At 38.7% G+C, this 72,089-nt stretch overlaps 2 protein-coding genes across 2 annotated transcripts; both read left to right on the plus strand.

The window, feature by feature from the left end:
- Positions 1–12,734: 12,734 nt before the first annotated feature.
- On the plus strand, positions 12,735–20,851 carry LOC104235320 (cell division cycle protein 48 homolog). The gene is made up of 9 exons (XM_009789053.2): positions 12,735–12,864; positions 12,966–13,134; positions 16,309–16,537; positions 17,527–18,293; positions 18,373–18,594; positions 18,754–18,825; positions 18,926–19,207; positions 19,405–19,764; positions 20,288–20,851. Exons 1-9 carry the CDS (start codon positions 12,836–12,838, stop codon positions 20,576–20,578), a joined length of 2,421 nt encoding a protein of 806 aa, XP_009787355.1. The 5' UTR covers positions 12,735–12,835; the 3' UTR covers positions 20,579–20,851.
- A 22,805-nt stretch (positions 20,852–43,656) lies between these two features.
- On the plus strand, positions 43,657–44,496 carry LOC138881740 (uncharacterized). Its single transcript, XM_070161992.1, has one exon. It carries the CDS (start codon positions 43,657–43,659, stop codon positions 44,494–44,496), a length of 840 nt encoding a protein of 279 aa, XP_070018093.1.
- Positions 44,497–72,089: the final 27,593 nt, after the last annotated feature.

Consider the following 72,089-nt stretch of genomic DNA (forward strand, 5'->3'; position numbering starts at 1 on the left):
ATAGATTTCATTGTTGGACCCCCACAGACTCAGAGGAAGTTCGATGCAGTTTGGGTCATTGTGGATAGACTGACCAATCAACGAATTTCATTTCGATGGCAGTTACCTATTCTTCAGAGCGATTGGCAGAGATTTATATCCGCAAGATCATTCGTCTTCACGGTGTGCCTATGTCTATCATTTCTTATCGAGGTACGCAGTTTACCTCGCATTTCTGGAGCATAGTACAACGTGAGTTGGGCATGCAGGTTGAGCTGAGCACAACATTTCATCCTTAGACGGACGGACAGTCTGAGCGCACTATTCAGATATTGGAGGATATGCTCTACGTTTGTGTTATTGACTTCAGAGGCCCTTGGGATTAGTTTTTGCCGCTAGTGGAGTTTGCTTAAAACACCAGCTATCATTCGAGCATCCAGATGGCTCCCTATGAGTAGGGGTGTTCATGGTTCGGTTTGGATCGGTTTTTGCCTAAAAAGAAACCAAATCAAGTAAGTCGGTTTTTAAATATTAGAACCAAACCAAACCAATTAAGTCAGTTCTTTCTCGATTCGGTTTATGTCAGTTTTTCGTTTTTTCGGTTATTTGTCGGTTTTTTCTTAAATATAAGACATATACTACCAAACACATATTTCGACGACCACATTTTCAACGTAACACTATCAAATCAATTGCCCTTAAGAAATCTATTATTTACCAAGATATATTGATGATAATTAAATCAAATAGTAATGAATCATTTAAGGACTCAATTAAAAATATATTATTTTTAAAATGAAATATATTCTTACACTTAACAAAAGAGAACTACCAATCAAACTAGAATGTAAATGTAAAGAACTGTACTAAAAGCGCAAACGATTAACATTTATTATAAATTTTTTGAAACTTTGTATAAAAGTATACATATATATAGGTGTAATAATAAATTTAAAATAGCTACTCCTATATTCGGTTTGGTTCATTTTTTTTAATTAAAACCAAAACCAAACCAAATTTGATTGGTTTTTAAATTTCAAAACCAAAACCAAACCAAATTTGATCGGTTTTTAAATTTCAAAACCAAAACCAAACCAAACCAAAAAGTATCGATTTTTTGGTCGGTTTAGTTAGGGTTTTGGTTTGGTTCGATTTTTTGATTTTTATGAACACCGGTTGGATGGTTTGAGCCAGGGGAGGCTTGGTTATTAGGTACAAATTTGGTACATGATGCCTTGGATAGGTTAAGATCATTCAAGATAGACTTCGCACAGCTCAGTCCAGGAAGAAGAGTTATGCCGACCGTAAGGTTCATGATGTTCATTCATGGTCGGAGAGAAAGTGTTTCTCCAGGTGTCACTCATGAAGGGTGTAATTCGGTTTGGAAAGAAGGGCAATTTGAGCCCTAGGTACATCGGCCTTTTGAGATTCTTAAGCGAGTGGGAGAGGTGTCTTACATACTTGTATTTCCACCTGGTTTATCAGCGGTCCATCCAGTGTTCCATGTATCCATGCTTTGGAAGTATCACAGTGATCCATCCTACGTGTTAGATTTTAGCTCTATCCAGTTGAACAAGAATTTGACCTATGAGGAGGAGTCGGTGGCTATTCTAGCCCAGCAGGTTCGTTAGTTGAGATCGAAGAGTTATCTATCCGTTCGAGTGCATTGGAGGGGTCAACCCATCGAGGCAACTACTTGGGAGTCCGAGTCGGACATGCGAAGTAGATATCCCCACCTTTTCACCAGTTCAGGTACTTTTCTATGTCCATTCGAGGACGAACGATTGTTTTAGAGGTGGAGAATGTGATGACCCGAAAGGTTTAGAACTCAATTTTGCACTTTTAAGCCTTAAAAATCTCATTTTTACACTTCTCGATTTGTGTGCACAATCCGGGCATATTCCTGAATTGCTCTTATGTTAAAAGTTGATAAAAATAAGAAATTTTGCCTAAAAACTTTATTTGAGTTGACTTTGTTCAATAATTTTGGTAAATGAACCCGATTTTGTATTTTGATGGTCCTGGTGGCCCGTATCGTGATTTGGGACTTGGGCATATGCCCCGAATCGAAATTGGAAGTCCTTAGCCCGAGATATTGGACTTTGTCAAAATTTGATAGTTAAAGACTAAATGCATTTGAGATGTTTGAGCAATGTTTGACTTCTTGGATAATGCATTTTTATTTTGGTTCCGGAGTCTGGTATAGATCCAATACCACATTTATGACTTGTCTATAAATAGTGAGAAACGGAGTTGGTTTTACATGATTCGGGCGTCCAGTTGTGAAAATATAAGTTTTAAAGCTTTCTTAAAAATTTCATTCGATTTGGTGTTCAATTCATACTTCTAGGTGTTATTTTGGCGATTTGATCGCGAGAGCGAGTTCATATGATATTTTTAGACTTGTGTGCATGTTTGGTTTGGATCCCCGAGGGTTTGGGTAAATTTCAGATAGGCTACAGAGTGAAAATAAGACTTAGAACATTGTTGGTGTTTCAGTTGCTAGTGTAGGCCTCTGATCTCGCAAATGCGAGATCAGGTATCGCATTTGTGACCTCTGCAGGTTCCGCATTGCTAAGAATAGTTGGGCCTATAGTTTTCGCATTTGCGAACTGGGACGAGGGAAGGCAATGATCGCATTTGCGGAAGGGGTTAGGCTCACATTTGCGAGATTTCCTTCGTATTTGCGATGCAAGCAGGAATGGGGGGACCTTGGCATTTGCGATAGGTTCTTCGCATTTGCTGGGCTCACATTTGCGAACCCCATATCGCAAATGCGACAACTGCAGCTGATCAAAATGATTTTGGATGGGATTTTTCTCCCATTCTTCAAATTTTCAAAATCTAAAACTCAAGAGGCGATTTACCAAAGAACTTTTCTTCCCCAAATCATAGGTAAGTGATTCTAAACTAGTTTCTTTCAATCTTTCACTATATTTTACAAGATTTCAATCTAAAATCTAAGGTTTTCATGGTGGAATTGAGGATTTTTGGTTAGAAACTAGGAATTTTGAAAATTGGGGATTAAGACCTCAAATTGAGGTAGGATTCCAAAACCAATTCCGGGCTCGAGGGTGAATGGGTAATCAAGTTTTGGTCTGAATTTCAGGTTTGGACCAAGCGGGCTCGAGTGTTGACTTTTTCAATAAGGTCTAAATTGAATTCTTTTTGATCGTGGGTAGTTTGTAAGGCTTAATTTGAATAGTTTGGTTGGTAATATGCTAGATTCTATCGGTTCGGAGGCTCGTTTGAGAGGAAAAGCTGTGGTTGAGCTTTGAGTTGGCCGTTAGAGCGAGGTAAGTGTCGTAGTTAACCTTGGCTTGAGGGATTAGGTCTTATTTGCCTATTTGATATGTGTTTGAATGTTGAGTGCAACGTATAGGTGAGGTGAGGGTACCTATGCGTTGTTGTCGAGTCATAGCATGTGAGTGAGTCTTATTCATGAAATTGTAGCTTTCCGTGATCATATTCCTCATGCTTAGACTAGTTTATCATTATCTTGATCGTTCTTATCATATTTATGGATTTTGGTATTGATTGAGTATTAATTCAAAGTTGAGGTTGGTATTGTGGAACTAAATGTTGAAGTAAGACTTGTTCTTGATATTTCCATCTCCCTGTTGTTATTGTTCATTGTTTTGGTAAGGGAGAGTGTTATTGCATGAAGGATGATGTTGTGCCATATTTTGTGAGTGTTAATGCACGAAGGGTGATGTCATGCCATATTTTGTGAGTGTTAATGCACGAAGAGTGATGTCGTGCCATTTCTATTTGATTCATATGGTAGAGGTTGAGGGTAAAAGTAAGAAGGGTGATGTCGTGTACTTTCTTTTGCTGTGGTTACTTGTCCTTATCTGTTCTAATTATATCGGTTGATCAAAGTTCTTAATTCTATTGTGATCCTTTATCTTGTGATCCCCTCAGCATGTCCCCCTCCCAATATTACTTGTCTTGTTTCTTTTATCGATGTTATTTATATATATATTGTTATAGTGTACATGTTTATTTGTAGGTGTCTTGTCTTAGTCTCGTCACTACTTCACCGAGGTTAGACTCGACACTTATCAGTACATGGGATCGACTGTACTGATACTACACTGTAATTCTGTGCAGATTTCGATACTGGTTCGAGCTGATTTTGAGGTTAGCTGTTGGCTTCACTTGATCAAAGACCTAAGATAGACCTGTTGGCGTCTGCAGGCCCTGGCGTCTCCTTCTATACATTCTCTTTCATGTTTCTTTTGTTTCGAAGACAGTTGTATTTCTTTTAGACATTTACTTGTTGTTAAATCTTAGAAGTTTGTGAATTTTGACTCCAGATCCGAGTAGTTATGTATAAATATTAAGATAGTTATGGATTTTCCGCACTTCTTTTAACTTGTTATGGTTTAATTGTTGTGAATCACTGAAAGTTTTAAGAGCTGGCTTAATGATCTCTACCGTTGGCTTGCCTAGCAAGTGAAATGTTAGGCGCCATCACGGTCCCGACGGTGGAAATTCCGGATCGTGACATAAAAATTATCCTTATGCAATGCCTATCCCTTGTCTATAACTTTTCTTGATCTAACTCTCAAGACATGTAAGAATTCCTCTGTCTGCATAAGGTCATTACTGACTTGAGATATTTAAGTAGCTAATTAACTAATGCATGTTTTTACTTAATTCCTGCTTATACATTCTGTCCAGAATTATCTTAGTCTCTGCTCTCTTGATAATTTTAAAACCAAGTGTAATCCCTAAAGTCTCATAAGGATCTTTGCTGATACTATTTGAACTTGATGATTTGCTTGAAGTTAATGCCATTAGGAGCATGATGTTTAAAAATTCCAGTTGTAGTCTATAAGTTAGTGGACCTACTGAGAAAGTTGATAATGTCATAAATACCTTTGAAACCTCTATATATGATGAAATGTTATTGTATAACTTTACCTTTTCTTGGAGTATTACCTTACTATAGGCTTAGTCTTTTATAATATGTTTATGATGTTTCTGATGCTCACATGTATAAGTTTCAGAATTAGATATTTAGAATTCATATGAATACATGTTTGTTTGATAATTCAATATAGATTGTATGTTCTTATGTTAGGAAGGAAAATATATTTTGTGGTAGGTAATACTGTAGCGTTTAATTTACATTGAAAGGGCCTCATTGGCACTTAAACCCGTAAGGAAAACATGTTAGTGTTTAAGAGTATTTGGGAGCGGAGTTCGACTCTAGATTGGGCCGCCCTACCCGACACAAGCATTTCCCTAGGCCTCGACTCCCTTGGGAACTTTGATGTGTCGGGGGATCCAAAAGGAGCATTGACCTTGAGTGGGGTTTCATCTTTAGCCCTTTATTTCATTGACGCGTTTAGTTCTTTAGGAGTTTAATGTTAATTGACAACGAAAAGTTTCCAATGTGAATTATTTGCTAAGTAAAACCAACACATTAATATAATTTCCCACAGTGTTGAGTATTTTCTTATTTCAATTATTTGTCTATATATCTGTCATGTGTATTTGAATATGCTAAGAATATGGGAATGTTTCTAATGATCTTCTTTACTTCTTTTGGATATGTACACATTTGGGTATGCTGAATTCCTAAGGAACTTAGGCCCAAACCAGCTTTATTGCATCTTTGAAGAGTCCAGTCTTGCCATAGCCGCGCCTCTCAAATTGCTGGGCCTACTTTATTGAGGCCCAATCTTCAGAGTCCAATCTTTTCCCTTACTCTTTTATTACTGTCCATTATTTTCATAGCTTAGTTTACTGCCTTAATTATTTTTCGCTTATTGCCTTCGTTGTCTTATCGCATTTTCATTATCATGTATTAATACTCATATATTGGATTATGTACTTTACTTTCATGCTCTAGTATTATATGAAACTTAGGCAAACTTTAATTAATATAGGACTTTAAAGGAAATAGCTAGTAATTGATCTTCGCCTCCTGTTAATTCTAAAATGTTCATCTTATACGCTCACTCTTCTTAAAGGTTTTGAAGCTCATGTGTTTAATCAGAATGGCAGGCCGTTTTCAAAGAAAGTTAGGAAATAATCACAGATTTTCACTAACAAGGAACGAAGTCAGATTTTCATAAAAAGGTCAGAAACAAATAATCTCAAATGAATTCTAAATATTCGCTTCTTCAAATTTTCTGAAAACCAACGTACATTTAAAAATCATCTCTCTTATAAACAACTCTTAATATTACTCTAGCATCTATTCTTCAAAGATAATCACTTTTCCTAACTTAGCTTAAAAATATAAACCACTTTCAAAACTCTTTATAATTCTATACCCCTTCTAAAGTCTTATATGTACCCTTTTTAACATGTGGTAAACCATGCCTAGTGATAATTAAGCATAATATAAATAACCGAGTCCTTAAAATTAGTCTAAGTCTTATGGAGCTACTTCAGGTAGATTTTAAGGGGTGCCTAATACCTTCTCCTTAGAAGAACAAAAACCCTTGCCCATAATCTCACTGGTTTGTAGACATATAATGAACATAACTTAGTAAATAAGTAGGTGTAGACATGTGATTTTTGACCCTCCCCAAGATTTTATATATTTTAGCGTGTAAATATTTAATTTAGACCTAATATAGCTATTTCAACTCATTTTTACTCTTTTACTTTATTTTATTACAAGAAAATAAAAATTACAAAAAATAGTTTCATTAACATTTTGTAGTAATTTTTAATCTTGAAAAATACCAAAAATAGTTTTGTTTTAACGGTCAGTCTTATTTTAATAGCTATTTTACTTAAATAAGATAAATTAGTAAATATGGTCGTATTTTTAGTCTTGTTTACAGTGAGAGAATAAAACTTGGGCTCGAACAATCTATTTTTAGACCTAATTTTTAAACCTAACCCATAATTCCCAAGCCTATAATTCCCAGGCCCATACCCCTAACCTAAATGTAACCATAAAACCTTAAACCTATTAAAAGGAGCTAACCTAAAATGCCTAAGGGAAATGGAATTCAAGAAAAAAAAAATGAGCGCCGGTCACAACAAAATCACACCCCCCGAACATTCTGCTTTTTATTAAAAAAACAAAATGAAGAAAACCAAAAAGAGAAGACCTTATCAGCGCCGTTACACCCCATGAGCTCTTTCTTCTTTGTTGAAAGAAAGCCATCAGCGACCCCAGATCTCTTCAAAAAACCAGTCGCTACTCACGACTCCCCCCCCCCCCCAATCAGATATCATCTTCCTCCTTCAGCCATTAGAGACCCCAAAACCCTAGCACCACAACGTCAAACACCCCTCCGCGAACAATCCTCCATAGCTGCCGAGCTTCATCATCTTCCTCAACCAAGATACAACAACCAGCAAACACCCTAACCTTCACTGCTTCAGCCATCAAAACACCTTCAAAATCCCAACCCAAAACCAACGTCAAACCCTATCTCAAACTAGTCCCATTCGAGTTTAAGTGAGGTGTCCGATTCAAGGTTTTTTGTTTGCGGATCTGGTTCGCCGTGGAGGCTCGACATTCGCTGTTATATTATTTAGTTTGATTGGAGGTTTTTGTTTGTCAATATATTGAAGTAAATTTGCTTGAAGTTCGAATAGTATTTTTGCGGTCCGAGAGGTCCGTCGAGGCTGTCGCCGGCGAATATTTTGGTTCGTTCGAGTCCCGGTATACTATTCCGGTTAGTCATTTTCCGTTTTGTTATTTTGAGCTGTAGTTTTGAATTCATCAATAAAAGGTCTAGTTCATGCCTCTCTCTTTTCCCTTGTCTTTTAATTGAGGTGATTTTGCTTCTTGACCATTGCTTGTGTTATTTAGTTATGTTTCTGTTGGATAAATTTTAAATAGCTAAATTGAGACTTCATTTGCGATGCGTTCTTTAAGAGATATATAGGTTTCAAGACTTTAGTATTAATAATCTGACAATAGGAGAATTAAATCTATTTATATTTTTGGTTTAACTTTCGTTGGGATTGGTTATATATCTGTGCGTGTATATATATATTCTTTGTGAAGAATGAAATTTCTTTGTAGAGAAGAGGTCGAATTTTATGCATACAAACGCACACGAGCATATCTATAATTCTATATACATATTTATGTATGTGTAGGCTAAGATCTTCCGGATTATGTTGATACAAATCCGTGGGAATAGGCAACAAAACTTAGTAGTGATAATTGCTTTTGCTGATCCAAATTGACTTCATTCAGCAGCTTTTTTATTCATGGTGAAAAGAATGGAATTTCTCAATGAACATCGTAGCTTGCTTTAGGCGCGATTAATAATGAACCATCGTGACTATGGGTACGGTTCCTATGACATAGTTACGATGCCTAATTCCAAAATTCGGGGGATGCATTTCATGTGATCCGATTATAACAACTTCGAATAATAAAACCCTTTGAAATAATTTGAGGCGTGTCATGCCAAATAAAATCCCTAAGTTCATGGCCCTCATAAAACTAGCTAGCTTTTATAGAAAAATTGAGGTGTGCCATGTTGAATAAAATCCCAAAACCCATGGCCCTCACTTAATTAATTTTTAATTCTTTTAAAATCGAGGTGTGCCATCAATTGAATTTTCCATGGCCCTCGCAAACCTGAAAGTGCGTAGTTGCTTTAAGCGTGCTATTTAAATTAATTTTCTTAAACTCGGGTGTGCATTTCATGTGACCCAACTCCAAATCTCAACAACGTTAAATTAAATGTGTCGTGGACCGCGGGTGTATTTATGTGACGTGGTTCAAGACGTGTTTTAAATAACGTTGAAATCTTCCTAAAAAATAATTAAATAAAAGCGGTTATAAAGTTAAAATCGCACCATAGGTTAAAACACGTGTTAAAATCAGATAATAGGCCAATTATAACAGTTGAGCGACCGTGCTAGAACTACGGAACTTGGGAATGCCTAATACCTTCTCCCGGGTTAACAAAATTCCTTACCCGAATTTCTGTGTTCGCGGACTGTAATACAGAGTCAATCTTTTCCTCGATTCGGGATTTAAACCGGTGACTTGGGACACCATAAATTATCCCAAGTGGCGACTCTAAATTTAATAAATAAATAAATCTCGTTTCGATTGTCAATTTAAGTTGGAAAAAAACTCCCTTATACCCCTTTACCCGGGGTGTAGAAAAAAAGAGGTGTGACAGTAGGTACCGAAGTGTGCCTTTAAATATTCGATGGCGACTCTCTTTCAATCACAAGTTGAATAATGTCTTGACTAGTATAAAATAGGGTGCAATAATTATTACTACACAATTTTCAACTAACAAGAAAATTATATGACATATTCACTTTTCAAGTATGAATATCATGTAAATTATCAAAACATGAAAGACTTCATTGTATTTGTTTTTGCAAGTAAAAAAACCAAAGCTTTGTTAACATGTACACATTTTATATATAATGTATCAATTTTGATAAAGATATCTCATTCACGTATAACCACAAAGAGGTGTTGGCATTGGCCAACTCCAACCCACCTACATTTCTACCTCCAAACTACATTTTTTTTGGAGTTAAAAATGGAATCTTGCTCCAACCCAGCTGCAAATTTGCCTCCATTTTGGAGGGGGAATAGTGTCACTCTAAGTTTAGAATGATACTAGTCATCCACTCCAACACTATTTCCTACTATTACTTTATTATTATTTAACCCTTTTTAGTTTATCATATTATATATGTCTAATTATGTTTGTATAATATTTTTATAATATTAATTTTACATCTTAATTTTGGCATATAATTTTGATAAATTAATTTTTATGCATATATTATTTTTATGTAAATTATAAGTTAATTTTATTATAAGCTATAATTGTATAAAAATATAAATAACTATCACAAAAATGAAAGGTACAAATATAAAATACAAGATGTTACTAAAGTTGAAAAGTGAAAATTAAAAATAAATTAAAATCTTGTATCTCATTGATTTCACTTTTATTTGAATTATCCATTAATATGTATAATCTATAATATTTGGTTACAAATTATATTATTTAAAAATTTATGGTATAAAATAATTTTATTTTAAATGATTATATAAGAAAGAAATACTATGAATTATATGGGGTGGATATTTAAAAAAGAAAAAAAATAGAATTTGTTTAATGAAAATAAGAAAATAAATTTTTAATAAAAGATAATAATATAATATAGAGGAGAGAGAAGAATATAAAAATGAATATTTTTTTGGAGTAAAAAATGAAGTAATGGTTGGAGTTAGTTTACTCCATTTTGGAGTAAAAATTATAGAGTGAAGTGTTGGAGATGACCTTATAACACTTTGATTTGACATATCAAGTACTCCCTCCGGCCAAAATAAGTGACGATTTGTTTTTTTATTTTAGTCCAAAATAAGTGTCTATTTATATAATCAAAAAAATATTCAATTTGGTTTTCCAAAATTACCCTCATGTATGTATCCCTAAAAAGTCATTTACTCCTCACATTTGAGAAGAGAAGTAAGTACTACTATAACTATGGTGCAACATTTAATGAAGGGTAGTTTAGTCACACTAACTATTTTTATCTAGAATTTAGTATTTTCTTATTGGGTGTGCTAAAAGCAAATTAATCACTTATTTTGGACCGAAAAGAGTAATTATTATTACAATTTCCAAGAAGGACTAGTAATAATCGGATCTGAAGACAAAAAATATCAAAGAATATTTATACAAGTCGCTCTTCATATTAACTCAAAACCTATGACGACAGACAACCAAAAAGTTATACACAACAACAACCAACAATATTGTAAGTAAAGGTGGGCATAATATCCGAAAAATCGAATTCCAAACTGAATCGAATTAATTTGGTATTTTAATTTTGATTTTTTCGATATTTCGGTAATTCGGTACGATATTGGATTTTTGATATTTCGGTATATCGAAATATCGAAATAGTTTAATGAGGTGAGATCAATGTTTCAGTGTCCCTGTCATTATTAGTTCTGATTGGTTTTATTTATAACTTGAGTTGCTGGATAATCCATGAAACAAATTATAGTGTGTCCATGAATTGCTGGAGCAAGAAGTTAAAAATAGGTGAAATAGGCGGATGACTTTTCGAAGCACATTTGCTTTTGAAGAATTCTAGTGTCTGTCTGTAGGCATGCAATGAAACTGGTTTAAATTCTTTTTATTGTCCGATATGTCATCGATTGTATAGATATTGAAGTGGTTTAAGTGAACGTACAAAAGTCGATGATTTGTATGGTGGTAAGCCGTCGTGTCTCTTGCATTATACAACTTTCGTTTGCTTTTAGTACTCACTTTTGGTTTGGATAATTTTCATTTCATACCAAATAGGGTTCTGGTTGCCCGTGGTTTCTTTTATGATTAATTAAATCATGGAAGCTTTATGGGGCAGTTTAATACTTCTCATGTTTGTGTAATACTGCCTCGTGTATTAAGATAATGGAAGTTACAAATCACTCTATCTGTGGTGTCGGTGAAATGTGAACCACTTTTTCAACTCTCATCTTAAAAATTGGACCAGTAAACTAATCATCATTATTTAATATGAGGTGAGATCATTTAATGGAACCATTTTACTAGCATAAATGAACTAAATTGATCTTTTGGTGGAATCTCAAACAACATGGTAAACATCAATTAATGTAGTGGGAGAGACAATGAAGATTTGATTTAAACTGAAACCGTACCGAAATAGTACCGAACCAAAATAAAAAATACCGAACCATACCGAAATATTATGGTACGGTATTTGATATATACAATTGATAAATCGAATACCGAAATACCGAATCAAAATTCTTAAATATCGAACCGAAATACCAAACGCTCACCCCTAATTGTAAGGTTATACACGTGAATCTTTCTTTAGGACTGAAACATATAGTGTGACATAAATCGACAGATTTCAAAACAGTGATACAAAATCAATAACGATTTTCTCAACCGAAAAGTAGATTAATATTCAACAGTGTATTCAAACGACAGAACACAACCATTGCTCTGACACCGTTATTAATTGAATTAAGGAGCAAGAACAACAAATTGTGTACCTTGTTACGCAGCAAATTTTTTGTAATTGCTATCAAGATAATTGCCCCACATCTATTTTGAATCACTAGAAAATAAAGTTTATTTCACAAATTAAAGCCTTTCTTCTTTTGTACGTGTGCTTTGTTGGGAGAACAAAAAGATTTCACCCGCTTGAGAATTCTTCTGCAGAAGAGATATATAGAAGATGAATAGAGGAAAAGTTACCGATGAAAATTACCACCGCAAGTTTCCACATCTCTCAATAATGTACGGTAGTTTTTAAGAGTTATAAAACCTCAGTTACTAATCTCCTTAAGTTTAGTCTCTTTTAAAACGAGTCAGGTAAGTCCACATGCGACCCAAACCTAATATCCAACAAAGACAAAATAAGTATTTTGTGTACTAAGAATTTAAGATATAAGATATAAAAATATGAATATCAAATTCCTTAGGTTAACAAACATATTTTCATCTTCAAATCAAAATTCATCCAAATCAGATTTTTTAAAACAATTTTGGAATGTATGACCAAACGCTTGCTAAATACGTCCCAATCTAATCAGGGCTGCTATTTGACCTCTCTCAATAACTATTTCACAATTCAAAATTTTTGCTCATCCACTCGTACAATAACACAATTTTCAATAAAATATGTAATAATCCTGCTACAATAAGAAAACCCGTCCAAAATTAAGAATATCTCGTATTTCCTTTTCCCAAGACACCAAGGAAAAAAAAGAAGAAAAAACTCTCCCTCTTTCTCCCTTATAAAGTCCCAAAAACGAAAAATAGACTAAAAAAAAATATCTATATCCCAGTTTCTCTTCCACTTCTCTGCTACAATACAACTTTCTAGATCGTGAAAGATGAGTCACCCGGCCGAGTCATCTGACTCGTGAGTTATATTCTATTCATCTACTGTTTTAGCTTTTTTTCGTTATCGATTTGTTAAGATTTTTTAATTGGATTTTACTTCTTTTTTTTTTTTTTTTGAAGAAAAAATGCTACTAAGAAGGATTTTTCTACGGCAATTTTGGAGCGGAAGAAAGCTGCGAATCGGCTTGTCGTTGACGAGGCGGTCAATGATGATAACTCTGTTGTTGCCTTACACCCTGCTACTATGGAGAAACTTCAGCTTTTCCGTGGAGATACGATTCTCATCAAGGTATTCACTTTAATGAAGCTTTCTATTGTACTTATTGTGTTTTTTTGATAAATATTTACTAAATTTGTGTTAATTATTTACTAATGTTGCGATAAATGACTTTCTAGGGTTTCGATTTTGAATTATCTGATCGCGTAGGTTTTGCATTGAGGATTGCTATCGTAGTACTTGCTTTTCTGTTTGCTTAGGTTTCCACTTTAATCTTCTAACTGAAACTTTAGTTGCACTTGTTCTGGCTTTTTTAAAATAAATATTTACAAAATTTATGATAATGATTTACAGATATTTTGATAAATTGACTCTTGAAGGTTTCTGGACCAAGTGAGGTGCATAATAGGATCTGGACAACTATAGAGGCATCAAATTACTAAGTCATACCATGAAAGTTTGGGAGAGAGTGGTAGAAATGAGAGTGCGGAGGACGATGTCTATTTCAGACAACCAGTTCGGGTTCATGCCGGGGCGATCTACCACAGAAGCTATCCACCTTATTAGGAGGATGGTGGAACAGTACAGGGATAGGAAGAAGGATCTCCACATGGTGTTTATTGATCTGGAGAAAGCGTACGATAGGGTTCCTAGGGAGGTCTTATGGAGCTGCTTAGAGGATAAAGGGGTCCCGGTTGACTATATTAGGGTGATTAAAGACATGTATGTTGGAGCTAAGACTCGGGTTAGGACAGTAGGAGGCGACTCTGAACACTTTCCAGTTATTACGGGGTTGCACCAAGGGTCTGCGCTCAGCCCATTCCTATTTGCCCTGGTGATGGATGCACTGACTCATCATATTCAAGGGGAGGTGCCATGGTGCATGCTATTTGCTGATGACATTATTCTAATTGACGAGACACGAGGCGGCGTCAACGAGAGGCTAGAGATTTGGAGACATGCTCTTGAGTCTAAAGGTTTCAAGTTGAGCAGGACGAAGACGGAATACCTCGAGTGCAAATTTGGAGTTGAGCCGTCGGAAGAGGGAGTTGAAGTGAGGCTTGACTCTCAAGTCATTCCCAAGAGGGGTAGTTTCAAGTACCTTGGATCGGTTATTCAGGGGATCAGGGAGATTGACGAGGATGTCACACACCGTATAGGGGTGGGGTGGATGAAGTGGAGGTTAGCGTCGGGAGTCTTGTGTGACAAGAAAGTGCCACCGTTACTAAAAGGTAAGTTTTATAGAGCAGTGGTTAGGCCTGCCATGTTATATGGAACTGAATGTTGGCCGGTAAAGAACTCACACATCCAGAAGATGAAAGTAGCAGAGATGAGGATGTTGAGGTGGATGTGCGGGCATACAAGGATGGATAAGATTAGGAATGAAGATATTCGAGAGAAGGTGGGCGTGGCCCCCATGGAGGACAAGATGCGGGAAGTAAGACTCAGATGGTTCGGGCACATTCAGAGGAGGAGCACTGATGCACCGGTGAGGAGGTGTGAGCGACTGGCTGTAGTGGACACGCGGAGAGGTAGAGGGCGACCTAAGAAGTATTGGGGAGAGGTGATCAGACAGGACATGACGCGACTTAGGATTACTGAGGACATGACCCTTGACAGGGAATTATGGAGGTCGAGCATTAAGGTTGTAGGTTAGGGGAAACTTGTGAATATTTCTACAGCACAATAGAGTGAGACTAGCCAGTTAGGAGTTAGACTAAGAATGTAATTGGTCGTCTATTGATGCAGGGCTTTACCTGCTAGTTTTACTATACAAACCATCTATTTCGTATTTCGTATTCTGTATTTCATCTCTCTTATATTGCTGTTATTTTATTATACATTTTTATGGTACTAATATATCAGCTCCTGTTGCTTTTTTTGAGCCGAGGGTCATCTGGAAACAGCCTCTCTACCCTTCGGGGTAGGGGTAAGGTCTGCGTACATATTACCCTCCCCAGACCCCACTTGTGGGATTATAGTGGGTCGTTGTTGTTGTTGTTGTTGACTCTTGAAGGTTTCAATTTTGAATTATCTAATTGCATAGCTTTTTCATTGAGGTTTATTATACTAGTAGTACTTGATTTGATTTTTGCTTACGCTTTTGGTAACTATTTTGTTATTTTTTTTTGGTGATTCTGAAAGTATGATAGGAGTAGAATTTAGTATGTGTAGATTTTTTGTTGTTGAGGTCATGATATAAGGTCTGTATTCTATAGTGTTAATGGAAAATTATTTAGCGAATGAGTTTCTGCTTTATGCAACATCACTGTAAAAATTATTTACGCAATCAGGTCGTTAATCAGGTAATTGTAGGTAAATGTATTGATGTATGGTAATTGGTGATCTTGTAAATATGGTAACTGACAAACTATGGCATGTTAAAATTCACTTCTATTGTATATGTAACTTAATTCTTGAGTTAATATATTGTTTATGATGTGGGAACTTGTTCGTCCAAAGCTGCTGAATCTTATGCTGTTGTTTCTTTTTTACTTTGTAGTACTCTTTTCATTAAAAAAGAATGACAAATACTATTTGTAAAGCCAACATGTTTTTCTTTGCTACAAATTTCTCATCATTTTAATTTCTTTTAAACAGTACTAATGTGATTTACAGTACTATTTATATATTTTCCGAATTAGCAATTTTTATTGAAAAAAAAAAAAAAAGAAAAAGAAATCTCCTCTTGATTCATGCTGGTAATTCATTGATCTTTGTACTCCCAACCCTACCATTCTTTCTGGGACTGAAGTAGTATTTGTTTTCTTTCTTAAAGAAAAATATATAAACAAGTGGTACTTGGTATTGGTAAAAATTTGCCTATGACATTCTACGAATTCAAGTTCAGACAAATATCGTGCTTATAATGCTTCAGTACGCTTATATAAATAACCTGAAAGATTCTCAGTTGTTGTTGGTAGATGACTCTTGGTTTATTTTTGCGGTCTCCATATCCTCTAGAATTTTTTCTAACATATATGTGTACTCAAAATCCTATGTTATTCTAAAACATTAGATTCCCCTGCTTTTGGCTCCAAATTTGATGTTTTACATTATTTATTTGGTTTTGTTGCTCATTCACAGTGTGACAACTCAACTTTTTGTTGCCACTTAGTTTTTATTATGGTTATGTGTTTTACAAAAAGTTGGAATGAAGTTCAGCATCTTGGATCTCTGTGTATTTTTTTCTGCCTGTTAATTCAGTTGACTCAAAATTTGTGTTCTGCTGTATCTTTTATCCAGGGAAAGAAGAGAAAGGATACAGTCGTCATTGCCCTTGCTGATGAAACATGTGATGAGCCAAAGATTAGGATGAACAAGGTGGTCCGTTCAAATTTGAGGGTTCGACTTGGAGATGTCGTATCTGTGCACCAGTGTCCAGATGTTAAGTATGGGAAGCGTGTCCACATACTTCCTATAGATGATACAATAGAAGGTGTCACAGGGGATCTGTTTGAATCATTCCTGAAACGTAAGTGCATAACCTGTCTGACATACTCAGACAGTTGGCAGTTATTGTCGCTGTAGCACAGGTTACTGTTTGGAAATTGTCATGTCTTTGTTCTCTGCTGTGTGCTGCAGGGGTATACAACTCATTAAAATTGTCTCTGACCCCAAAAAGATAACAATTCGAGAAAGAGTATCAGGACGGGAAGAAAGATTTGTAGTCGGCAATGCCCCAAAAAAATATCGATCTTGACTTCAGCAGCTAGATATCATTAGCATTAACTCTCCCATCACATGCACATCTTCTGGTACCCAAAAAAAAAACAAAAAACCCTCAAGCACTCTCCTGTGAGTGTTTGAAGAGATTTAGTACATAAAGTAGAAGGTCAAATAAGATACACTCAGACTTTGGACTGAACTTTAGAAGAAAATGCGGGCAAGAGCTAGGAGTAATGTGAGACCTGATACTCCTATAGTCCTATGTTTCACTTCAGTATTTTTGGTGCAAAAAGAATCTTGATATTAAGCTTTCTCTGGTCAATATGGAAAAAGGTCACACATGGGAGACAATCTGAATTCTCCTTTTTGCCATATTTTCCATTCACATGCCTGTGATACATTTGGCGTTTGATAGTCTCTTTGTGAAAAGAAAAAAAATACAATCTATAAAAAAAAATGAAGCATGCATCGACGTGTTTATTCGAGAGGATGAAATGTTTTCTCATCCGTGGACTATCAAATAGAGTAAATCCATATCTTATCTTTTATAAGTTTAGACTAATGATTATATTTTACTCTGTGATGGTGCCATTTAAATCTACCCCCAAAATATTAGCTGTAACTACTATCTACGACAGAGAACATTACAGACTTGGCTTTGGGTGGGTTCTCCCTAGAAATGCGACCTTAGATTGTTTTTTAATCTTCATTGTTTATGAACTAATTTCATTAATTTTTATGTGACTGTAAGCTCTGTTTGTGTCTGTTTTTAAATTGTTGATGCCCTTCTTGCAGCTTACTTTTTGGAGGCATATCGTCCTTTGAGGAAAGGGGACCATTTCCTTGTTAGAGGAGGGATGAGAAGTGTGGAATTCAAGGTCATAGAAACTGACCCTGGGGAGTATTGTGTCGTTGCTCCAGACACTGAAATCTTTTGTGAGGGTGAGCCTGTGAAAAGGGAGGATGAGGAGAGACTTGATGAAGTTGGCTATGATGATGTTGGTGGTGTGAGAAAACAGATGGCTCAGATTCGTGAACTGGTGGAATTACCATTGAGGCATCCTCAACTTTTCAAATCTATTGGTGTGAAACCACCAAAGGGGATTTTACTTTATGGACCTCCCGGTTCTGGAAAGACTCTGATAGCAAGAGCTGTTGCTAATGAAACAGGTGCATTTTTCTTTTGCATTAATGGTCCTGAAATAATGTCCAAATTGGCTGGAGAGAGTGAAAGTAATCTCAGGAAGGCATTTGAAGAGGCTGAAAAGAATGCTCCTTCTATCATATTTATTGATGAAATTGATTCAATTGCTCCCAAGCGAGAGAAGACACATGGTGAAGTTGAAAGGAGGATTGTCTCACAACTCTTGACTCTGATGGATGGACTGAAATCGCGTGCTCATGTAATAGTGATGGGAGCTACCAACCGTCCGAACAGCATTGATCCTGCTCTAAGAAGGTTTGGCAGGTTTGATAGAGAAATAGACATCGGTGTTCCAGATGAAGTTGGACGTCTTGAAGTTCTTCGCATTCATACCAAAAATATGAAGCTTGCAGAAGAAGTAAGGCCCACTTGCAAACTTGGGTTCTTTGGGAACAACTCCTTACTGTAACTTAACGATCATTTACTCAATTGTGCAGGTTGATTTGGAAAGAATTGGAAAAGATACACATGGTTATGTTGGTGCAGATCTTGCTGCTCTTTGCACTGAAGCTGCACTTCAGTGTATAAGGGAGAAAATGGATGTCATTGATCTGGAAGATGATACTATTGATGCTGAGATATTGAACTCAATGGCTGTAACGAATGAGCACTTCCAAACTGCTCTTGGTACAAGCAATCCATCTGCATTGCGTGAAACAGTAAGTAACCCATCATAACCAAGTCGAGAGTGTTAAGATACTTCTTAGAGTTCAAACTTATGGTGTCTGGTCTTATCTGTGTGGGTGTCTTGATGGAAGATGTGCATTACTGCTTTGGCACACAAACTTACTGGTCTCTTTCATGAAACTGTTTTGCAGGTGGTTGAAGTGCCTAATGTCTCCTGGGCAGACATTGGAGGCCTTGAAAATGTCAAACGAGAGCTTCAAGAGGTAATGTAATTCAATATTTTTGGGCTTTACATATTTATGTCCTATATAAGTTACTTGTCTTGAGAGGTCTTGATAATTGCTCTTCTTTGTTTTTATGTAGACTGTTCAATATCCGGTGGAACACCCAGAGAAGTTTGAAAAGTTTGGTATGTCGCCTTCGAAAGGTGTTCTTTTCTATGGCCCCCCAGGGTGTGGGAAAACTCTACTTGCCAAGGCAATTGCAAATGAATGTCAAGCCAATTTCATCAGTGTCAAAGGTCCTGAATTGCTCACTATGTGGTTTGGGGAGAGTGAGGCAAATGTTAGGGAAATTTTTGATAAAGCTAGACAATCTGCACCCTGTGTCCTCTTCTTTGATGAGCTTGATTCTATTGCTACTCAGGTAAGATAATTAGTTTAAAGATTTGAGTTGTAAGAAAACTGAGAACATCTTTACAATTTTACTGGCCTCAATGTATTTCACATCCTGATCTAGCGATCAGATAGATAGAAAAGTAAAATATCATGTAAAGAGGATGACATGAATCAATTTTACCTTGTACAACAACTTACAAGAAATGGTGCTCTGTATTATTGCAGAGGGGAGGCAGTAGTGGAGATGCTGGTGGAGCAGCTGATCGTGTTCTGAACCAACTTCTGACTGAAATGGATGGCATGAACGCGAAGAAGACTGTATTTATAATTGGGGCCACGAACAGGCCTGATATAATAGACCCTGCACTTCTACGACCTGGCCGTCTTGACCAGTTAATCTATATTCCTCTGCCGGATGAAGATTCACGCCATCAGATTTTCAAGGCGTGTCTCAGAAAATCTCCCTTATCAAAGGATGTTGATTTGAGAGCTCTTGCCAAATATACTCAGGGATTTAGTGGGGCTGATATCACTGAGATCTGTCAGCGAGCCTGCAAATATGCCATAAGGGAGAACATAGAGAAAGTACGTTCTTCATTTCCTTTATTACTGCCTTTATTTTTTGTTTTTGTACTTCTGAATCTCTGAAGCTTCTTAAAATAACCTTGTTCTGCAACTTTTGTCTGCACTCTTTTTGCCCAATATAGGAGTAAATGATATACAAGATTTGGTTAGTTTTCCGTTGTCATGCTAAGAGTGAAACAGATGCGCTGTTCTATATTTGTGACTGTTAATTTTTCCATGGCGTTGGTATGTTTGACTCATTAATGTTGCATGGTGGCTGCTGGGCATTGTTTTCATCGAAGTCTAGCGATGTACAAAATAAGTAGCCGAATGTCAAAGATTATTTCCTCGACATGTTGACAAGAAATTTGAACTGGATTATTTTCAATTAATTGACTGCATGGTTTAAGAAAATGTGTCTTGCTTTTGGGTGAGTGTTATGGTATCTAAACGTCATGTTGCAACTGGTGCCAATCTCCGTTCCCTTAGTTTCGGAGTTATGGTCTTTTTCATCCTGAATCCTTATTATTCTTTCTAATTGCAGGACATAGAAAGGGAGAGGAGAAGAAGTGAGAATCCTGATTCTATGGATGAGGATGTTGATGACGAAGTACCGGAGATCAAGCCCGCACATTTTGAGGAGTCTATGAAGTATGCACGACGAAGTGTTAGTGACGCTGATATACGTAAATACCAGGCATTTGCTCAGACATTACAGCAGTCTAGAGGTTTTGGAACAGAATTTCGGTTTGCTGAGGCTAGTGGCAGTACTGCTGCAGCCGACCCTTTTGCAACTTCTAATGCTGGAGCTGATGACGATGACCTGTATAGCTGAAGTTCTAGATTTTTGTTGTTATTTTGCTGCAAATCTCCCCGGATTAGAGTTGCCTAAACAATTATCCGCACGCAAATGTTTGGAACGGCTACTGTGCTTCTGGATCTTGGGGCTACTTGGTTAACTTCTTCTGGTGTATTCTGTTAACTTAAAACAATTTACCTCTAAAATGTCTGGTGTTGCTGCTAGTGATGATAATTTTAGAATCCTTACCTTAAGATAAATTTAATGTTACAGTTCACACTTATTTCAATGAGCAGGTGGTACTGATAATCTCTGCGCAGGTTTAAATACATGTTCGGATGGATGCCCGCAGAATCTCATGTTCTTTCTTGTGTGTACATTTAGTGCGTCCTAGTATCGAGGAATTGTGCATGACACATCCTTTTCCAAGAATTGCTGAAGAGTAGAGTAAAAGAATTTCCAAGGAAATAGATTAATGTTAATAGTCTTTCAGAGGCGGATTTGGGATGTTGTAAACCCTAAAAAAGGGCTGATACTTACTTTGAGGAAAACAAGCTAGAGTTGAACATTGACAATGAGTAAGCCGAGTTGAAAAGACGAGAAATTGCTTTAAGCCAACATTAGCTAACATTGATTCTTAGAAAACTTCGGTGGTCTAATGTGCAAAAAGATGCAGTAACTTCTCCATAGCCTAATAATAGAGTTCAAGTACTAGGATATTTCAATGACTTTGGTATGCAAATAATGGTCTTCTTTTAATTTAGACCAAAATAGCGATTTGGCATGGTAATAATAAGAGATTTTTACACGTGTTGTATTTTAATAAGGTAGTAGTAGGTTCTTTTAATGATATGCTGATATGATGCGAATAATCAAATTTAATTTTAACGAGTCAAATTTTTTATTTGATATCTGGATACGATTCTAAAGCTAGCTGAGATGTTTTAAAATGGAATTTTGAGGCAAGCAATCTTTTTTCTTCCCCACTTTTACTTGGGAGTAGTAAGAAAAGTACAGTAAATTCTTCAATAGTGCAGAAGGCAGATAATATGGTAATTTGGACAACTGATTAAACCAAGAAAATATATACCAAAAGTAAAGTCTAACTTGGAAGAAGATATATGTGGATCTAATATGTTTTAAATTCAAATTAGTAGGAATCAACTATATGAATCTTCCGTTGAAACATACATAGATATCTATTCTTAAATTTTTCACTAATTGAAATCGAGTATATGAAATCTATTGGTCCTACATTACCAGAAATATGATTGAGGAAATAACACAAGTCTTTCTGTATATGCATATGTAACTTGGCTTGTTTGCATTTCCTTAATTCCTCACCAAAATACGTCTTTCTTTTTCCTAAGCCAAAATTGTGATTTGGTATGTGATTTATGGCGGCAAGCCGGCCGGCAACTTCTCCTTTGACATTTGAAAATTTCTGTCTTATAATGAACGAAATAAATAGCACATGAATTGTCTTTATCCCCACTGCTACATCAGTTGCACTATACATGGTGGTCCCGTTCCATTTGTCTCGCGTTTATTAATAGAAATAGAAAAAATGAAGAGGGAAATAATCACAAAGAAAACTTGTTCTTGCTCAAGTTTATTTTGAAACAGATTGTGTTTCCTTTTTTAGATATCAACTATAATACACGCGACATACGACAACGCTTTCTAAAACCTTATATGTCTACAGATAATCCATGATTAGAATAAAATCACATGATATTTGCTACGACTTTTTGTAATATATTTAATCTTACTTTTTACCTTAACCATGCCCGTTATGGGTGGATGTATAATATATGAAGGTAGCAGGTGCGAACATTACTAGACTTCGATTACAACAACAACAAGGACAAATCCCGTGAGTTCCCACAAGTGGTGTTTGAGGAGGATATGTACGCACACCTTACCCTATCTTGGAAGGTCAGATAAGCTGTTTCTAATAGACCCTTGACTGAAGAGGCAATATCTAGAGTTCGGTTAGATGTATATATATTTTATATTTATACATATAAGTGTGTATGCACGTTAGCACACGTATGTGTGTTTGTATACGTTTGTGTCTAACAAGATATATGTCTGTGTGTATATACACACGCGCACACACAACCACTAAATCCTAATCATCGTTTATTATTGAAATATATTTAGAATAATGATTCTTTATATCCATTAATTTAAAATTTTAAATCTGATTCTTACCATATTATTGAAAAATAATTTGGTCAAATTATTTTCATTGTCTAGTGTATACACACAAAAGATAATAGGTGGAAGTGATTCAAAATATTGCCGATTGCATGATATACTTGCACCCTTCTCCTGATAAGAGAAGCCAAACAAGACAGAGGAAAAGAAAAACATAACTGAAAACAAAGTGGATAATTGCACAATGAAATCTTCATCCTCTTTCTTAATTCTTGAACATTACAAAATATCTTGTAATGTAGAAAGAAATAATAATATCCATATATCACTCTCCATAAAAAGAAGAAAAAAAAACCAAAAACCAAAAAGGCAATCTTGCATGTACACAATACCATTTCATATTATTCACTTCAATTTCCATTCCAAAGCTTTTCTATGGTTTCTTGAGATTCTTGCCTTGTGAACATCCAATTGAACCTAAAATATGATAATTCACATACCTACTTGGTGCAGAAGCATGCCTAAATCCCTTAGGCAAACAATTCCTCACTTCTTTCCCATGAAAAATAGGACCTTTATTATGACTTTTCTGAGGTTTCATCATCACATATGTTGCACCAACATTTGAGCTCAACGGCTCGATCCTAGCACTGGTACTGGATAACTCGCGAATACCCGTTACACTATTCAGACAAGACAACAAAACAAGGTAAACATAGACAAGTTTAAGGAATAAAAAAGGATTTTTTTGAGTCATTTGAAAGGTTTTCTTGAATGGAGTTTTCTATGACATTAAACTTAGTAATATAAGATGGGAAGGTTTATATGGAGAGAAAGAAAAGAGAACTATAAATAGGCTCGTGAACAACAAAGGTGGCAGATTTAAGTGTACAGCTCATTGCATATAAAGAAAGTTTTTGTACTCTTTTGTGTAGGTGAGGTGGGTTCTCTTTTGACTGTACTTATGTATATATATATATATATATCAATGAAGTGAGGTGAAGTGAAATAGCCCGTGAGTTTCTGTCATTGCTTTTAATTAAGTCAGCCTTCTCTTTTCGTTCAAATCCCCACTGGCTTGGTTCAATTTTTACTTCTTACCTAGCAAAGTTTGAATAAGTACAGAGTTTAAGAAGAAGAAAAAAAGAATAAATTTGTGATCTTAAAAATGTCATATATGACACATGTATAGCCGCTCTCAAAATAATAGCAAATAAAATGTATATTTTTTTTGTATATATACACATTCTGTATGTTATATACAAAATATACAAATTTTATACACTTTTTTGGCAACATGTAAACAGTTTCTAGCGCAGGCTAAAAGTGATAATACCCCATAATAATGTGTGTGACTATACGACTTTTGAAAGTTGTTTTAAACATATTAAAATTTATTATTAAGGGTTAAAATAGAAAGTGCAAGTTAAATTATTTTCAAATTTCGAAAGTTGCCATTTTTTATGAAACGGATTAAAAAGAAAATCTACTGGAACGGAGGGAGTATTGTATATGCCCTATGGTTGGTTCACTTGATTGTTTATCATACAATGTTTGAGAGATGGGCTTAATTAGTTGTATTTCATATATACTTGTGGCGTTTTACGTTTTGCTAAGCAAAATTTAGAACTAGTTTGGCTTAGTTGATTAAAGTAGTTGATAAGTATCAAATGGCTATTAATCGTACCTATTAATTTAGATATTTATCTCGATAGGTAGATGCATGTTGTATAACTCTTAAGGGCCTAGTCCGTGTGTAAATGTTTTCCAAATAAAGTTGGTTTAATTTATAGGTCTTAGTGGTTGAGGTAGTTTAATTCATAGGCTGTTAGTAATAACTTCTGCCATAATTTGCTACAAGATATTATTGTGCAATAAAGCTTTGTGAGTATGTATCAGAACATTGATTATAGAAATTGACTCTCATTTGCAGAATTTATACTTTTATTAGTTCTGGATTAATCAAGATATGACCGTAAAATTAAGATTTATTAATAATGAACCCCCCCCCCCCAAATGAAATATCACTATTTTCACCCCATATTATTAGTCTTTTAAGATTTTTGTGCACCTCTTAAAATGTACTTAATAAATTATGTTTCTTTTCACCATCTCGCTTGTTAGGATCGAAATAATCAGGTGTCATGCGAAAGCTAGTAAAGTAAATCTTGAACGATAATAAGTCAAACAACAAGAAAAAAATCTACCAAAAGACACTACTAGAAATCAGGAAAAAAGCGATCAACAATTTGCGACCAAAATTGGTTTGTCAAGAAAAGCGACCAAAGTTGGTTGCTAACTTGGAGAGAATTATTAAATAATTATTCTAAATACATTAGCGACCAAGGTTGGTCGCTTTTTGGTCGATAATGTGGTCAAAATGTTGACTGGACTGGTCAGACTTGCTTGGTAAAAGAAATATTGAAATTAGCGACCAACTTTGGTCACTAAAGTGGGACCCAATTATAAAATTTAATAATTATATTATTATTTAAAAAAAATATAAAATGTAAATAAATATAATTTAAAATTAGCGACCAAAGTTGGTCGTTTACGAAAGGGGAAGCAGATAGAGACCAACTTTGATCGCTAATCTGGGACCCAGTTATAAAAAATAATTATATTATTATTTAAAAAAATTATAAAATATAAATAAATATAATTTAAAATTAGAGACCAAAGTTGGTCGCTTACGAAAGGGGAAGCAGAAAGAGACCAACTTTGGTCGCTAATCTAGGACCCAGTTATAAAATTTTAATAATTATATTATCATTTAAAAAAAATATAAAATATAAATAAATATAATTTAAAATTAGCGACCAAAATTGGTAGCTTACGAAAGGGGAAGCAGATAGAGACTAACTTTGGTCGCTAATTTGGGACCCAATTCTAACGTTTAAAAATTATATTATTATTTTAAATATTATATAAAATATAAATAAATCTGATTTAAATTTATTTAATTTCTGGATAATTGACGACCAAAGTTGGTCTCTTTTCAGGTCAACATTGGTCAAAATTAAAAATCACTTTTATATTTACTGTCTAAATAATATAAATGTAATCCGTTAACAATTTTGTAATACAAGAGATGAATACACTAAAATATACTCTACATGCTATATATGTAGTTAAAATTGTACAACGAAGCGTGTTATATATAGAGAGAGAGAGAGAGAGAGAGAGAGAGATAAGTCAGAGAGGTTTTGTTTTTAATATTCAATGGTGTATCTGAGTAGGTTATAAGTCGATGAATCAATTTACAAATGTCACGACCCGAATTTTCCACCCTCGGGAGTCGTGATGGTGCCTACTAATGTGATCTAGGTAAGCCAATCATTCAACTATTTATTTCATTACTCAATTGTTTCTTTAAAACCAATATAAGACGATAATATGAAAACAACGGAACTTTAAATAATTAAGCGGAAGATAACAATTAAATATCTAAAAGCTACATCTATTACAACTCTTAAAACCTAAAGCACCCAAAACCTGGTGTCACACTGTCACAGACTGTCTAAGATTGCTACATACAAAATCTGAAGAAATAACAATACACTGTTTCTGAATAAAAGGAACATGAAACAGGAAATAGGAATAGAGGGAGATGCCAGGGCCTGCGGACGCCTGCAGGTCTACCTTAGATCTCCACGTGGACTGAAGGTAGCCTCCAAATACGGTCCAAGAGCTGCTCCGGGATCTGCACATAGTGCAGAGTGTAGTATCAGCACAACCGACCCCATGTGCTGATAAGTGTCCAGCCTAACCCCAGCGAAGTAGTGACGAGGCTAGGACCAAATTACCAAATAAACATGTGCAGTTCAAATATATATACAGCGGAAGGGAAATACAGAAATAAACAAATAAATATAGGAAGAGAAAACATGCTTTGGGGAATAACAGGTATAACAGAATATCAAGAGAATTATAAAAGAATTAAAATCAACCACTAACAAGAGTAAGGAAAACAAAGGCAAATCTCACTTTCTTTTCACATCTTGTTGCAAGCGTGCAACCCGATCCCATTTCCTGTATCTCGTGGTAGGCGTACCACCCGCTCCCATTTTATTTATCTCGTGGTAGGCGTACCATCCGCTCCCATTTCATTTATCTTGTGGTAGGCATACCACCCGCTCCCATTTCATTATATCTTGTGGTAGGCATACCACCCGCTCCCATTTCATAATATCTTGTGGGCGTACCACCCGCTCCCATTTCATTATCTCTTGTGGTAGGCGTACCACCCGCTCCCGTTTCATTATATCTTGTGGTAGGCGTACCACCCGCTCCCATTTCATTATCTCTTGTGGTAGGCGTACCACCCGCTCCCATTTACAAGCCAACAATAATCACAAGGAATCTCAGCAAGGGAACAAGAGCAATATAACAACTTTCCGGCAAGGGAACAATAATATCAATCCAACATCCCGGCAAGGGAACAATACTATCAAAACAAATATCCCGACAAGGGATCATTAATATCAAACAAACATCCGGCAAGGGAACAATGGTGATAATAACATATGAAGCGCAATAAACCACAACTGAGTCATAACAATTATAATACAAGACTCACGGGCATGCTTGACACCAACGTATAGATACTCGTCACCATGCCTATACGTCGTACTCAACAATTAACATGTAGCAAATAAGACACAACTTCTAATCCCTTAAGCTAAGGTTAGACCAAACACTTACCTTGATGCCAGGAACCCAATTCACGATTCAACTATAGTTTTACCCCTTGATTCCACCACCAATTCGCTTGTATCTAATCACAAATTACTTAATTACGTCAATAAACGCTAAATGAACCAACCCAAATGCATGAAAATAAATTTTCTAAAGTTTTACCCAAAAGTCAAAAATCGCCCCCGGGCCCACATGGTCAAAACCCGAGGTTCAAACCAAAACCCGATTAAAATGATGTTAAAAGATGTTAATGATTAAAGAAAATGAGTTAGAAATCACTTACCAATGTTTTGGAGAAGAAAAGTTATTTGAAAAATTGCCTCTTATGTTTTTGGGGTTTTGAAAAATGAGAAATAACTGAAAATCCCGTCTTAATATACTCCTCTGAGATCCCTTGTGCGGACCGCACAAAATTAACTACGGCTGCACAGCCTCTCAGACTCCCTGTGCGAACCGCACAAAATCAACTGCGGCCGCACAACCTCTTAGACTCCATATGCGGACCGCACAAAATCAACTGCGGCCGCACAGTCACCAGTGAACCTGTGCGGATCGCACAAGATCCACTGCGACCGCACAACCACCAGTGCGGATAGCACAAAACCAGTGCGGACAGCACTAGCAGGTTCAGAGAGCTGCAGTTTATTTCTGAACCTCCAATAGCCATGTTTAAGCCTAAGACGCCCTGGAACCTACCCGAAACTCACTCGTGCCCTCGGGGCTCCAAACCAACTATACACACAACCTCAAAAACATCGTATGGACCTACTCGTGCGATCCCATCATCAAAATAACATGTAAAATCATGAATTAAACCTCAAAACTCAATATTTTCATCAAGAACTCTCAAAGTTCATAACTCTCCAACCGGAAGTCCAACTCACGTCAAATAAAGTTCGTTGTTCACCAAATTTTACAGACAACATATATAAATCATATGGAACTTGTACCGGGCTCTGGAACCATAATACGGGCCCGATACCACAGGTTTCACATAACATTTTACTTTCAAAAACCTTTATATTTTTCAGAAAATAATTTCTTTCAAAAATTCATTTCTTGGGCTTGGGACCTCGAAATTCGTTTTCGGGCATACGCCCAAGTCCTATATTTTACTGCGGACCTCCCGGGATCGTCGGAACACGGCCGGGTCTGTTTGCAAAAAAGTTGACCAAAGTCAACCATAATCAATTTTTCAATTTTTTTTAACTCTAAAATTTCTATTTCTCATATTTTCACATAGAAGGCTTTCCGGATATAGGTCCGGATCATGCACGTAAATCAAGGTGGGGTAAAAGGGAGGTTTTAGGCCTCGAAACACTGAATTCACTTGCAACACAAGTGATGACCTTCTACACCTCCAAAACAACCATTCGTCCTCGAACGAACATAAGAAGGAAGTACCCGAGTCGGGAAAAAGATGGGGATAACGACTCTGCATATCGAACTCGGACTCCCAAGTCGATGCCTCGGTGGGCTGGCCTCTCTACTGAGCACAAACAAATGGAAAAGTCTTCGATCTCAACTGACAAACCTGCTGGTCTAGAATAGCTACCAGCTCCTCCTCATAAGACAAGTCCTTGTCCAACTGGACAGTGCTGAAATCTAACACGTGGGATTGATCGCCGTGATACTTCCGAAGCATGGACACATGAAACACTGGATGAACAGATGATAAGCTCGGCGACAATGCAAGTGTATAAGCCACCTCTCCCACTCGATCAAGAATCTCAAACGGGCCAATGAACCTAGGGCTAAGCTTGCCCTTCTTCCAAAATCTCATCACGCCCTTCATAGGCGACACTCGAAGCAATACCTGCTCACCGACCATGAATGCCAAATCACGAACCTTGCGGTCGGCATAACCCTTTTGCCTGGACTGAGCTATACGAAGCCTATCCTGAATAATCCTGACCTTGTCCAAGGCATTCTGAACCAGATCTGTACCAAACAACCGAGCCTCTCCCGGCTCAAACCATCCAACCGGAGACCGGCACCGCCTACCATATAAAGCCTCATACGGATCCATCTGAATACTCGACTGGTAGCTATTGTTGTAGGCAAACTATGCTAATGGAAAAAACTGATCCCACAAGCTTCCAAAGTCAATGACACAAGCTCGGAGCATATCTTCCAAAATCTGAATAGTCTGCTCGGACTGCCCGTCCATTTGAGGATGAAACGCTGTGCTCAACTCAACCCACGTGCCCAACTCTCGCTGAACTGCTCTCTAGAAATGGGAGGTAAACTACGTACCTAGATCAAATATGATAGACTCGGACACACCATGGAGACGAACAATCTCCCGGATATAGATCTCAGCTAACCTCTCGAAAGAATAAGAGACTGCCACAGGAATAAAATGTGCTGACTTGACCAGCCTATCAACAATAACCCACACTGCATCAAACTTCCTCTAAGTCTGTGGGAGTCCAACAACGAAGTCCATAGTGATCCGCTCCCACTTCCACTCAGGAATCTCAATCTTCTGGAACAAACCACCAGGCCTCTGATGCTCATACTTAACCTACTGACAATTCAAACACCGAGCCACATATGCAATGATATCCTTCTTCGTTCTCCACCACCAATAATATTGCCGCAAATCTTGATACATCTTTGCGGCGCCCAGATGAATAGAGTACCGAGAACTATGGGCCTCCTCTAAAATCAACTCTCGGAGCCCATCCACATTAGGCACACAAAATCGACCCTGCAACCTCAAAACTCCATCATCACCTAAGGTAACCTGCTTGGCACCTCCGTGCTGCACTATGTCTCTGAGGACACACAAATGGGGATCATCATACTGCCGATCTCGGATACGCTCTAGTAAAGAAGAACGAGCGACTGTGCAAGCTAACACACGACTGGGCTCAGAAACATCCTACCTCACGAACTGATTGGCCAAAGCTTGCACATCTAAAGCAAACAGTCTCTCACCGATCGGAATATAAGTAAGACTGCCCATACTAGATGACTTCCTACTCAAAGAATCAGCCACCACATTGGCCTTTTCCGGGTGATATAAGATAGTTACATCATAATCTTTCAACAACTCCAACCACCTCCTCTGCCTCAAATTCAACTCCTTTTGCTTGAACAAATACTGAAGACTCTTGTGATCCGTGAACACCTCACATGCCACGCCATACAGATAATGCCTCCAAATCTTCAATGCGTGAACAATGGCTGCCAACTCTAAGTCATTAACTGGATAGTTCTTCTCATGAATTTTCAACTACCGCGAAGCATAGGCAATGACCTTGCCATCCTACATCATCACTGCACCAAGTCCAATACGAGAAATAGATTGTATAAGGCCTTGAACCCGTGGGAAAAACCAACACCGGTGCCGTAGTTAGAGCTGTCTTAAGCTTCTGAAAGCTCGCCTCACACTCGTCCGAACATCTGAACTAGGTACCCTTCTGGGTCAACCTGGTCATCGGGGCTGCGATAGATGAGAACCCCTCCACGAACCGACCATAGTAGCCTGCCAATTCCAAGAAACTCCGAATCTCTATAGCTGATGCTGGTCTAGGCCAGTTCTTGACTGCCTCAATCTTCTTTGGATCAACCTGAATACCCTCTGCTGATACAACATGACCCAGAAATGCAAATGAACTCAACCGGAACTCACACTTCAAGAATTTAGCATATAACTGACTATCCCTCAAGGTATGGAGAAGCACTCTAAGATGCTGCTCGTGCTCCTCCCGGTTGCGGGAATATATCAAAATATCATCAATGAAGACTATCACAAACGAATCCAAGTAAGGCCTGATCACTCGGTTCATCAAATCCATAAAAGCTGCTGGGGAATTCGTCAATCCGAATGACATCACCAAGAACCCGTAATGCCCGTACCGAGTGCGGAAAGCTGTCTTAAGGACATCGGATGACCTAATCCTCAACTGATGGTAGCCAGATCTTAAGACAATCTTCGAAAATACCTTGGCACCCTGAAGTTGATCAAACAAATCATCAATCCTCGGCAATAGATACTTATTCTTGATTGTAACCTTGTTCAACTGACGGTAATCAATACACATCCTCATCAATCCATCCTACTTCTTAACAAACAACACTGGCGCACCCCAAGGCGAAACACTAGGCCTAACGAAACCTTTTTCAAGCAAGTCTTGCAACTGCTCCTTCAACTCCTTCAACTCAGGTGGGGCTATACGATACGGCGGGATAAAAATGGGCTGTGTGCCCGGAGCCATATCAATGCATAAGTCAATATCCCTGTCGGGTGGCATACCCAGTAGGTTTGAAGGAAAAACCTCAGGAAACTCACGAACAACAGGCACAGAATCAATAGAAGGAACCTCAACACTATAATCACGAACATATGCCAAATAGGCCAAACACCCCTTCTCGACCATACGTCGAGCCTTCACATAAGAGATAACACTACGGGTAGAATGACCAGGAGTCACTCTCCAATCTAAACAAGGTAAACCCGGTAAGGTTAAGGTCACAGTGTTGGCATGATAGTCCAAGATAGCGTGGTAAGGTGATAACCAGTCCATCCCCAATATGACATCGAAATCAACCATGTCCAGAAGAAATAAATCTACACGAGTCTCAAGACCCCCAATCATGACTATACATAAATGATGGACTCGATCTACCATAATAGAATCACCCACCGATGTAGACACATAAACAGGAGCACTCAAAGAATCACTAGGCATGACCAGATATGGTGCAAAATAAGATGACACATACGAGTATGTAGACCCTGGATAAAATAACACTGAAGCATCTCTATCACAAACCGGAAACATACCTGTAATAATCGCATCTGAAGCCTCAGCCTCGGGCCTGGCTGGAAGTGCATAACATCGGGGCTGGGCCCCACCACCCTGATCTACATCTCTGGGATGGCCTGCTGCTGGCTGGCCTCCACCTCTAGCAGCCTAAGCTCCACCTCTAATACCTCTACCTCCACCTATAGCACCTCTACCCCCACCTCTAGCTAGCTGGGCGGGCTGATGCTGAGAGCTACCCGGTACTCGAGGGCAAAACCTAGCAATATGACCCGTATCACCATAAGTGTAACAAGCCCTCGGATGCTGAGACTGCTGGCCCTGACGACCTGAATGACCACCCCAAAAACTTTGAGTGGCGGTGCACTGATAGGAGCAGGTGGTGCACTGTAGGACTGGTGATCAGAATACTGCATCTGAGGAGCTCAGCCACCTGAAGTACCGTGGGAAACCTGGAGTGCCGACTGAAAAGGCCTAGGATGATGGCCTCTACCATACAAATCTCTACCTCCAGACGAGGTACCACTGAATAGGCCTAAATGACGGGGCCTCTTATCCGACCCATGACCACCTCCCTACGACAGAACCATCTCAACTCTACGGGCCACATTGGCCGCCTCCTAGAGAAATATCTCACTCATAGCCTCCCTAGCCATCTGAAGATGAATCGGCTGAATAATTCCATCAATGAACCTCCTCACCCTCTCTCTCTCTCAGTGGGAAGTATGATAAGAGCATGACGAGCCAAGTCGATAAATCTGGTCTCATATTGGGTAACAGTTATAGAATCCTGTTGGAGGCACTTAAATTGCCTCCGATAAGTCTCTCTCTGAGTGATGGGGATAAACTACCCCAGAAATAGCTGTGTAAACTGCTCCCAAGTCAAGACTGGCAATTCGGCTGGTCTAGCTAAGCAATAATCTCTCCACCAAGTCTTGGCAGATCTAGATAAGCGAAAAGTAGCAAAATCGACCCCATTAATCTCAACTATCTCCATGTTCCTAAGAACTTCATGATAGCTATCTAAATAATCCTGGGGATCCTCAGTAGATACACCACTGAAAGTAGTAGTAAAGAGCTTGGTGAACCTATCCAACCTCCACAAAGCATCGGCAAACATAGCTGCTCCATCACCGGTCTGAGCTACCACACCCGGCTGAACTGCTCCAACTGGCTGAACCGCTGGAGTCTGAATCTGGGGAGCTACCTACTCCGGGGTGCGAGTAGCAGGAGTCTGGGCTGCTCCTCCAGCCTGAGAGATGCTGGTACTACATGAAGCAAGCTTGCTCGGGTGACACTCTCCATGAGGCCCACTAGACAGACCAGAGCATCCTGAATAACTGGGGTAGTAATAAACCCCTCTAGGACCTGAGCTGGGCCCACCGGAACTGCTGGGGCCGGAACCTCGACATCAAAGTCAACCTGAGGCTCTGCCACTAGTGCTACTGCTCGGGGCTGAGCTCTGTCCTTACCTCGGCCTCTAGCACGGCCTCGGCCTCACCTTCTGCCCTTCGTGGGAGCTTCTGCTGGTCAGTATATGAGGACGCGTGTGTTCTCGCCATCTTCGAGAGGACAGAGTAGAAATTCAATTAACTTTAAGAAACCAAACTGCACGATAGGAGAGAATAAATGTGAATTTGTTCCTAACTATGTAGCCTCTGGGGGATAAATACAGATGTCTCCGTACCGATCTCTCAGACTCTACTAAGCTTGTTTGTGAACTGTGAGACCCATGTAACCTAGAACTCTAATACCAACTTGTCATGACCCGGATTTCCCACCATCGGGAGTCGTGATGCCATCTACTAATGTGAGCTAGGCAAGCCAATCATTTAACTACTTATTTCATTACTCAATTGTTTCTTTAAAACCAATATAAGACGATAATATGAAAACAACGGAACTTTAAATAATTAAGCGGAAGATAACAATTAAATATCTAAAATCTGCATATGTTACAACTCTTAAAACCTAAAGCACCCAAAACCTGGTGTCACAGTGTCACAGACTATCTAAGATTGCTACATATAAAGTCTGAAGAAATAACAGTACACTGTTTCTGAATAAAATGAACATGAAACAGGAAATAGGGATAGAAGGAGACGCTAGGGCCTACGGATGCATGCAGGTCTACCTTAGATCTCCACGTGGACTGAAGGTAGCCTCCAACTACGGTCCAAGAGCTGCTCCGGGATCTACACATAGTGTAGAGTGTAGTATCAGCATAACCGACCCCATGTTCTGGTAAGTGTCAAGCCTAACCCCGGCGAAGTAGTGACAAGGCTAGGACCAGACTACCAAATAAACTTGTGCAGTTCAAATATATATATATAGCGGAAGGGAAGCACAGAAATAAACAAATAAAGATAGGAGGGGGAAACATGCTTCGGGGAATAACAGGTAAAACAGAATGTCAAGAGAATTATAAAGGAATTAAAATCAACCACTAACAAGAGTAAAGAAAACAAAGGCAGATTTCACTTTCTTTTCACATCTTATTGCATATGTGCTACCCGATCCCATTTCTTGTATCTCGTGGTAGGCGTACCACCCACTCCCATTTTATTTATCTTGTGGTAGGCGTACCACCCGCTCCCATTTTATTTATCTTGTGGTAGGCGTACCACCCGCTCCCATTTCATTATATCTTGTGGTAGGCGTATCACCCGCTCCCATTTCATTATCTCTTGTGGTAGGCGTACCACCTGCTCCCATTTACAAGTCAACAATAATCACAAGGAATCTCGGCAAGGGAACAAGAGCAATATAACAACTTCCCAACAAGGGAACAATAGTATCAAACTAACATCCCGGCAAGGGAACAATACTCTCAAAATAAACATCCCGACAAGGGATCATTAATATCAAACAAACATCATGGCAAGGGAACAATGGTGATAATAACATATGAAGCGCAATAAACCACAACAGAGTCATAACAATTATAATACAAGACTCACGGGCATGCTTGACACCGACGTATATATACTCGTCACCATGCCTATACGTCGTACTCAACAATTAACATGTAGCAAATAAGACACAACTCCTAATCCCTCAAGCTAAGGTTAGACCAAACACTTACCTCGATGCCACAAACACAATTCACGATTCAACTATAGCTTTACCCCTTGATTTCACCACCAATTCGCTCGTATTTAATCACAAGTTACTTAATTACGTCAATAAACGCTAAATGAACCAACCCAAATGCATGAAAATGAATTTTCTAAAGTTTTACCAAAAAGTCAAAAATCGCCCCTGGGCCCACCTGGTCAAAACCCGAGGTTCAAACCAAAACCCGATTACCCATTCCCCAACAAACCCAAATATATAATTTGTTTTGAAATCGGACCTCAAATCGAGGTCCAAATCTCCAATTTTTAAAAAAGCTAGGTTCTACCCCAAAACACCCAATTTCCTCCATGAAAATTATTGATTTTGAGTTGAAATCATGTTAAAAGATGATAATGATAGAAGAAAATGAGTTAGAAATCACTTACCAATATTTTGGAGAAGAAAGGTTATTTGAAAAATTGTCTCTTATGTTTTTGGGGTTTTGAAAAATGAGAAATAACTGAAAATCCCATCTTAATATACTCATCTCAGACCCCCTGTGCGGATCGCACAAAATCAACTGCGGCCGCACAACCTCTCAGACTCCCTGTGCGGACCGCACAAAATCAACTGCGGCCGCACAGTCACCAGTGAACCTGTGCAGACCGTACAAGATTCACTGCAGCCACACAACCACCTGTGCGGACATCACAAAATCAGTGCGGACCGCACTAGCAGGTTTAGAGAGCTGCAGTTTTTTTCCTGAACCTCCAATAGCCATGTTTAAGCTTAAGACATCCCGGAACCTACCCGAAACTCATCCGAGCCCTCGAGGCTCCAAACCAAATATGCACACAACCTCAAAAATATCGTATGGTCCTACTACTGCGATCCTATCATCAAAATAACATGTAAAATCATGAATTAAACCTCAAAACTCAACATTTTCATAAAAAACTCTCAAAGTTCATAACTCTCCAACCGGAAGTCCAACTCACGTCAAATAAACTCCGTTGTTCACCCAACTTTACATACAACATATATAAATCATATTGAACCTGTACCGGGTTCCAAAACCATAATACGAGCCCAATACCACAGGTTTCACATAACATTTCACTTTCAAAAACCTTTATATTTTTCAGAAAACAATTTCTTTCAAAAATTCATTTCTTGGGCTTGGGACCTCGGAATTCGTTTCTGGCATACGCCCAAGTCCCATATTTTACTTCGTACCTCCTGGGATTGTCGGAACACGGATCTGGGTCTGTTTGCTAAAAATGTTGACCAAAGTCAACCATAATCAATTTTTCAATTTTTTTAACTCTAAAATTTCTATTTCTCATATTTTCACATAAAAAGCTTTCTGGATATAGGTCCGGACCATGCACGTAAATCAAGGTGGGGTAAAAGGAAGGGTTTTAGGCCTCGAAACACTGAGTTCACTTGAAACACAAGTGATGACCTTTTGGGTCATCACAACAAGTGTATAAATCCCTAAAATAACCCGACCCTATATTACTAGCGCTTCATGTGTGTGTGTATGTGTGTGTGTATATATATATATAAGAACATGAAGCGCTAAGAACACATGGTCGCATTATTTTAGGGATTGATACATATATACGGCTATCAAAGTGTGTGTGTGTGTATATATATATATACACACACAAACACTTCACTGTAATACTATAACATATATATAACTTGTTATAGTATATGTTAGTGTGTGTGTATATATAACACACACACTTCATGCTGCTTTAACTACATATATAGCATGTTATAGTATATGATATTATATTCATTATTTCTTTTATGAATTGAAGTTTTTGTGTATGAATTGAAATTTTATAATATGAATTGAACCTTTAGGATATGAATTAAAATTTTAGGATATGAATTGAGCATTTAGGATATAAATTGAACCTTTAGGATATGAATTGGACTTTTAGGATATGAATTGAGCCTTTAAGATATGAATTGAAATTTTAGGATATGAATTGGACTTTTAGTTTATGTATTGGAATTTTAGTTTATAAATTGAAATTTTAGGATATCAATTGAACTTTAATTTATGAATTGAAATATTAGGATATGAATTAAACTTTTAGGATATGAATTGAGCCTTTAGGATATGAATTGGACTTTTAGGATATAAATTGGACTTTTAGTTTATGTATTGGAATTTTAGTTTATAAATTAAAATTTTAGGATATGAATTAAACTTTTGTGGATATGAATTGAAATTTTAGGATATGAAATTGAAGTTTTTGTGTATGAATTGGAATTTTAGGATATGAATTAAAAATTTTGTGTATGAATTGAAATTTTAGGATATGAATTGAGCCTTTAGGATATGAATTGAACCTTTAGGATATGAAATGGACCTTTAGGATATGAATTGAGCTTTTAGGATATGAATTGAAATTTTAAGATATGAATTGAACCTTTAGGATATGAATTGAAATTTTTGTGTATGAATTGAAATTTTAGGATATGAATTGGACTTTTAGTTTATGTATTGGAATTTTAGTTTATAAATTGAAATTTTAGGATATGAATTGAACTTTTGTGGATATGAATTGAAATTTTAGAATATGAATTGAACCTCTAAGATATGAATTGAAAATTTTGTATATGAATTGAAATGTTAGGATATGAATTAAGCATTTAAGATATGAATTGAACCTTTAGTATATGAATTAGACTTTTAGGATATCAATTGAGCCTTTAGGATATGAATTAAAATTTTAGGATATGAATTGGACTTTTAGTTTATGTATTAGAATTTTAGTTTATAAATTAAAATTTTAGGATATGAATTGAACTTTTGTGGATATGAATTGAAATTTTAGGATATGAATTGAACCTTTAGGATATGAATTGAACTTTTAATTTATGAATTGAAATTTTAGGATATGAATTGAACCTTTAGGATATGAATTGGACTTTAGTTTATGTATTGGGGTTTTAGTTTATAAATTGAAATTTTAGGATATGAATTGAACTTTTAATTTACGAATTGATATTTTAGGATATGAATTGAACTTTTGTTGGGTTGTTGTGGTGATTTTGGTATTGAAATTGTAATTTATGAATTGAATTATATTGTTATTTAAGGAATTTGGTATGCTGGCAGGTGGTGTAGCTGCCAAAATAGGCAATTTCTGCCAAAATTATACCCAGAAAAATCGACCAACTTTGGTCGCTTTTCTATTTACAAAAATATTTTCTGGGCAATAGCGATCTTAGTACAAATGCTTTCAACTTGAAAAGTTCATCAATTATCGAGCTGAAAATTACTGTGACTTGTCATTATCAACATTAATGCTTTTATTATTAGTGCTGATATTACATTGAGATTATTTCTTTTCTAATAATGACAGCAAAAAATTCTAGCCAGGAGAACCTTAGGTAATTAATCTCACATTCTCATTTTTGCATGTCAATGAAATTATCTATGATCCAATTCTCGAGCCTCAGTGAACAGGGCAGGAGATTACAATATCTAGTGATCTGTCATATTTTAATTTTCTTCTTTAAACATGTGTTTTCCTTCATTACAACTACAATCTGCCCGCTTTGCCATTTACAACTGCTCCTTCACAGGAAATTTTACGTAAGATAAAATACCTTTTATACTATTGGTGTAATTTAATTTATTATAATATGTTATCTACTTATTTATAAGATAGTTAGTTTGGGTGGAGAATCTTGATTATATGAGATCTTATTTCGATTCGATAAGTCAACCAACGCGGTATTCATCTTTGGCTGCTCGTCATGGGCAGTTACTTGTAGTCATATTTAGTGTATATATATATAGAAGTTAACTCATTAATTAATTAAAATTTGTTGTGTTTTTCTACGTTAACGTTGGGCTGAATTAGCGCGTGGCAAACAGGCGGGTCAGGTCGAAAACGGATAAATTATTCGGTCCAATTTATATTTAATACGGATAAAAAATGAGTTAACCGACAGATAATATAGATATCCATATTATTCATGGCTTCTTGAATATGATCACTTTTGAGAATTCCTAGTCTCCCAAACTTGAGGAACTCCCAATTTGATTATTTGCAAATATAAAAGTTAAACCCATTAGTTATCCATATTTTAAGTGGATAGTATGGATCTTTGATCACGCCCAACTATGCCTTATAAAAGGACAAACGGTCGTTGCAAATATAATCCGGTTTACAAGTCCGGAGTCGAATCCCACAGAGAACTAAGGCTTGCCTACAGTTGTTCACTATCACCAAGAATACAAGCTTGAACAATTCCTAACTTATAAATATTAAGATTCTTGTGTTTAACTAACTAACTAACAAATTAAAATAATAAATTAACACTAAAGATACTACAGGTTGGCGAAAAGATTAAGGAGGTCTAGAGTTATGATTTTCCCAATTGTCGGAATCCTTCCCGCTATGTCTTCTATAATTTTGCCTAAGTATTCTCTACCGATCATGAGCGCTCCCCGTGTTGTAATTCTCTCCCGAATAATTACGACAAATTACTAGACATACTCTCCCGAGTTACGCTAGCTGGCTTTAATTACAGCTCACTTAGATCGCACCCAAGGTTTCGTTATCCCTAATCCCACCTTTAAACCTTTGGTTATTGATTCCTCACATACGTCAGGAGTGATGTTGTTCAACAACTACCTAAATATGCACTCTTTCCCGAGTAATACATACTAAATAGGCACAGCTAATTGAGAGCCCTTCAATCAACCACAAGAATAATATAGTTGGACAAATAGAGAAAATACTACGGCTCAATTATATAAAAACATAACAAGAATTTATCCTACAAAAGGTTCTATCAAAACCCTAGATAACAAATTAGCTATTCATAATAGTATGTAAAACTACAATACTAAAAGTCATAACCAACAATGAAAAATAGGAAGAGGAAGGAAAAACTCGTAGAAGAATTTCCCGCCTTGCTCCTATTCTGTCTCTGCCTCCTTAGGTCGAATCTGTATCAAAAATTGGTCTCCTCCCCTCAAAATACTATTTTTCCATGTATATATGCCAAATAGGGTCGGGCTTAAACAATTATACCTTCTCCTACGCGAAAAAGGACAAGTTTCCAGGCCTGGACGTCCGCGAGCGTGGTACTTTCCCAGTGTACTGCCTCAGTCCGCGTCAGGTCCGTGATTGTAGTTTTGACCGCATTTTTCACCCTGTTCCGTTTGGAATTTAGAAAACCATAAAACATGAAAGTTGTAACTCTTTGAGTTATCCTTCCAACCATATATTGTGGAGCCAAAATGGAATTCTGACCTAAAGGTTATGTGTATTTTACTAGATAGTGCATAATATGCCTACTCAATTCTTTGTTTTGTTGCTCTATCATCCGTTGATCCCTGAATACGATCCGGACTTAATTCCTTGGGATTTTACTCAGACTTCAAAGCTACAAATTACTTAAATTCATTCTATAACATCTACATAGTTCGGAATCACTCCTATAAGGCATAAAACGCACAGTTAGTGCAAGACACTAGCGATTAAAGTTCAAACTCAATTAAAGTGCAGTAAATTAGAGTGTAATAATCGACTAAAATACGCAATTATAGCCTATCATCAACACCCTACACTTAAACCATTGCTCGTCCTCGAGCAATCAAACTACACTTTTTTATAGATGATAATAGGTGAATTTAACTATATTCAGGCCCTAAATAACCGCCTTCTTGCATAGTTTTGATAATAAAAGTGATAACAAAATGCTCTTATTAGTGCTTTTCATGACTTGCAGGTTATATATGACTAGGGAAGGCTAGAGAGTACTTTTGGAGTCAAAAATTGAAGAAACAGAGGCCATCTGTGAAATATCCCAAGTGAACCACGCAAAAACAGGTTGAAGAATCAGAGAAATGATTCTGCCGCGGTTCCACCGCGACCGCGGCAGAACCGCGGTGAAGACTGCTCGCGGACAAAAGGAGATTCAGAGGAGCTGTTTGGCCGCGGTTCCACCGCGACCACGACAGATGCGAGGAAGTTCAGGGACTAAAGTGCAAAACACGGGATTTTTAGCCCAAAACCCTATTTTAAACACTAGACTCCGCCCAAGAGAGGCATGTATTGTTATGGAGAGTATTTTTGGCAAGAAGAACAATTGTGAGAGATCACCCAAAACATCTCTCTTCTTTTCTTTGATTTTTATTGCTAGTTTATGATGAATCTTATCTTAGTTTGTTTACCCATAGTTATGAGTAGCTAAATCCTTTGTCTAAGGTTTTGATGGAACCTATTGGGGGATGAACTTCTTGTTTATGTGAATACAAATTGCTAGTTTCAATCTTTATTTGTTCAACTATGTTCTTGTTGTAGTTAATTGACAGGATCCTCAATTAGCTATGCCTATTTAGTGTGCATAACTCGGGAGAGAGTGCATATTTAGGTTATTGTTGAACTGTACTACTCCCAAAGTATAAGAGGGATCTATAACTGCGGGTTTAAAGCGGGATTAGGGATAACGAAGCCTTGAGTGCAATCTTAAGTGAACTGTGTTAATTAAAGCTAGCTGGTGTATCTCGGGAGAGTTCAATAATATATTACTGTGATTACTCGGGAGAGATTTACGGTAAGAAAAGTGTTCATGATTGATAGAGGTGTGTTGGTCAATTTGTATCAAGCATAAACAGAAGAGATTCCATTAATAGGGGAAGTCATTACCTTAGCATTTTCTCATTATTGTTTACAACCTTAGCATTTTAGTTTACAGCTTGTTATTTACTTGCAACCTTAGTTAGTAAAGAAACCATCAACGGTTATTCAAACGTCTGGGGAAGTTGGTTCTCAAGAGTTTAGTAGTTCTAAAGATTGTGATTGATAGGTTAATTCTCTGTGGGATTCGACTTCGGACTTGTAAACCGGATTATATTTGCAACGACCGCATTGTCCTTTTTATAAGGGATAGTTGGGCATGATCAAATTTTGGCGCTGTTGCTGGCGAATTAACGGAATTAACGGAATTATCAATTACCATTGATAGAAATACAACAAATTCTTAGTATAGTCAGTCTTCTCTACACCAAGATTTGATTGAAAAGTTTTGACGGTTGTTGACATGGTTGCACAGGGGTATGCCTAGAAACTCTACGAGGACTGGAGAAGTACTTGAAGGACTCTCAAACCCAGAGAAAACATTCCGGATATTGAACCGTGCCAACAAAAAACTTCAACAACCTCATCAAACACACAACCTCGAAATTGACATGGGTGACGTAGACAACGTCAACGAAAACGTCAGAGATAGGGCACTTCCTGTGCCTGAGGCTGCACTATATGACTGAGCACAACCCACAGCTGACAATCTGGCCACTGCCATTGTTGTGCCCGCGATACAAGCTGAATCGTTCCAGATCACGAACAACATGCTGCACTTGCTGCAAAACAAGGGATTATTTTCTGGGACACTAGCCGAAGATCCTCCGCAGCACTTGAAGAACTTCCTATCGATTTGCAAAACTCAAAGGCAACCCAACGTAACTCCGGAAGCAATCAGACTGTTATTATTTCCATTCTCGGTGACAGGAGCTGCTCAAGTCTGGCTAAACTCACTCCCCATAAACTCTATAGAAACTTGGGATGAGCTAGTCAAGCAATTTCACATCAAGTTCCACCCGCCCAACAAAATAGCTCAACAAATTGATGAGATCGTGAGCTTTAAACAGAAACCAATGGAGACACTGCATGAGACATGGACCCGGTTTAAAGGAATGTTGGTTATATGTCCACACCATGGTATTCCAGATCAGATATTGGGACAACGGTTTTACATTGGACTGTCAGATAGCATGAAGAACATTGTAGATGCCTCAACTGGTGGGGCGTTTTTGAGCAAAACTTAGAGAGAAGGTCAGAGTCTGCTTGATAAAATGGCTCAAAATTCGGGGTGGACGACGAGGAATGCACCTATCACTCCAGTGGTATACTCAGTGCCTTTTGACCCATCAATTTCCATGGCTGAAAATGTGGCAACCCTTTTGACACAGATGAGCATACTCACCAAAAAGGTGGAGGAATCGGGGCAGAAACAGCAAGTGCACATTGTAGATACCACCAATGGGGGCTTGTGCACATCTTGCATTAGTCAGCCAATTGGTAATCCGTGGAATGCTAAACATGATCATCACCATCAGCACCCTAAGGACATGAACTATGTGTCAAACTATGGAGGCCAGAGACAGGGCAATCAGAACTGGGGTCAGCAAACTCAGCAGCCATACAGACCACCTCAGCCACAGTACAACGCTGGAAACATGGGAGGTATGAGACCCCCAACAATATGGCACCTTATCCAAGGTCACAGGGGTACAACAGTCAACAACAAGGGTATATCACACCTCTGCAACAACATGGTGGAAGGCAAGAAGATGGGTTCACAAGACTTGAAGCAATAATGCTGCAGGTGATTGGGTCCAATGCAAAAATAAATGAAAGAGTAGATGCACATGAAGCAGCAATCAAAAATATTGAAGTGCAATTGGGCCAAATTTCAATGTCTCTGAACAATCGTCCTCAGGGGACATTACCTGCAGATACCCAAATCAATCCTAAAGATCAGGGCCCGAAGCAGCTGATGGAGGTGAGTCTCCGTAATGGCAGGGATCTTGATGTAGAGCAGGAGAGAGCTCGTGACAATATACAGGCTGAGACACTCATTCAGGTACCCATTGAGCTAGATGATTCCACAAGGCTGACAGATGTGACAATCCAGCCTGCTCAGGAAGAAAAGAATACTCAGCAGGAGACCGAGAAAGTTGCTGAAGCAGTTGAAGAGCCGGTAGTAGAGATAGTATCTAAGAAAGAAAAGTCCCAAGAGATTGGGAATAAAAGACCTCCTACTCCATTTCCACAGAGGTTGGCCAAGCATCAAAAGGAGGAGCAGTACAAAAAGTTCTTTGAGATTCTCAAGCAAATTCAGGTTTATATTCCATTGATTGAAGCTTTAAAGGAGATGCCTGGATACGCAAAAATGATGAAAGATTTAATGTCTCGGAAATTTTACTTCCAAGACTTGGCCACAGTGACACTTACTCAGATGTGCAGTGCAGTTGTAACTAGACCTGTTGCTGAAAAGCTCTCTGATCCAGGGAGTTTTACTATTCCATGCACTATTGGAAACTTTGCTTTTGCGAAAACACTTTGTGATTTAGGGGCCAACATTAATCTTATGCCCCTGGTCATTTACAAAAGGTTGGGCATTGGGAGAGCTAGACCCACCTCTATGTTGTTGTAGCTGGCTGATAGGACTGTGAAGCGTCCATTTGGGATCCTTGATGATGTACTTAATCAGGTGGGGAAATTCGTGTTCCCTGCAGATTTTGTGATATTGGATTGCAAAGTGGATGAAGAAATTCCTATCATCTTAGGAAGACCATTCTTGGCCACAGGGATAGCTCTTATTGATTGTGAGACCGGGGAACTTAAGATGAGGCTCAATGACGAAGAGATTGTATTCAATGTGCAGAAATCTATGAGGCGACCAAGTGAGTTCGCCAATTGCTCTCTTATTGATGCCGTAGATGTAATAGTACAGTCTGATGATGAAGTGTTGACGGTTGAGGATCCCCTAGTTGCATGTTTGACGAATTTGGAGGAAGTGAATAGTGAGAACTTGGCATAATAGGTGTTGGCACTGGAAGGTAGAGGGTATTGGGAAAGAAATCTAGAGTTCGAGCCCCTACACTCAGAAAAGAGGGAGACTCCTCCATCTAAGCAATTCATTGAAGAACCACCGAAGCTGGAACTAAAGCCATTGCCAGGCCACCTCAGGTATGAATTTCTGGGACCTGACTCCACTCTACCTGTTATTATCTCATCTGGTTTGTTAGATGTGCAGGTCCAACAACTTCTACAGGTATTGAAGGAGTGCAAAACTGCTATTGGGTGGACCATGGCAGACATCAAGGGGATCAGCCCCGCTTACTGCATGCATAAGATTCTGCTGGAAGAGGGCACAAACCTTCCAGGGAACATCAAAGGAGGCTGAACCCAAATATGAAGGAAGTGGTGAAGAAGGAGGTGATAAAGTGGTTAGATGCGGGAATTATTTTCCCAATCTCTGATAGCAGCTAGGTTAGCCCAGTTCAATATATGCCTAAGAAGGGTGGCATGACGGTTGTGAAGAATGACAAAAATGAACTAATCTCAATGAGAACCGTCACAGGCTGGAGAATTTGCACGGATTATCGAAAGTTGAATCTAGCCACCCGGAAAGACCACTTTCCACTTCCTTTCATCGATCAGATGCTGGATAGATTGGCAGAGAGGTAACACTTTTGTTTTCTGGATGGGTACTCAGGGTACAATCAGATTTCCATTGCACCTGAGGACCGAGAGAAGACCTCCTTCACATGCCCTTATGGCATTTATGCCTTTAGGAGGATGCCCTTTGGCCTATACAATGCACCCGCCACATTCCAACGATGCATGATGGCCATATTCACTGACATGGTTGAGGATATAGTGGAGGTGTTCATGGATGACTTCTCAGTGGTGGGAAGTTCATTTGATGAGTGCCTGGTGAATCTGACGCGTGTGCTGAAACGGTGCATCGAGACTAATCTGGTGCTAAACTGGGAGAAGTGCCATTTCATGGTACAAGAAGGCATAGTCTTGGGGCACCGGATGTCAAGCAAGGGAATAGAAGTAGATCGAGCAAAGGTTGATGTAATAACAAAGCTGCCTCCACCAATTTCGGTCAAAGCAATCAGAAGTTTTCTTGGACATGCCGGTTTCTACCGGCGGTTCATAAAAGACTTCTCCAAAATCACCAAACCTCTCTGTAAGTTATTAGAGAAAGATCACCCGTTTGTATTTTCTGATGATTGCAGGGTAGCGTTTGAGGAGTTGAAGCAGAGGCTGGTCACAACACCCATCATTGTTTCCCCCAACTGGGAGCAACCATTCGAACTAATGTGTGATACTAGTGACTACGTAGTAGGGGCAGTGCTGGGCCAGCGGAAGGACAAATTGATGCACCCAATCTACTATGCCAGCAGAACACTGAGTAGAGCCCAGTTGAACTATACGGTGACTGAAAAGGAGATGCTAGCTGTGGTGTTCGCATTTGACAAGTTCCGATCCTACCTGATAGGATCAAAGGTAATCGTCTACACTGACCATGCCGCTCTCAGGTACTTAATAGAAAAGAAAGACTCTAAGCCACGCCTGATTCATTGGGTGTTGCTGCTGCAAGAGTTCGATCTTGAAATACGTGACCGCAAGGGCACTGAGAATCAAGTCGCTGATCACCTATCACGACTTGAGGGAGCTGATAATGCGATTGAAGTTGAGGAAATTCTGGAAACTTTTCCGGACGAGAAACTGCTCGCCACCACTCATTAGGAAGCACCATGGTATGCAGACTTGGCCAATTACCTGGCCAGTGGTATAGTTCCTCACGACCTTTCATCGGTCCAGAGGAAATGATTTTTTCGTGAAAGTCGTTTGTACTATTGGGATGAGCCCTATCTCTTTCGAATATGCCTGGATAACATGATCCGGAGATGCATCTCCGAGATAGAACAATCTTCTATTTTGCAGGCTTGTCATGCATCGACTTATGGTGGACACTTTGGAGGGATCAGGACAGCAGCAAAGGTGCTAGAAGCTGGATTTTTCTAGCCGATTGTGTTTAAAGATGCTCACTCATGGGTGAAGGGTTGTAATGAATGTCAACGCACCGGGAACATTTCCCGGCGCCACGAGATGCCCATGAACCCAATTCAGGAGATAGAAGTGTTCGACGTCTGGGGGATTGATTTCATGGGTCCCTTTGTCAGCTCCTATGGCAATAAGTGCATCCTTGTTGCTGTAGACTATGTGTCCAAGTGGGTGGAAGCTGTAGCGTTGCCCACCAATGATGCGAAAGTGGTGGTGGGGTTTCTAAAGAAGAACATATTCACCCGCTTTGGGACACCACGTGCGATTATCAGCGACGGAGGCACTCACTTCTGCAATAGAGCCTTCGAGAAGTTGCTTATAAAATACGATGTGCGCCACAAGGTGGCTACTCCATACCACCCGCAAACTAGTGTACAGGTTAAGGTATCCAACAGGGAAATCAAGAGTGTGTTAACGAAAACTATGAATGCCACAAGAACTGATTGGGTAAGGAAGCTAGATGATGCACTCTGGGCCTACAGAACAGCTTTCAAGACACCAATTGGTATGTCACCATACAAGTTAGTGTTTGGGAAGGCCTGTCACCTACCTGTAGAACTCGAGCATAAAGCGTGGTGGGCACTGAAACAACTAAACTTAGACATGGAAGCTGCGGGCACGTCAAGAGTCACATAATTGTATGAGCTCGAGGAGTTCAGGTATCTTGCTTTTGAGAGCACAAGGCTAAACAAAGAGAGAATGAAGAGGCTACACTATCAGAACATTGTTGAGCGAAATTTCAAACCTGGGGACATGGTATTGCTATACAACTCAAGACTGAGGTTGTTCCCGGGTAAGCTGAAGTCACGATGGTCTGGACCATTTTGAGTAGTTGAAGTTTTCCAGTCAGGAGCGGTTGACGTTGCCTCTGAGAATGACTCTCGTACATTTAGAGTCAATGGTTAGAGATTGAAGTTGTATGTGGGTATGAGCGAGCCCAAGGAAGGGTCTCAACTGCAGTTGACTGAACCGCGGAGGTCGAGCGAGCTTTAACTGCACTCATCTGGGTCGTGCCGCGACGTTAAATCAGGCGCTGCATGGGAGGCAACCCATGAAATTGTTGTAAGTGTAACTCTTCCTAAAAAAAAAAAAGGGCGTCAGAATCAGAGATGGGCTCAGGCCGCGGTCCTGACCATTCTCTAAACCCAGGCCATCGCGGTTGCACCACGACCGCGGTCAAGAGGGCCTTCTAAACTTGGCCTACCGCGGTCTTACCGCGACCGCGGCAGACGCAGACGGGGTCCAGGTAAGTTTTTTTTTCTGTTTTGTTTTAATTTTTTTTTTCTTTTCCCCTTTAAACAAAATACCCTCCCACCTACCACTAAACCCTCTCCCACCAGCCCAGAACCACAAACAAAAAATAACCCCCCCACTCCTTTCTCTCTAATTTCTCTCTAACCCCTCTCTGTCTTCTCTCTTCTCCTCTCATCTTCACAAAACTTCATTATCATCCTCCCCTACTTTCCACCTTCACCAACCACTTTTCCTCAACAAAACAAGTAAGTTTCTCTCTCTCTCTCTCTCTCTCTATTTCATCTTCTAACTTAGTGTAAATTTGATCTAAACTTATTTAGTTAAACCCTAGGTAGGAATAGTGTAGATTTCCTTTCAATTTTTGCTTCTTCTCTTTGTTTTATTGTTGTATTTGCTTCTTGTGGATTTATTTGGTGCTAAAATGGTTGGGTCTTTCTTCTACTTCGATTGTGGAGGTTGTTTAGATATTTTGGGGGCCTAGAAGTAATTTTTGCGGTGTAGCTTGGTGGTGGGACCTTTTTGGCCGGGAATTTGGGGCTTGTGGTGCTATTTTGAGGCAGTTTGGGCCAACCCTAGGTTGTGGTGGTATTGTATTTGGTAAATGGTGGTGTTATTTTTAATGTGACTCACTTGAAGGAGTAAGTGTGGGGTGTTGTATGCTTGTGGGGGCCATTGTGGAGATTGTAACTTTGAACACATCACGAGTTGAGGGTTTGGCATAATGTCTAAATGGAATAAATAGGAGATATTATTTGGTGCCATCGGGTGGTGAAGTCTGAGTAACCATCCGGCTGGCACATGTAGGATATATTTGATGGTTCTTCTGTATCCTTTGCAGGTCATATGGCTCGTAAAAAGCAGAACAAATCGACAGGCACGTCCCAACAGCCTACTTATGATGCTTCTAGGTTCGAATCCGAAGTGGCAGAGGACGACTTTCATGCCAAGGCCTCAAAGAGCTTCATCCCTGAAATACCGATTGACAGGGCAACCCTCCGTGCAGAAAAGGAGGAGATGTATGAGGAAATCCGGCAGAGGGAAATGGAGTTCTTATTTGATGAACCTGAAACGGTGAACAAGATGCTTGTACGGAAGTTCTATGTGAACTGCCCAGCTCATATGCTACGGGAGGTGACTGTGCGAGGCACATGGGTAGATGCCTCAGTGGAAACTATTCGACAGGTATTGCGGCTGCCCCGGTTTACTGGTGACGTCGACTATTACCAGGACGCCCCAGGTGTCACTTGGGATACTATGACTGATGTACTCTGCGCAGGGGGGCAACCAATCTGGATAGGTGACCACATCACCCTAAAATCCAATTCGTTCACCCATTTGGCTAAGTGTTGGCTCACTGTCATTTGCAACCGGTTCTTGCCCTCAAGCAATACGACTGATGTGAACTTCCAAAGAGCCCTTTTGACGTGGTGCTTCGTCACAAAGAAGGATTTTGATGCGGCAAGGCTTATTGGTGACTAAATGATCATACGGTCCCCGTTGAGGTCAAAAGGATTCTACTTTCCCTCCTTGGTGACTATATTGTGCCGGCGGAAGAATGTCCCCACAAATCCTGTTGATGGAGAGTTTTCCCCTAAAGCAGCCTTCAAAGCTTCGAGCATCAGAGTGGGCAGGGGTGCACGCACCACTATTGAGATCGATGATGAGGATGATGACCCGGTTCTTATGGCACCATCCAGGAGAACCTATGAAAGTGCTGGACCCTCTCGGCGCCCCCATGCTGGGTCTGGCTTATCCAGATCACAGTCCACCCATCCTATGTTGCGTTCTATGGAGGAAGAGGTCGCCAATATTCTCACCTCGGTGGAGGGCCTACACACGCGTATGGATGCCATGTCTCAGAGGCAGGCCAGGTCTGAGAGCCGGTTCATGTCCTGGTTCCGTGCTTTGGGGAGAGTTTGCCATGTGGACCCCAGCACAGTCTCCGACTCTGATTGAGTCTTAGGGAAGTCTTCTTACCCTTCTGTTCTTTACCTTCTTGATATGACATGGGGACATGCCATGACTTTAAGTGTGGGGTGGGAGACTTGCTTTAGTGATATGTGTACTGTAAATAGACATTGTGTGTATTGTAGCATGAAATTTATGGGCTTGTATACAATTGACTGTACTTATATGAGGAGTCTGACTTGGCCCAACGACGGACACTTGTCGACGGGTCTCTTGAGGGTCCAAATTGGATAAAAAAAAATGTAGAAGACTCTTTCTGAGGACGGACCACTTGGACAAGTACTCTTGAGGGAAGTAGTCCATGAAGTTTTTTTTTCTCTTTATTTATTTATTTTCTCCTTTTTAGGCAGTGTAGTAAGTCCCCCTTGGTTTTTCTTTTGGCCACGGTTCTTTTCCAAGGGTTTTTCTTGAACCGGGTTAGGTAGATTTTCCTTTTGTAGTTAGGACTAAGATGGGTAAAGGCTAGAATGCTACCCTGGATGTACACACCTGCAAACAACTAAAATGAACTTGAGAGTGTGACGTCTAGGCTCAGTTGTGGACTTGTAAATCTATGCCTTAATTTTGCACATCTTGCTTTGCTTGAACGCTCGTATGAGTGTGTTGATAAACTGATTCAGAACGAGTTACATGCTAAGTGTGTGAGATTTTACTTGCACTCTGTGCTTGCATGCAATACCTAGAACTTGCCCTGTGTGTTTGCAAAGCGAAATAGAAGCTGTTTGGTTTTAGAGATGATTGAGGCATTTCTTTGTGTAAGCCTATATATAATGGTGAATCCACCTGTCTATATTGCCATAGTTAACTTTTTGAGCTTGAAGCCTGTTCTTTGATAACACTATAATGACCTATATCCCTGTGTTTGAATAGCTGATTGTTTGAACCTTTACCTCCGAGAAGCACTTGAATCACTAAGGAACATACAAAAGTCAAAGTGTGGGGTGGTAGGGAGTTAGCGGAAAAAAAAGAAGGGGAATCAGGAATGGATCAGTTGAATAGTGCAATGGCATTTAAAAAAAAATAAGAAGCCAGTTGCACCTAAAGAAATGTAGGGGTCACCTGTGAAACAAAAATGTGGAGGAATGATTAGGCTGAGCAGGGAAATTGAGATAAAAGGAAGTGTGTATTAAAAGTGCTTAAGGAGGTTAGTCACTACATCCAAATGCATCCTACCCGACCCTTAGCCTACATTACAAGCAAATAAAGACCTCTTGATCTTTGACTAAAACAGCTCGATTAGTAGAGTACTACACTATGGGCAAGCTTATGGTGTGTCTGTGTGGCATGTGAATGTTCTTTGCTGAGAGTGAGTGAATTCTTTCTATCTTCGGTTCCTTGTGTTTGAATTTTATGCTTGTGGAACTTCTCTCAGATTTTTGATGTGAGGGAATGTGACTCGGGAAGTAAAAGTAAGTCTTCACCTCTGTTAGAGTAACTAGAGTGAATGCAAGTGTGTCATGGCAGTAGAATCTGCATCTGAGGTATGACTGGCACATTGCTTAGGTGGTTCCGTCAAAATGGCGGGTGTGACATACTTGGGGTAATTCATGAAATGGTTAAGCTTAGAATTGTGGTTTAGCTTGCTCGAGGACGAGCAAAGGTTTAAGTGTGGGGTGTTGATAATAGGTGAATTTAACTATATTGAGGCCCTAAATAACCGCCTTCTTGCATAGTTTTGATAATAAAAGTGATAACAAAATGCTCTTATTAGTGCTTTTCATGACTTGCAGGTTATATATGACTAGGGAAGGCTAAGGAGTACTTTTGGAGTCAAAAATTGAAGAAAGAGAGGCCATCCGTGAAATATCCCAAGTGAACCACGCAAAAACAGGCTGAAGAATCAGAGAAATGATTCTGCCGCGGTTCCACCGCGACCGCGACAGAACCGCTGTGAAGACTGCTCGCGGACAGAAGGAGATTCAGAGGAGCTGTTTGGCCGCGGTTCCACCGCGACCGAGGCAGAACCGCGGCAGGCGCGAGGAAGTTCAGGGACTAAAGTGCAAAATACAGGATTTTTAGCCCAAAACCCTATTTTAAACACTAGACTCCGCCCAAGAGAGGCATGTATTGTTTTGGAGAGTATTTTTGGCAAGAAGAACAATTGTGAGAGATCACCCAAAACATCTCTCTTCTTTTCTTTGATTTTTATTGCTAGTTTATGATGAATCTTATCTTAGTTTGTTTACCCATAGTTATGAGTAGCTAAATCCTTTATCTAAGGTTTTGATGAAACCTATTGGGGGATGAACTTCTTGTTTATGTGAATACAAATTGCTAGTTTCAATCTTTATTTGTTCAACTATGTTCTTGTTGTAGTTAATTGACAATATCCTCAATTAGCTTGTGCCTATTTAGTATGCATAACTCGGGAGAGAGTGCATATTTAGGTTATTGTTGAACAACACTACTCTTAAAGTATAAGAGGGATCTATAACTGCGGGTTTAAAGCGGGATTAAGGATACCGAAGCCTTGAGTGCAATCTTAAGTGAACTGTGTTAATTAAAGCTAGCTAGTATATCTCGGGAGAGTGAAATAGTATATTACTATGATTACTCGGGAGAGATTTACGGTAAGAAAAGTGTTCATGATTGATAGAGGTGTGTTGGTCAATTTGTATCAAGCATAAACAGAAGGGATTCCATCAATAGGGGAAGTCATTACCTTAGCATTTTCTCATTATTGTTTACAACCTTAGCATTTTAGTTTATAGCTTGTTATTTACTTGCAACCTTAGTTAGTATAGAAACCATCAACGGTTATTCAAATGTCTGGGGAAGTTGGTTCTCAAGAGTTTAGTAGTTCTAAAGATTGTGATTGATAGGTTAATTCTCTGTGGGATTCGACTCCGGACTTGTAAACTGAATTATATTTGCAACGACCGCATTGTCCTTTTTATAAGGCATAGTTGGACGTGATCAATAGACATGACTTTTTTTTAAAACAATTCTCCTAACTCATCACACCAAAAATATTTAAAATAGACTAAACACAAAAGTGTAACATCTTCACCTCAAGATTTGACTCACAAGTACCACGCATTATTCACAACTCACCCACTTACTCTAACATAGAAATCACTGATATTACCTTTCCTTCATGAACCCAGTGCCCTCACACAACAAAAGAGAGTAGTTCCACACAATAAAATTTAAGAGCACTTAGGAACTCAAGATAGAAAGAATTCACTCACTCTCAGAAATAACATTCATATGCCACAAAAGATGCACCATAGGCTTGCCCGTAGTGTATTACTCTACTAATCGAGCTCATTCAGTCTAGGATCGAGTAGGACTTTATTTGGTTGTAATGTAGGCTTAGGGACGGGTAGGATATATTTAGATATAAGAGTGACTACACATCCTTAAGCACTTTAATACATATACTTTAACATTCAAATCTCATACTTATGCCAAACCAAACTCCGCCTTCACATCAATGTATTTTACCCCATACTTCTTTAAGCACAAGCACAATTACATCAAGAGTCACCACTTATCAAGGAATTTTTTTCACAACAATACACCTTTTTTTCCTTTTTTTTAAATTCATGCGGCTCTTACTTTTTCAAAATAATGCACCTTTCTCCTTATTTCATTAGTTCCACTCAAAAGCCAAACCAACCACCCCACACTTTAACTTTTACACAGCTCATAACAATTCAAGTTCTCATGAGAGGTTAGAAAGTTCAAATAGATGGTTAATTCAAACAAATGGGTAAGTCTTGTAATGTGGTTGCCAAAGAAACAGGATTATAGGCTCAAAGAGGTTAACTACGATACATAACAATTAGGCGGGTAAAATATACATATCTGGCTTAACAAAGAAACACCCATATCACTTCTAAGACTGAACAAAACTACTATTTCGCTTTGCAAACACACGGGGCAAGTTCTAGGCATCAAATGCAATGCATAGAATAACATCCAAACCTCACACACACATGGCACATAACTCACTCAGGATTGGATTCATCAAGACGCTCTAGTCAAAGCAGTTAAGCAAAGTTAAAATCATACAATTTAAGGTACTTATACAGGAGTCAAAAACTGAGCCTAAGCGTCACAACCAAAGTACTCACTATTCTCAAGGCATAACAAAGTCTAGAGATATTGCTTCATTTCAAAACACAACACAATGGCTCCTATTCCTAAAAAGAGACTAACTACACCTGGTTCAAATAAAACCCTTGGAAAAGAACCGCAACACAAAGAAAAACAAAGGGGAAATTATTACACTACCTACAAAGAAAATCTTTTTTTTCTTTAAACTTAAATCCCTCAAGAAAATTGTTTAATAGAGCCATCGTCGGGAAAAATCCAATATTTTCTATTTAAAAAAATTATTTAGTTAACCTAACACAACTAAAATAGCATAGAAAGCCACCAAGACAATCTTCTCACCCCACACTTAAAATTGTGCATTGTCTCCAATTGTCACGACCCGGATTTTCCACCCTCGGAAGTCGTGATGGCACCTACTAATGTGAGCTAGGCAAGCCAATTATTGAACAGATTACCTTTATCCATTTTTATACCCTTTTAGCATTTATAAAGCAATAATGTGTAAAACAACGGAAATTTCATTAAGCGGAAGAAATGTAGTAAAATATCTGGAATATGAATCTAATACTACTCTTTAAGCCTTAATCACCCCGAACTTGTGTCATAGTACCACAGACGATCTAAGAGTGCTAAATACAAAATCTGAAAATAAAGATACACTGTTTTCGAATCAAAGAAATAAAACAGGAAATAAAGGATAAAGGAGACGCCAGTGCCTGCGGACGTCTGCAGGTCTTCCTTGGATCTCCGCGTGGACTGAAGGTAGCCAACCAAATGCTATGGTCCAAGAGCTACTCCGGGATCTGCACATAGTGTAGAGTGTAGTATCAGCACAACCGACCTCATATGTTGGTAAGTGCCTAGCCTAACCTCGGCGAAGTAGTGACGAGGCTAGGACCAAACTACCAAATGAACTTGTGCAGTTATATAATATATAGCGGAAAATAAAACAGGAATAAACAAGTAAAGATGGAAGGGGGGTACATGCTGCGGGGGTGTATCAATATCAATAGTAAATCAAGAGTAATGGCATAAGGACAACTTAGAATTCACGGCAAAACAATAAGAAACTTGTATCCAATCTATAAACACTTTGTGTCAATAATTGTTGTGGCGCGCAACCCGATCCCAATATATAACAACATTGTTGCGGGGTGCAATTCGATCCATATCATTTATCATTGTTGCGATGTGCAACGCGATCCACATATATCATTGTTGCGGCGAGAAATCCGATCCACATATATCATTGTTGCGGAGTGCAACCCGATCCACATATAATATTATTGCGGTGTGCAACCCGATCCAAATATATAATTGTTGCGGTGCGCAACCCGATCCAAATATATAATTGTTGCGGCGCACAACCCGATCCACATATACCATCAACAACAATCACAATAAGAGTCCCGACAAGGGATCAATAAAGAACTACACTATCCCGTCAAGGGAATGGACAATATAAGTAACTACGTCCTGGCAAGGGAGAAACAACTATAACAAAACTTGTTCCAACATCTAACTACCTCAGCTAACACCAATACTCAGTCAAAAGTAAGTTTCACGAGAATAATCATAATCCTTGTTCAATACCGAGAATCATCAACTTAAGCATCCATAGTATTTTAAGAACACAACAAATTACGATTTAAGATTCACGGTCATGCTCTACACCAACGTATAGACACTTGTCACCATGCCTATACGTCGCACTCAATAAGAAACAAGTAGCAAATAGGACACAACTCCTAATCTCTCAAGCTAAGGTTAGACCAAACACTTACCTCGAACTTCTACAGCCAACTCAAGCCTCAAACACCACTTTTCCTTTCGAATTCGGCTCCAAATCAATTTTATATAGACATAATCGACTTAATAACATCAATAAACGCTAAACAATCCAATTCTAATGCTTAATTATAGCTTTCCCATCATTCTTCCCAAAAAGTCAAAAATTGACCCTGGGCTCGCTTGGTCAAAACACGAGGTTCGGACCAAAACCCGATCACCCATTCACCCACGAGCCTGAATATATAATTAGTTCCAAAATTAGACCCCAAAACGAGGTCTAAATCACAATTATACAAAAAGCCCCAACTCTACCCAAATCCCTAATTTTCTACCCTTAAGAGCATGATTTAAGCCTAGAAATCTAATGGGTGTTAATGAAAATTGAAGAAAATGAGTCTAAGATTACATACCTACGAATTATGGAGAAATTCCCTTTCAAAAATCGCACAATTTGGAGTTTGGAAGAAGAAGTTATGAAATTTTGGTTAAGTCATGTTTTTGCTTCTATTTTAAAATCACTGGACAGGCCTTCATCGCGTTCGCGATGAGTTAGGCCTCAGTGACTTTCGCATTCACGACGTTGGGCTCTCGTTCGCGGAGATTTGACCCCTCGAGCCTTCACGTTCGCGGGCCAGTGGCCGCGTTCGCGTAGAACAAGTGAGAACCCCCTCTCACAGGCCAATTGCCTTACGCATTCGCGAGTACCTGGACGCGTTACTCTCCCCTCAGCCTCGCGTTCGTGTCTCAGGCTTCGCGTTCGCGAAGATGAAATTTGGTACCTGGGAAATTTGCCTTACGCGTTCGCGAGTGGGACCACGCGAAGAACAAAATCCCTGTGCACTGAACAGCAAAAACCTGCAACTTTCAATAGTTCAAAATTTTTCTGAAACCCGTCCAAAACTCACCGAGCCCTCGGGGCTCCAAACAAAACATACGTACTAACTCAAAAACAGCATATGAACTTATCCGTGCGATCAAATAGCCAAAATGACCTCTTAAACAATGAATTTAGCATAGAAATCAAAGAAAAATCTCAAATCTTTCAAAGTATGAATTTTCACAACTACAGGTCCGAATTACCTCAAACGACTTCCGTTTCTTACCAAATTTCACAGACTCATCTTATTTCACATATAAGACCTGTACTGGGTTCCGGAACCAGAATACGGGCCCGATACTATCAAATTCTAATGCATTCTATTTCCAAAACTCATAGAAATTTCCAGAAAATAATTTTCTTTAAAAATTTATTTCTCGGGCTTGGGACCTCAGAATTTGATTTTGGGCATACGCCCAAGTCCTATATTTTTCCACGAACCCTATGGGATCGTCAAATCATGGGTCTGGGTCTGTTTACCCAAAATGTTGACCGAAGTCAACTTAAATGCATTTTAAGTCAAAATTTCAAAATTTTCACATAATAGCTTTCCAGCTACGCACTCGGACTGCGCACGTAAATCATGGTGATGTTGAAAGAGGTTTATTAGGCCTCGAAACGCAAAATTCATTTTAAAAACAAGTGATGACCTTTTGGGTCATCACACCCATACATACAAAAGAGTAAAAAAAAACTCTCTAGTAGGCCAAAGGCCGAAGCACTAGCATCTCATGGGGTACTCAAACTTCTCCCAAGCCTGGTCCTTCGTATGAGTACCTCACACTTAGTTCCAACCATCTGGTTTGTTGTTGCATCCTTCTAATGGTTTTGCATTCCATGCTCCTAAAAAATAAAAAATCGACACTACAAAATAATACGATTAGAAAAAAAACAAAAACAAAATAAAATAAAATAAAATAAAGCAGTAAAGCCGGGTTGCCTCCCAATAAGTGCTTGATTTAATGTCGCGGCACGACGTGAATCACTTTTTCCCTCCACCTTGAATTTATGAATTGAGCCCCCAATTTGGCTTCAAGTATTCAGGTATGCTTTAGGGGTGGTGGAACAAATATAATTGGCCCAAGAAACCATTGTACTATTTTACACTTCTTGGCTTTTAGATGAGGCATGTAGTCCTGTCTTTCTAGCAAGAAAAATTCCAGACTGTAGGCACCTTGTTCCTCATTCCTTGACTACTCAACCGGCTTGGATGACTCTATTTCCATATCATCATCCAAGCCCAATGTGGAAAAATGTTTGGAGTGAGGACCAATGCGCTCAAACACATGAATTTCAGGACTTTCAACATCCTCAACATCAATGATACTAGAGTCAACAAAATTTGTATCCTCAAAGTCCTTGACTGACTCTAGTCTCACTTCTTCAACATCGACATCCTCAAATTATAGTTGGCTAGGTTGTTGAAGTTCTACTTTGACCTCCTTAATTAACACCTCAAATTCACACTCTTCTTGGCTACTATCCCCAATATTTGCTTGTTGAGCAGTAACAGCTCCAACCACTTGACTCAATTGAGCCTCCAAGTTGCGAATAGTTGCCTCTTGCCTCTCTATCTGCAATTGTTTCTCATTATTTTGTTCCAGAAGACACTTTAACATATCCTTGATCTTCTTTAGGTCCGCATTCCCAGGTTCTTTGTTCCTATTAACTTCACTAGAAAATGTAGAACCATCATAGTAAGAGGGTGGGGGAAAAATAAGAAATATAAGCACAACCATGAAGGTGACCATTTTTACCACCACACACATCACACACATTCCACAAATAAGATTGAATTGGTGCACATAACTCGCTCTCGGGAATATTTTGATAATTGTGATATGGGTGTGTCACGACCCAAAATCCACTAAGGGTCGTGATGGCGCCCAACACCATTGTCAGGCAAGCCAACGTGGAAGTATTAGTAAATTCTTATTTTACTTACCCAAATCAATTACAACATTTCTTAATTTGTAATTAAAAATAGGTGATGATAAGCAATATTTAATAATAATTATACAACCCAAAAGAACTGTCTACTAATGTGTGTGCCAAGACCCGGTGTCACAAGTAATGGGCAACTAGTAGAATGTACAAAAGAATAATACTATCCTACTGTCCGGGATAGAATAAACAACAAAAGTAAAGAAAGACCCCATCAAGCTGCTGAACGACACCGGAAGGGAACAACTCACCGTGGAAGTCTCGGTCTATGAATCAGGGGCGTGCACCAGTCTGATAGCCAGATATACCTGCCTCAAATCTTGTACAATTAAGTACAAAAATGTAGTATGAGTACATAAACAATATGTACCCCGTAAGTATCCTGTCCAATCTCGAAGAAGTAGAGACGTGAGGTCGACTTGATAATTACTAAGGTCAAATAATACAATGAAGTGTTACACTAAGCATGGAAATCACAAATAATCAAGAGTTTGTAGCAAGAGGTAATATGTCATGTTCTTAACAATTTTACAATTAGCCATTTACCTTTCAAATATTTAGCCGGCCAAGTCATGGATAAGATTTCACATAGACATCATGCGCACACTATGCCGAGGTCGACGACCCGATCCAATAGAATATAAACTGTGCACTGCCAGAGGATCAAATGGCGCGAACCATAGATGCATCTATTTTATACCGAGGCGATCCACAAATATCAAATAATATCAAGGAAATACACGAAGGCGCATTTATATTCAAATAAATTCATACAAGGGTTCAATAAGTGTATATGCTCACTTATATCCCTTTTCAAGCCTCTAGCATATCCTAAGTGATCGCATTAGCAAGAAAATATGGAGACATTCACAAATATAGCACGATGTGTGTCCTAGGATACCCGGACAATTAACATAATATTAGCTACGCACGGACTCTCGTCACCTCGTGCGTACGTAGCCCCCGCATTTAGTAGCAAAGTACTCAATTATTACACCTATGGGGACAATTCCCTCTTACAAGGTTAGAAAAGAGACTTACCTCGCTCCAAAGTGCACTTCCAATACCACGAACGAGCCCAAACCCTCAATTCGGAGCCGAACGATCCAAAACTAGTTAAATGAGGTAGGAACTAGTCAATATAAGATCACAAGATCGAATTCTAGCTATTTTAGCAATTTCCCAAAAACTTTCAAAGGAAGTTGTTCTCTATAACCTAAGGATCAATAATATATGATTTCTAATTCATTTCATAACCAATTTTTTGATAAAATCTAAGTTTTATTAAAACCCTAGGTCTAGCTCTAACCCCATGATTTTACCTTAATCCTAGTGTTTAATCTACCTAAAACACAAGTGTTAAACTAAGACTAAGTGGGGTAAGCTTACCTCAAGATGCCAAGTAAAAGCCCTCTTCCAAAAGCTCCCAAAATCGCCAATGGAGGAGTAAAAAGTGTCAAAATGACTTGGAACCCATATTAAGGGAAGCTCACTACTTCTGCGATTTCCGCTTCTGTGGTCAGGGGACCGCATCTGCGAGAAAGAACCACATCTGCGAAATTGGCTAAAAGGGCTGGGACCGCTTCTGCGGTCTTGAGGCCGCGTCTGTGGAGCCGCTTCTGCGGTTTGGCCTGGCCTTCCCTGGGTCGCATCTGCAATAGATGGACCTCATCTATGGTCTCGCACCTGCGGTCCACCAACCGCAGGTGCGGTTATGATAGAAGCAGCAACTTCAACACTTCTCAAAAACTTCAACTTCACTCGAGCCTCGTCCGATTGACGCTCAGGGCTCTTGGGCCCCACCCGAACATACCGACGAGTCTGAAATCACGAGACGGACCTACTCGAACCTTCGGAATGCCCGAAACAATGCTAAATCTAAGAATCACCCCTTAAAACCAAATGAATCAAACTTATGAATTTCAAGTTTTTAATTTTCCTCTAACGAGCCAAAATGCCCTAAAACTACTCGGATTGACACCAAATTTTGCGGGTAAGTCTTAAATGATATATCGAACCTGTACCGGGCTCCGAAACCAACATACGAGCCCGATACCCATAGAATCAATCATTAATTAGTTTATTTAAATCTGTAAAACTTCAGATTAACAATTTCTAATAAAACTTTATTACTCGGGCTAGGGACCTCAGAATTCGATTCCGGGCATACGCCCAGGTCCCATATTTTCCTACAGACCCTCCGGGACTGTCAAATCATGAATCAGGGTCTGTTTTCTCAAAATGTTGACCAAAGCCAAACTTAGCCTTTTAAGAAAATCCTAAGGAATCAAATGGGCATATCTTACTCCAAACTCTTCCAATCCCGAACCCACCATCCCCGCAAGTCGTAAATTAGTTAAAACAAGTGCGCGAAGTTTTATTTAAGGGAACGGGGTTCTAAAAGGCAAAACAACCAGTTGGGTCATTACATTCTCCACCTCTTAAACAAACGTTCATCCTTGAACGCACACAGAAAAGTACCCGAGCTGCTGAATAAATATGGATATCTGCTTTGCATATCCTCCTCGGACTCCCACGTTGCCTCCTCGACTGGTTGGCCCCTCTACTGGACCCTCACCGCAGAAATCCTCTTGGACCTCAACTGGCGATCCTGTGTATCAATAATGGCAATTGGCTCCTCCTCATAACTCAAACTCTCATCCAGCTGAATAGTACTGAAGTCTAACACATGGGACAGGTCAACATGATACTTCAAAAGTATCGATACATGAAAAAATGGATGAACTCCCAATAAGCTGGGGGTAAAGCAAGCTCGTAAGCAACCTCCCCAACTAGCCTCAACACCTCAAATGGGCCAATAAACCTTGGGCTCAGCTTGCCTTTCTTCCCGAATCTCATAATGCCCTTCATTGGCGAGACTTTCAAGAGGACCTTCTTGCCAACCATGAATGATACATCACGCACCTTCTGATCCGCGTAGCTCTTCTGTCTGGATTGAGCTGTGCGAAGCCTTTCTTGAATCAACTTCACCTTGTCCAAGGCATCGTGTACCAAATCTATACCGTATAACTTAGCCTTACTAGGATCAAACCACCTGATAGGAGAACGACACCATCGACCATATAAAGCCTCTTATGGAGCCACCTCTATCCTGTACTGATAGCCGTTGTTGTACGCAAACTCCGCCAAGGGCAAGAACTGATCCCACTGCCCTCCAAAATCAATCATATATGCTCTGGGCATGTCCTCCAAAATTTGAACTATCTACTCCGACTGCCCGTCAGTCTGTGGATGAAATGTCGTGCTAAGCTCCACGCGGGTCCCCAATTCACCATGAATAGCTCTCCAGAAATGTGAAGTGAATTGAGGGCCTCTATCTGATATGATGGAAATAGGCACACCGTGCAATTGGACTATTCCCGAATGTAGATATGAGCATACCTCTCTATTGTATAAGTAGTCACCACCGGAATAAAGTGGGGCGACTTGGTCAACCTATCAACAATAACCCACACTAAATCAAACTTTCGCAAAGTCCGGGGCAACCCAACTACGAAATCCATGGTAATGCGCTCCTACTTCCACTTTGGTATAGGCATCTGCTGAAGTAGGCCACCCGGCCGCTGGTGTTCATACTTGACCTGCTGACAATTCAAACACCTAGGTACATACTCCACTATGTCTTTCTTCATCCTCCGCCGCCAATAATGCTACCTCAAGTCACGATACATCTTCGTAGCTCCCGGATGAATGGAATACCACGAACTGTGTGCCTCCTCTAGAATCCTCTCCCTCAGACCATCAACATTAGGAACACATAGACGACCCTGGAGTCGCAAAAAACCATCCTCACCAATTGAATCCTCCTTGGCACCTCCCTGAAGCACCGTCTCTCTAAGAACCGCCAAATGTGGATCATCGAACTGTCGGGCCTTGATCTGCCCTAATAATGAAGACTGAGCAACCACACACGCAAGAACTCGGCTGGGCTCTGAAATATCCAACCTCACAAGTCTGTTAGCCAAGGACTGAATGTCCAAAGCTATTGGCCTCTCCTCCGCTGGAATGAATGCCAAGCTACCCATACTCTCTGCCTTCCTGCTTAAGGCATCCGTGACCACATTAGCCTTTCCCGGATGATAAAAAATGGTGATATCATAATCCTTCAGTAACTCAAGCCACCTGTGCTGCCTCAAATTAAGATTCCTTTGTTTGAACAAATGTTGTAAGATGCGATGATCCGTATAAACCTCACATGACACCCCATACAGATAATGCCTCCATATCTTAAGAGCATGAACGATCACAACCAACTCTAGATCGTGCACATGATAATTCTTCTCATGAACCTTCAGTTGGCGCGAAGCATATGCAATAACTCGCCCCTCCTGCATCAATAGACATCCCAATCCAACGCGCGAAGCATCGCAATATACCGTATACCTCCTCGAACTGGAAGGCAACACTAGAACTAGTGCTGTAGTCAAGGCTGTCTAGAGCTTCTAAAAGCTCGCCTCACAATCATCGGACCAATGGAAAGGAGCACCCTTTTGGGTCAATCTAGTCAGAGGTGATGCAATAGATGAAAAGCCCTGCACTATTATCGTTATCATTTAAGCGTCATAACTATTATGTATCGACCACAACCTATTTTACGATGAAACGGACAACACCTCCCCTATATATATGACCTCACACCATTCAAAACAGTCACCAAATAGCCCAAACAACATCAATAATAAACATATTGAGCCTCCCAAAATAGTCCACACACAGCCTAATAACTCCATACATACGACGACCACCATAGTCGTGTCAAACAACCTGGAAATGTTACGAATAACTATTGTGAGCACGTGATTTTTGCCTTACGAAAAACTACTCCAATATAAAATCAAAAGATAAAATAAATTTCTTTTACTGTGTAATTTTTGGATTTGCGTGATGCTAAATACTTGTGTTATATCCGTAAGTGTTTACTTTGTCATAATAAAATGAAAAAATAAAATAAAATACATGTTGCATGCATATAGGATTTAATTATGCATTTAAAAGATAATTTAAATAAAATCACAAAAAATATGCAATAGTTCTATTTTAAATATTCCATTGTGTGATTGATGTCTTGTCTATGTGTTAAATAATTGTTATAGAATAATTAATATATTTTGTGAATTTAAAATTTGTTTTACAATTAAAATTAGAATTTTAAATTAGAAAAAATGAAAAAATATATATATGTATACAAAATCAGACCTGGATTAAAATCCAGGCCCAAAACATTTTAACCCCACAGCCCAATCCTTTAGCCCAGGTCCGGACCAAGCCAGACGAACCAAAACGACAACGTTTGGTCGTGGCTTCTCAGAAACCGTTGGATCAAATCCAACTAACGGCTGAGATACACTACCCTTACCCATAACCCGTAACCCGACCTTTTGACCCAATACAGGCCGACCCTGAACTTAGACCAAACGACGACGTTTGGTTAAGAGGATTGATCCTGGCCCTTCATCTTACTTGATCGGACGGATAACATCAATCCACCCCACCCCTATATAAGTCCCAAGCCCTACCCCGGCCCCTAACTGAATACCCCCCTCCTCTCACTGTTCATCATCTTCCTCAGACCCTCCCACCTAACCCTAGCCGCCCTAAGACCCCAAAGCCTGAAACCCGGCGGCATCAACGCCGCCGGTCACCAAAATAACACCCTAGGACCCCCTGAACATCCTCTACACGAATATTACCTTAGTTTCCTTTGAATCAGGCCCCAACTCTTCGAATCTTAAATCGAAGGTTGGCCTGAAAACCTGATTTTCTCCGATAGCTTCCAAAATAACACCACAACTTCCCCTAGATACCTTCATCATGGATCTATTAGTTGCATGGTTCGAATCATACTGGAACTACTCGAATCTTCATTTGAAGATTCGAGTACAACCTGACCTTATCCCAACCTACTTCAAACCCACACCAGTTACCCCCTGACCTCCCTCGTGCCTAGAACATCTTTGGTTTCCCTTGAATCTAACCAGAAATGAGTAAATCCTAAATCGAACTTTCAAGAACCCTAAAATACCAAACTTTTGGATTCTGTCCAGATTGAATAAAGATTGAGGTTTAATCGACCTTAGTCGAAGTATTTTCAGTGGAAAATACTTCGACTAAGGTCTGTTTGATTTCAAACAAAGTCCAAATCCAAGTCGAGTTGAGTTCAGTTGAATTTAAAGGTTCAGAGGTAATTTCTGTTTCTTATGAGCATTCTATGAGTATTCTATGTTTGTTTTCATTAGTCTGTTTAATTTTTCATATTTTTTTAGTCAATTCTGTTATACTGTCTCATACTCGTCTATTGGATCAGAATCATACTATTGTTTCTGTTTTTTACGAGTGGTCATAATATGTGTAATCGACTCGATTAAGTTCGTCGATTAGTTGTTTTGTAAATTCTTATTGCCATTAATGCTGTTTGTAATACCCTGTTTATCCGTTTGGAATTGTTTATTGTCATTGAACTCAGTCAATTAGTTCTTCCCAATTAATTGATTCTCTTTTAATAATTCAGAAAGTTTGTCAATGGTATGTATATATTGTTTTCTGAACAGGGCATTGTCAGTATATTGACAATGCTCCTGTATTTGTTTGCTTTTAGTTCAGTTTTGAATTTCAGTTGAAATAATCCTGCATGTTCTGTGTAATGTTAAGGGTGTTTTATTCAGTGTTCAGTTGAGAATCCCCTGTTTAAATTCAGTTCTTGTCAATCAGTTATTAGAAATGTGATATACTGTCTCAAAATCATAGGATTGGTTATAGCTGTAAATCAGAAGGATAATTAAGTTTATACAGATTATAGAATCTGTTTTACAGTGGGTTCTGATTTTTCAGTAATAACAGTAGGTTTTCAGGGGTACTACTGGTAATGAAACAGTGAGGTAATATGATATAATAGAGGGCTGAAAGTGGTATGTTAATGGCTATTAGTTAATGATACTAATGGGGAACAAGGGATAATGGGCTGCTAGAAATCAGGAAAAAGTTAACTTGATGGGATTTAAAGTAGTAAAGGCAGATTTTAATGGAATTTTTTCTGTTTTTAAAAGATAAAAGGGGGTCCGGGCAGCACTTAAAAAGGGGGGACAGACCTGTATAAGATGGAGGGAATTGGGACTGATTTTAAAAAGGTGAGTTTTTCAGAGGGAGTTTTTTTAGAAAACTTGAAGAGAGTTTAAGAGTTTTTGGAGAGATTTCAGAACAGAATTTAGACAAACTTTAAGAGTTTTCAGAGAGAGAGAAATCAGTTTTCAGACAGAAATTTTAAAGTTCAGTTTTCAGAGAGATTAGAACAAGGAAAATTGAGATCTTGGGCAGATTTTTAGGAGATTGAAAGAGGAAAATCAAGCAGAAACAGAAATATGAAAAGGAAGATAGAAAGAAAGGAAAACAGAAACATTAAAACAGAATTCTACATCGGAAGTTAGTATTGAAGTTGATTCTGTGTTTAAAAATTGAAATTTTTTAGTCTGTTTTGTTCCAAGTCTCAAAATCAGAAATATCATTCTCTTCATTAAATCTGTCCGGATTTGTTCAATATCGTTGTTCAGTTAAAAATCTGAAACTTCCCAAAAGTCTGTCACTGTGCATCTGGGTTCTTCGGGTCTTATTATTGTTCAAACCTGTGGAAAGACCGCTATTCCATTGAATTTGTTACTGCTGCTACTGCTGAAATTTACTCCTTCTACCTTCATTTTCAGGTACATATCCTTTTAAATTCTATGTTGGAAAGAGATTCAACATGACAAATAAATAAAGTTTGAATTGTAACACTGTCTTCTATCCATTTGAGTTCTTTAGTTAAAAAAATTCAGCTTTGGTTTCATGCTGGTAGTGAGTTCGAATCGATGACTACAAGTTAATTGTATTATTTTTGAAATTCATATAAAACTTTGTAATAATGTTATCCATGTCAAAATTCATTAGTTTAGTTATCTATGAGTTGTGTAAATAGGAAGCATGGCAGAAAGTTGGCTTTATTTACATTTTTTGCGGTATTGTTAGATAGGTATAGCATAATATGGAAATATCAAGGAAAATATGCTATCAGTTTATTTTGTTAGTTAATTAATTGTTGTTTAAAGCTAGATGATGATTGGTTGCAATTAGCTATCTTTTGGCATAACATGGGTTGTGCTCATAATCTATAGTTGGAAGACGAGTTAGTATAATCCGTTATGTTTATGATGTCAAATATGGTAAGTAATATTGTATGCAATATCATTTTATTAAGTCAGTTAGACTTGTTCTCTTTCTTAATAATAAAAAGGTTTAGGAACTTACACGATGCGAACGTTGATGATTGTAATAATTCACATAAATTTAGAATCAAATGGGTTTGATTACATATATAACTCAATCATAGGCATAATTAATTAAGTTAATTTCGCCTATTGGATCAAAACAAGTATATAAGAGTAAGATACAAATTGCAAAACTTTATATCAATGGTAATTAGAATAGAACTTGCACTAATTAATAATAATAAAAGTTCTTGAAAATATTCTTTCCTTTATAATTTATTTTCAGTTTTATATATAATTCATTCTTTGGCATATATATGTTTTTATAATTGTCAAAAATAGCATTAATCATATTTTTATCCTTTCACTGAGAGTTTGAATAGTCTTGGGATGAACATAATTAATACTCGGAAACTATAATCAACGGGCAACATTCAATAAATTGTGAATTCTTTTTCAAGAATTAAAGGGTTTCTTAAATGAAGATTTCTCATAATATAATAAACAATTTGTGGAAAAAATCCCTAATATCATTACAAATATTTTGCGCAATTAGGGATACGTTCGCGTACCCTGATTATATTTTTAAAAGCAAAAAATTCGAATTATGCGTACGCGCAATTTCGAGCGAATATTTAATAAAAGGATTTTTCCAAAGGCGTTAAATCAATTTCATAAAAACCCGAGATGTAAGGTTCACTATTTAAGAAAAAACAAATATTCTTGATTCAACACAATTTCAAAAAAAATGATTGTTTAATAAATATATTACCAAAAGTTATCGTGTACACGTACGCGTGACACAATTCCACATTTTTAAATTTATAACACGAATATACGTACGCGTAATTCGATTCAAAGAAGGGTCCTCAATCACAATAAGTATAAGCGGTAGTAAAATCAGGTAACATCAATATATTTAATAAAATCAAGATAATTAAGCCAATAATAAAAACAGTTAAGCGACCGTGCTAGAACCACGGAATTCGGAAATGCCTAACACCTTCTTCCGGATTAACAGAATTCCTTACTCAGGATTTCTGGTTCGCAAAATAATAAACAGAGTCATATTCTCCTCGATTCAGGGATTGAAATTGGTGACTTGGGACGCCTTAAAATTCCCAGGTGGCGACTCTTAAATAATTAAATAAATCCCATTTCGACTGTCCTTTAATTGGAGTAAACTCCCCACGCGCCCCGCGGGCGCGGTAAAAAGGAGGTGTGACAGCTCTGGCGACTCTGCTGGGGATAATCCAGAATCTCTGGTTCAGGGTTTAAAGAATTCGAGCTTAAAATATCTGTGTTAATTGGCTTTATTTACTATATGATTTTTAACTGTTTATATGCTAATATGCTAATTTTTTTTACCGCTTTAATATTATTTGAATTGTGAATATATACAACTGCTACGAAACCCCCTTCTTTCTGAGTCTTCTGAATTTATGGTGTACACGTGAGCGTGACCCACTTTTTTGTTAGAGTCGTACCAAATAAGACGGAGTTGGGACAAGTAACTAGGCCGGGCAGACTTTCGTGCTCCCGGTACGTTGCCCCCGCTTTGGCTCAAACTGTCCATTTGGGTAAGCCAGGTTTAGAACAATCAACCTAAGGATTTACACTTAGAATAACTTAGCCATGTACCAGATCCCTAGTAGGAACGAATATTTGCATCATACACATTTGGCCTTGGAGACTCAACACAGGGGTTGGGTCTGTCTAGGACAGGTGAACCCAAAAATAAAAAGACCATCATGATGCATCCTACTTGTTACTTGTGCATTCATTTGTCTCGAACATGCTTGTTGACCAGCTTAAATAAAATCATGGTGAGAAGAAGAAAATAAAATGGGTTGTTTTAAAAAAAAATTTTATTTTTTTATTTTGAAATAAAGGTATTTAATAAATAAAATAAAAAATCAAAAATGATTTTTTTTAGTATAAATTTTCAAAAAATGAATTTTGACTTTATCAAAATTAAATTTCAGATACAAAATGAGCACCACACAAAGCCCCTCATCCACAAGTACGGAAGAATTTCTATGTCAGCTTTAAATGTGGTGGTATGATTTAGGCGAAGACGGTCAAAAGTGGGTCGTCAAGCATTTGGGAAATCTCACGGACATTATGAAAGTTAAACCCCGTGATGATCTGATTGCGGCGTTAGTAACTTTTTGGGACCCTGCTCACAATGTTTTTCGTTTCTCTGACTTCGAGCTTACTCCTACATTAGAGGAGATAGCTGGATATGCTGGTTTTGACGGAAGTTTAAGAAATCAAAGCTTGATATTCACAAAGGCTCCTTCGGTACATCGATTCTTCGGTCTTCTGAACATCAGCAGTCAAATCAGGAAAAGCAATGTCATCAATGGATGTTGTTCCTTCAACTTTTTGTATTCAAGGTTCGGAAAGTCAGATGGGTTCGAAATTCATGAGAAAGGCCTTACTAATAAGCAAAACAAAGACACTTGGCAGATGCACCGTCGATTTGCTTTCATGGTGGCTTTTCTAGGAGTCATGGTCTTCCCAAATAAAGAGCGAACAATTGATATTCGCACCGCAAAAGTTGTGCAAATCCTCACCACTAAAGAAAATCACACCCTTGTCCCCATCATTCTATCAGATATTTATCGGGCTTTGACTTTATGCAAATCAGGAGCAAAAGTCTTCGAAGGATGCAAAATTTTGTTGCAAATATGGGTGATTGAACATCTCCAACAACAGCCCAAGATCATACAGTATGGGTCAAACAATGATAATTGCATCGAAAGCTATGAGGAAAGAACAAAAAATTATCAGGTTCCAGAAGGGATAGAAGCATGGGTATCTCATCTAAAGGCTTTAACGGCAAATCAAATTGAATGGACTCTGGGATGGCTCCCGATGAGGGAAGTAATACACATGTCAGCCTCAAATAGTTATCTACTACTATTGGGATTGAGAAGCATTCAGCCGTATGCACCACTGAGAGTCCTAAGGCAATTAGGGAGATATCAAATAGTTCCTGATGATGAAGATTTGAGTGTGCAAGTAATCGAATTACACCCAGAAGCCACTATTCCCGAAGCTCTACTTCAGCAGATGTGGAATGGGTGCCGATACTTGAAAAGCGATACTCAAGTCCTAGACGCTACAAAGGGTGAGATAAATCCTGGATATGCAAGGTGGTTCGAAAAACGGTCTCGCGTGGATGATGTACCAGAACCTGAGCTAAAAAGGCCAACAAAAAGACCCCATGTTCAAAACTTCAATGATAAAATCCAAGAGCGGTTGATCTGGGGAGAAAAAGAAAAAGGGTACAAAGCAACTATCCATGCCCTAAAAGAAAATCTAAGAAGCCTCAGTTTGGAGAAAGATTTGCAAGCACAAGAAGCCGAAGGCGAGAAAAAGAGTCTAGCTTGTGAGAATGAAAATCTTCATGCTCGATTCCAAAAAATGAAAAGAGTTTCTGAAACGCCAAAGAGGAGCTGGAAGGATCAAAAAACCATCGCCAATCTCTTTGAAAGAATGCAAGATTATGATTCCATTCTTGCGGAAAACGAAAGGGCATTGAGCAAAGCAAAAGAAAGGATCCAACAATTAAACGAAGAAGCCAGATCTAACAAGGAACGCCAAGATAGGCAATCCGAAAAAGACAAGGCACAATTCAAGAAGGAAAAAGACTATTGGATGCGATCAGAAGACCAGCTTCGTGCACAACTAGAAGAGGCAAGAAGACGCAACAGAGAACACCAACAAGCAGACCTCGACAGGGAAAGAGCGCAAGCAAGATTAGAGCAGGCCAGACTCCGAGCTCTGTTAGAATCAGCTCTAGATCGTGAAAACCATGTCAGAGATATAGCCACCACTCATCAGCAGCAGTTGCAAGACCAAGACCAACGTCTCCAAGGTTTCAGGGCACAAATCCACGACCTGACAGTCTTCACATCTCAAAGTTATGTAAACTGCCAAGGAATGGATTATAAAAGGTTTACAGAGCATGCACCCACTTTTGCTCGTCATCTAGCAATGGAGTTGGAAAGGATGTATCGAACGCTGGGAGGCCATCCGGGTCAAGCCCCACATCGAGCAGATAACCCAATATTTGACAACAAAAGTGGAATGTGGGGCACGTTGTGAGATGTTAAGAATTGTATCTTTTATTTTGATTTAAGTGTGTGTGTTTTCAAGCCATTTTCTTAAAGTTTTCAAATGTAATTCCATCTTTGTGTAATGAATAAAAGTGATTGCCTTTGGTCCGAACTACGCAAGGTCTGATTCATGTAAGAGCATGATACGTAGGCAATCTCTCAGATTCGACCACCACGATAAAAGATATATATAATAAATAAAAATGAATAACAATAAAAATTTCAAGAAGGCTGGGACGACACAAGCAGCCGAGCAAATGCATAATAGAAAGGGATTATTTGTCTAAGAGCATTGCATCTCAACGTATGATTATATATGTGTTAAACTCTCAAAGCTAACAAGATTGTTCATTTTCAGAATTCAAGCAGTTGGTTTCTCTAAAGAGTATACTGGCATATTATCACTATCACACAAGATCAAAAGGACCAATACCCGAAAGTATGTCTATCCCAGATGTTGACACAAGTATGGAGATAGAGGAGATGGATGTCGGGAAAATGAAAGAAGAGATGTTTAAGCTCAAGCAGCAAATGGCTGAGATGTACCAAGCCTGGTCTACAGGACAGTTACCCCCATCTTACCCAAATAACCCTGCTCCATCAATGACCCAAACTCAGGATAATATCATCACTGAATTATCCCCAAACTTCCCCATTTACCAGCACTACCGAGGCACCACCTCTCAGACACCGCAGTCTCCACCTCCAAAACCCGTTCCATATTTTCCTCCACCTATGACTCCTGTTTTCGTAGCACCTCCCCCTGCTACATTTCATAAATCTCCAAGTGAGCCTACATTCCAGGCCCAAGACAACCAATATTACCCCCGGAACCCACCCTCAAAGCTTCCGAAATTCATTCAACTACTCCTCGTTTTGATCT

This window comes from Nicotiana sylvestris, chromosome 11 (genome assembly GCF_000393655.2).
Source record: "Nicotiana sylvestris chromosome 11, ASM39365v2, whole genome shotgun sequence".
NCBI lineage: Eukaryota > Viridiplantae > Streptophyta > Magnoliopsida > Solanales > Solanaceae > Nicotiana > Nicotiana sylvestris.

Coding starts and splice junctions, on each gene's coding strand:
- LOC104235320 (XM_009789053.2), top strand. CDS start 12,836: ATGAGTCACCCGGCCGAGTCATCTGACTC. Junction 12,865..12,965: donor CCGGCCGAGTCATCTGACTC/GTGAGTTATATT, acceptor TTTTTTTTGAAG/AAAAAATGCTACTAAGAAGG. Junction 16,538..17,526: donor GTTTGAATCATTCCTGAAAC/GTAAGTGCATAA, acceptor CCCTTCTTGCAG/CTTACTTTTTGGAGGCATAT.
- LOC138881740 (XM_070161992.1), top strand. CDS start 43,657: ATGCTGCAGGTGATTGGGTCCAATGCAAAAATAAATGAAAGAGTAGAT.